The 68,872-nt window shown below is 47.3% G+C and overlaps 15 protein-coding genes across 15 annotated transcripts in view; 8 read left to right on the forward strand and 7 right to left on the reverse strand.

Annotated features, from left to right (window-relative positions):
- Window positions 1-1,581: 1,581 nt before the first annotated feature.
- On the forward strand, window positions 1,582-3,392 carry LHYA1_G005567 (uncharacterized protein; the record flags this gene model as incomplete). The annotated part of the gene is made up of 2 exons (XM_031150511.1): window positions 1,582-3,130; window positions 3,238-3,392. 2 exons carry the CDS (start codon window positions 1,582-1,584, stop codon window positions 3,390-3,392), a joined length of 1,704 nt encoding a protein of 567 aa, XP_031005180.1.
- A 10,361-nt stretch (window positions 3,393-13,753) lies between these two features.
- Window positions 13,754-15,595, reverse strand: LHYA1_G005568 (putative transporter; the record flags this gene model as incomplete). Its single annotated transcript, XM_031150512.1, has 4 exons — window positions 13,754-14,697; window positions 14,755-15,242; window positions 15,323-15,388; window positions 15,474-15,595. 4 exons carry the CDS (start codon window positions 15,593-15,595, stop codon window positions 13,754-13,756), a joined length of 1,620 nt encoding a protein of 539 aa, XP_031005182.1.
- Window positions 15,596-15,748: 153 nt separating this feature from the next.
- On the reverse strand, window positions 15,749-16,240 carry SLC4A2 (Anion exchange protein; the record flags this gene model as incomplete). Its single annotated transcript, XM_031150513.1, has 2 exons — window positions 15,749-15,785; window positions 15,861-16,240. The coding sequence occupies 2 exons, from the start codon at window positions 16,238-16,240 to the stop codon at window positions 15,749-15,751; spliced, it is 417 nt and encodes a 138-aa protein (XP_031005181.1).
- Window positions 16,241-16,736: 496 nt separating this feature from the next.
- On the reverse strand, window positions 16,737-19,057 carry LHYA1_G005570 (uncharacterized protein; the record flags this gene model as incomplete). The annotated part of the gene is made up of 2 exons (XM_031150514.1): window positions 16,737-18,381; window positions 18,435-19,057. The coding sequence occupies 2 exons, from the start codon at window positions 19,055-19,057 to the stop codon at window positions 16,737-16,739; spliced, it is 2,268 nt and encodes a 755-aa protein (XP_031005200.1).
- A 1,360-nt stretch (window positions 19,058-20,417) lies between these two features.
- Window positions 20,418-22,058, forward strand: LHYA1_G005571 (uncharacterized protein; the record flags this gene model as incomplete). The annotated part of the gene is made up of 2 exons (XM_031150515.1): window positions 20,418-20,925; window positions 20,980-22,058. The coding sequence occupies 2 exons, from the start codon at window positions 20,418-20,420 to the stop codon at window positions 22,056-22,058; spliced, it is 1,587 nt and encodes a 528-aa protein (XP_031005199.1).
- A 1,745-nt stretch (window positions 22,059-23,803) lies between these two features.
- On the forward strand, window positions 23,804-30,051 carry YTA12 (Mitochondrial respiratory chain complexes assembly protein; the record flags this gene model as incomplete). The annotated part of the gene is made up of 9 exons (XM_031150516.1): window positions 23,804-24,070; window positions 24,139-24,266; window positions 24,317-24,381; window positions 24,448-24,816; window positions 24,869-26,105; window positions 26,153-26,863; window positions 27,240-27,321; window positions 27,367-29,230; window positions 29,279-30,051. The coding sequence occupies 9 exons, from the start codon at window positions 23,804-23,806 to the stop codon at window positions 30,049-30,051; spliced, it is 5,496 nt and encodes a 1,831-aa protein (XP_031005198.1).
- A 2,713-nt stretch (window positions 30,052-32,764) lies between these two features.
- DHCR24_1 (Delta(24)-sterol reductase) lies at window positions 32,765-34,711 on the reverse strand (the record flags this gene model as incomplete). Its single annotated transcript, XM_031150517.1, has 2 exons — window positions 32,765-34,510; window positions 34,574-34,711. 2 exons carry the CDS (start codon window positions 34,709-34,711, stop codon window positions 32,765-32,767), a joined length of 1,884 nt encoding a protein of 627 aa, XP_031005197.1.
- Window positions 34,712-42,825: 8,114 nt separating this feature from the next.
- Window positions 42,826-44,021, forward strand: LHYA1_G005574 (putative deaminase; the record flags this gene model as incomplete). The annotated part of the gene is made up of 2 exons (XM_031150518.1): window positions 42,826-43,332; window positions 43,377-44,021. The coding sequence occupies 2 exons, from the start codon at window positions 42,826-42,828 to the stop codon at window positions 44,019-44,021; spliced, it is 1,152 nt and encodes a 383-aa protein (XP_031005196.1).
- A 429-nt stretch (window positions 44,022-44,450) lies between these two features.
- Window positions 44,451-46,273, forward strand: LHYA1_G005575 (putative transporter; the record flags this gene model as incomplete). The annotated part of the gene is made up of 6 exons (XM_031150519.1): window positions 44,451-44,858; window positions 44,886-44,959; window positions 45,080-45,215; window positions 45,267-45,503; window positions 45,570-45,988; window positions 46,048-46,273. 6 exons carry the CDS (start codon window positions 44,451-44,453, stop codon window positions 46,271-46,273), a joined length of 1,500 nt encoding a protein of 499 aa, XP_031005195.1.
- A 355-nt stretch (window positions 46,274-46,628) lies between these two features.
- On the reverse strand, window positions 46,629-50,119 carry dbp8 (ATP-dependent RNA helicase; the record flags this gene model as incomplete). The annotated part of the gene is made up of 7 exons (XM_031150520.1): window positions 46,629-46,718; window positions 46,811-47,523; window positions 47,596-47,741; window positions 47,799-47,934; window positions 48,024-48,159; window positions 48,515-49,529; window positions 49,575-50,119. The coding sequence occupies 7 exons, from the start codon at window positions 50,117-50,119 to the stop codon at window positions 46,629-46,631; spliced, it is 2,781 nt and encodes a 926-aa protein (XP_031005194.1).
- A 2,182-nt stretch (window positions 50,120-52,301) lies between these two features.
- Window positions 52,302-54,039, forward strand: MKK1 (MAP kinase kinase; the record flags this gene model as incomplete). Its single annotated transcript, XM_031150521.1, has 3 exons — window positions 52,302-53,057; window positions 53,107-53,768; window positions 53,904-54,039. The coding sequence occupies 3 exons, from the start codon at window positions 52,302-52,304 to the stop codon at window positions 54,037-54,039; spliced, it is 1,554 nt and encodes a 517-aa protein (XP_031005193.1).
- Window positions 54,040-56,998: 2,959 nt separating this feature from the next.
- On the reverse strand, window positions 56,999-57,453 carry LHYA1_G005578 (uncharacterized protein; the record flags this gene model as incomplete). The annotated part of the gene is made up of 3 exons (XM_031150522.1): window positions 56,999-57,143; window positions 57,215-57,339; window positions 57,394-57,453. The coding sequence occupies 3 exons, from the start codon at window positions 57,451-57,453 to the stop codon at window positions 56,999-57,001; spliced, it is 330 nt and encodes a 109-aa protein (XP_031005202.1).
- Window positions 57,454-61,628: 4,175 nt separating this feature from the next.
- On the forward strand, window positions 61,629-65,279 carry PUS7 (Multisubstrate pseudouridine synthase; the record flags this gene model as incomplete). The annotated part of the gene is made up of 3 exons (XM_031150523.1): window positions 61,629-61,870; window positions 62,137-62,233; window positions 62,307-65,279. The coding sequence occupies 3 exons, from the start codon at window positions 61,629-61,631 to the stop codon at window positions 65,277-65,279; spliced, it is 3,312 nt and encodes a 1,103-aa protein (XP_031005201.1).
- A 1,778-nt stretch (window positions 65,280-67,057) lies between these two features.
- On the reverse strand, window positions 67,058-68,041 carry CDO1_0 (Cysteine dioxygenase; the record flags this gene model as incomplete). The annotated part of the gene is made up of 4 exons (XM_031150524.1): window positions 67,058-67,173; window positions 67,292-67,559; window positions 67,623-67,702; window positions 67,840-68,041. The coding sequence occupies 4 exons, from the start codon at window positions 68,039-68,041 to the stop codon at window positions 67,058-67,060; spliced, it is 666 nt and encodes a 221-aa protein (XP_031005169.1).
- Window positions 68,042-68,451: 410 nt separating this feature from the next.
- The window catches only part of PIN4 (Peptidyl-prolyl cis-trans isomerase), a gene marked incomplete at both ends in the record, with an annotated part of 505 nt that continues 84 nt past the window's right edge, over window positions 68,452-68,872 (forward strand). Inside the window, 3 exons of the mRNA XM_031150525.1 lie at window positions 68,452-68,589; window positions 68,645-68,747; window positions 68,772-68,872. The exon at window positions 68,772-68,872 is cut by the window's right edge and continues 84 nt beyond it. Of these exons, the coding sequence (XP_031005170.1) occupies window positions 68,452-68,589; window positions 68,645-68,747; window positions 68,772-68,872 (342 nt within the window). The remainder of the gene's footprint in view (window positions 68,590-68,644; window positions 68,748-68,771) is intronic.

The following is a 68,872-nucleotide window of genomic DNA, read 5'->3' on the forward strand; positions in this document are numbered from 1 at the left end:
TTCTGCGTGATAATATAGCACGAAGATGATGTGCACATTAATAAGAGGCAATACTGCCTAAGATATAAAATGGGGGCATGAATAGCGAGCACGATGATAGCGAGCACGATGATAGCGAGCATGATGATAGCGAGCATAATAATGGTAAGCATAATAGCGAATGAAGGTATAACCAACCGTATGAAAACCTATCGAAGATTGACTCTACTATATAGCAATAAGTCTCGAAGCCAGCTAAGCTTGCCTCAACCAAGGATCAGTCTATTATTAAATATCGTGCGTCAGTCTCCTTACCCGCCAATACATCCGCGCCACTAGAGCTCTCCATGGTTCTGGCACAATCTTATCTTCCGCAATTGGTGTCCCGCTCATCTGTATCACAGAGGCTGTCACTATTGCTCGCGCCACCTTACTGCTTGGCTCAGGCGGTTCTTGCGTACCGCTTTTGCGCCTCCAACTACGTCTCGCCGTCTCTGTTATATCTTCCTCTGCCTCGAGCGTATCACTCTTATGCTTCCAACCTCGTTTCTCCTTGCCTTTAGCTGCTTAGGTAGCTTCTTTTACGACACGCTTCGCTCGTGCTTCCTTAAGGTCCTTATAGCTTATAACCTTCGCCTTTCCTAGTACTAATAACTTAGTTGATCATCAAACCTTAGCTTTATTATTAATTATAGTTAGGAATTAAGTTCAGTCCTCTTAGAAGATGTCCTAAGCAGAGGATTTCTAGAAAGCTTTAGTATATTTCTATAAGTGCTTTACTAGGTTCTGTTTACTTGTTTTATTAAGCGTTTAAGCATCCTATTAGATTATTAGGTTCTATAGTAATATTTTTTAAAAGCCTTTACTAATACTAGCGTTATAGGCGTTTATGGTTCTATGTCTTACTAATAAAACTCTACTTTCACTTTATTAACTTTCAGATTAGCTAGTTTAGCTAGTTTAGCTAAAGGAGCAAGTACACTTCTAAGCACTCTATCTAGATTAAATAAAATGGCCTTTTTATAGCAAAGCCGACCTTAGTATTCTCTAGCGCAAATGCTATTTTCTTTATAAAGCTATATAAAAAGATAAAGTGCTTCTTACTGATCATATTTACACTTTTTAATTAAGTTAATTAACTTAGTTATAATTCGGATATTTAAAGTAGATAAGTAATAATAAATTTTTCTTTATATAGTTTAAGGTACTATTAGCCTTAGGCTTTCTCTTCTATTAAGGGTTATCCGCGATCCTAATAATAGAGTGTAGAGTGTAGGAACATTGCCATGATCTGCAAGAGCACGGTACGATCTAGTCATGTTAGGAGGCACGCTTTGCGCTAGTACCTGACTGGCTCTGTCCATATTATCCTACTGTGGTGATGGTGTTGTGAAGGAGGCGAGTGACAGGCAGCGATCAGGCAACAGCTTACATGCTGCCGGTCACATGCCTTTGGAAAGTTCAAGAAATCATTATCCCTTCGTCTGGCAGCACGGTGTCCACCCCGCACATGAGTCTGACCAGCAATCCAACCTCTGCAAACTCCAGTTTCAACCTGCATTACAAAGAAGCTTCCGTTCAGCAAGAACTGAATCGACTATAATGGCACTTCATGTTAATGCTGTTACGAGTTTGATGGAAGAATTGAGAATCGCTCACAAGACATCTGAGGTCGACGGCCAGATTCATGGTCACTCGAGCTCATCTCTTCAAGATTCAATCCAATTGCTCGATCAGTCTGCCAAAATCACTTCCTCACAAGCGGAACGAGTTCGTGTCTTAGCTGGCTCAATCATCCACCGTGATAGTCTGGATAACACAGGAATCTACTCGCTTTGCAGAATAGCTAGCGAGGTTACAGAAGTAACTCGTATTCTTGATGACACCGCCAATACGCTCAGAGATGCGGCGGAACTGTCTATCATTACGTTTCTCGCTTCCCTTGGGGGTCAGGATAGGGCTAACGTCCGCGACGGGTCTCTGCTTCAGCGCTTATTATCACACTTCGACGAGCAAATACGAAGCATTGTCAGAGGTGTCCTGAGTAACTCTGGCTATGGCAACTGCGTTCTATGGAAGATCGCTGAGGAGTGTTACAACCAAGCGACTAGTTACTCTGGCACACTACATCCCGATAATTATTTCGTTCAGCGCGACGAGACTTTTCTTGGATGGCCACACGACCCTGATTATGAGGCCGAGGAATATTATGAACACGAAAATCGCCTGGAGATCGACGAGGATTATGCCAAGGCCATGGAGGAACGAATGAAACAGAGACGGGAGGGAAGGAAGAGGGAAGAGCAGAGTTGGATCGACTTTTGGGTGTTGGTCCTTCACGGATGCCCTAACGGACCGACGCTGTTCTACCCACCAGCAAGCTACGAGGTCAAACTTCAAATGTTTGCGACTACAGATATCCCACAGTACTTATTCCGGACGTTTGACGGGAAGAGCTCAGGAAGAAGCGATGATAACATAGTGGCTTCGATGGCGAGTTTTACCGAGTCGCCAGAAGAGAGCAGAAAGGATATTCTGTCTCTTCCAAAGGACGAAGTAATAGACATGCTACACACCCATCTAACTAAAAAGTGTTGGGGTGCGGAAGACTCCGATAACCTAATGTCCTGGACAAGCTCTCTACTGTTCGCAATTCAATACGCGATCTGGAGACGCCGTAAGTTTGGCTGCCAACCAGCGGACATCAAAATCTGCATGGTAGATACCAGGAGATTCCCGCAAGGGCAATTTGCGCCGGATATGTGGCTTCTTCGAGCTTATCGCGACACTGCTGCACAAGTGGGTGGGGAGACAGAGAAGTTCTTCCGCTTCCGTCTCGAGGATACAAGATACCACAACGGAGAATACCTTTCTCAAGGATCAGTGGACCATGCCAGTCGATCATGTGTGGTCTCTTTAGAAACTCTGGAGGAGTCTGGCCTGTATGATCTATATCCTGAGTTCGCCGAGGTACAGGGTAAAGAGAGATGGACGAACCGTGTGCGAGAATTGCGGGAGGGCTGGTCCATCGAGCAACGAACGACGCCTCGAGAGGTTCAGCTTGCGTCAGACGTGGCGAGATGTTTCAATACCTTCGAAACAATTCATATGATGTTAATACTCCTAACATTCAAAGCCCGGAAAATAAAAGGTAAGAGTCTCTTCTGCAGTACTGTAATAACTTTTATTTTGGATAAAGTTTATTAATGATGACAATCACCGAAGGAGATCTCAGAGATGACAATAGATACTGCCCAGAATGGGCCCGCAGACCAGATGAGCTCCGAAGATATATAAGTGCAGCTGGACTATTACAATCACGAAAGCAAAGTATGAACAAATGGGGCGATGCCTTCCTTCCCCTGCCGAATGACGCATTTGACATCCGAATAGTCAAAGAAATGTTTGACTAAGTCGATTTAAACCTGGATTTCGTTATTAATTTAGCGATTATGTTTCTAGTACCATACTGCAATCTCATGTCTTAAGCATGCTGAAGTTTGGCACCATGGTGCCATGGTGGAGGAAATGGTGAAAAGAGGCCAGAATTTGCTGTGGTAAGTCACAGTCGCTTTTGAAACTGGCTTCCCTCCACCACAGCAGCCGCAAACTCCGACTCTTGCTTGAGTTAGTGCTGCGTATGTGAGAGCCATTATTTTTTGGGATAGGATCTTTCCTTGAGTGCTCTGAATTATAAAAAGACTTTGATAGTCGCGATTTAATAGGGGGGATAGGAGAAGCGGCGATTGGTAGCGTGATTAAAATAATTGATAGTATAATTAACTGCACTCTTTTTCTCATTACCAAGTAGTTTCTATAGAGAGAAATAGTTAAAGAAAGTAATATATTAGTAGTAACTTCGCAGACTTAATAAAGGAAAATTTCGTGATCCCAAAACTAAAGATTTGTCTTATGATAGGGCGCGTCTTGGGACGTGGGGACGGACGTTATTCTTCTTCTCTGAAACTTACATTAATTCCTAAGCACAAGTCAAACATATATTCTGATAGATTAATAGAGTCCTCGAGGACTTCAAGGGAGCAAGTGTATGAGGGATGGGGTTTGCCTTTGCAACCAGTAAAATACCAATAGAAGAGAAAGTACTAATGAGTACCGGTAGACTAAGATAATTCCCATGAAACCGATATCCTGTATTGAATCTAATTTGCCAGGGTAGAAGCAACTCAAAGCAGCAAATCTGGGAAAGTTGAGGAGCAATTCCAATTTGACAACGAAGCAGTAGAGCACCACCAGCGCCTCTAGACCTTTCGCGCAAGTCGAACGTTGTGTCTTAAGCAACCCCGTAATATACCAAGCAACCGTACAATCCTACAGAATGACCCCCATCAACCTCGTCCGAACTTGATTGCTTCGACGTCATCAAGTCGAAGTAAACAAGTATATCGCAACCAGAGGCCAAGCGGCCGAGCAAAGGAAAGCCCCTACTACCCCCGCAAATCCAACCTTCGAGGTTCCGTGAGGCCCTCGCCAGCGGTCGGCAAGAGCGGCGGTGAACCATATCATCGCCATGACCCAAAACGACCCTATCCACATGATGAGTAGTACCAGCTCCGCTGATCTATTGCCCGCTATTATCTTATCAACAGAGGTATCCACCCGGGTATCGGTCGTGAGCCAGCCAAACATCTTGAGTAGTTTCGATTCGTAATTTGGAGAAGTCAAGTCGGTATGCTGGTTCTGACTTTGTGAGATTGGGGAAGTTGCGGGAGGAATTAGAGATTAGGTAGGAAGGTATATTGTTTGGTTGACCGGCAACGATTGCTCACAAATGAGGGGAAATGGTGGGAAATGCGAGGGAATATGCAAGACGACCAAGAACGAGAAGAAGAACGAAGAAAATTACGAAATTGAGGTTACCGTGCTGGATATGTACTGCCACTTGGCGAAAACCGCAAGCTAGACCGACCGAAACCAATAGCATGGTGGTCCTTGACGCATCTGATGCCTCCCGGTCACATCTTAAGCTGATCTTACACGGCACACAGCGAGTTAAGAGAAGCCAAAACATGAGGTGTCGGAGATGTATTCCTGACTCCCAAACCCCTAAAACTGTAAGAACTTGAGACGATACAAGCTTCGTGCCTTGGCGCGTAGAAAGTGGCGGTGGCTACAGCGAGTTCCTGTACAGGGGTTATGAGACGCTGACAGCCCCTGAAAATCTGCAACAGGAACCTCACCACTGAACAGAGAGACTACGACCGGTCGGAGGCCAAAATGATATCATACTCGCTATGGAAGAATAGTCATGTTCGGGTAGAGCATTGATATAAGAATTCTATTAACAAAGATAACTATCAAGAGGAAAACTAAAAGTACAGATGCAGGAAGTTGGCAATAACCTCAAGAGCACGGACCAACTCTCCAAGCGAGCCTCTAGCGCCCTAATTCATAATAACATAACACTTTCCTCGTTCTTGTAGCTTAGTAGACTTCACGCATAGAACATGTCTTTCTACAAAATAAAATTTGTTATACATATCTGTATCTTATTGCGGTATTGCAAAGTGTTGGCGTCTTTTATAATTCCGAGCAAGTTGTCAAGTTTTTCACGCCGTCTGTCTCGTCTGGTGTTGGACGGTTTATCAAGTTATATATAATTGACTTCGAATTGGTTCCACTGATCGAAGGATAAATTGGGCCTAGTGTCATATGGAAGATATAGATATATAGTGTTTGCATCTTTGCTCTCTGCAGCAATTGTTCGATTGCATTTACAACAAATTTTACACCTTTATCGGATGTTGCCAATATTAGACCCACCCGTCTGACTTTCAGGTAGGAGGTTTCGAATATCCGGCAAACTTAGAATCCGACCGAGTCTGACTCCATGTATGCGATGGCAGGGAGTGCAAAGACTTGTTATGGGCGAGGCGATGAGGCTAGATGACTCCAGAGACGTATCGCTGTAATGCAGCTGCAACTATCGTCGCTTCCTGCCTCTTTCCATGTTACGATAGCGCCCGAAACTTCATGTCTGGCGAGTCTGAAGTGACCGAATATCAGCCCAACGAGACTGCCTGATGGCCTATTGTCCCTGGACGAAGGCATTAATCACTTGCTCGAAGGTTCTTAGCTTCTCGGGTTCCTTCTTGCCTGAACTATGTCGGGACGGTGCCCGTGTGCAGGGCTTTTGAGTAAGTCATTCAAAGCAAAGCTGACTTGCATGAGGTCTTTTCAGCGAAACCAAGGCTCTACAAGGTCGTCGAACATGCTTTCTTCCAAGGCCGTGGTGGCTACTCTGGCTTCAGAAGTCTTAGAGGCGGGAGTGACCTGTGCCATAGCATCGCGGGCCGCAGCAGCAAATGCACTGCACATAATTGTGTTCTTCTCTGCTTCGTAGACGAGGCTCTGTCGATGTAAGATACGAGGCAATTGCCTCTTACTTGACTCCGATGTCTCGCCTTGGACGTAGTCCAGGGCGGACTGTAATAGAGCACTGGCTGGTTAGCTGCTTGTAGCAATAATGAGGCAAAGTAAATAACTTACCGAGTTTCGGGGAATTTTTTGCCTGCCAAAGCGCAATCAGAGAGCTTGATATTGATGGCGGCGGACAACTCATTGGTGATGCCATCAGACCCAAGCAGCAACTTGCGAGCAAATTCCATGTTTTCTCGTGCTTCTTCTGTTTTGCCCAGGTCTAAGAGACAGATTCCAATGGCCAGCAAGATACGACCTTTTCTGTACATTGAAGTCAGCAACATCCTTTGGTACAGCGCTCTTGGGCCTCACTCATAAGCCCCGGTTTCTTCTCTCGGCATGTTCTGCAAATACAATTGATTCTCCGTCTTCATTATTCCCAGTGCAAGGCTGCTAAGGTTCATCAAATGGTATGACGTGCCAAGCATGGCGGTTGCAAGGGCATGTAAGAGCTTCGCGTCATCCCTATATGACTGCATAGGGGTCAGAATATCTCTCGATAGTGTCAAGGTTGCCGCCGCTTCAACAAATGAGTTCTCCAACATTGCTCGATGTCCTTTGTCGAACGCTTGTTGCGCTTCGGTCATTGCTGAAGTTTGCGTTTTCGTTACTTGAGATTCCGTCACTTGAGGTGCTGGAATGTCTTCATTTTGGGAGGGAAGACAACGGACGTCAGAGGAGCTAAATTCAATTCGGAACAAGTTGCGACCGCATTCGGATATTGCCCTTGGGCCGTGGCATTTGCGACATGCTCCTTCCAGGCTGTTCATGGTGAAGGCTCGAGGAGGCAACAAGCTTTCTTGGTATGCCCAGCCTCGAATAGTTCCCTTATTCTGCTCGATTGATATACGTGGCATTTTGTATAACGAATACTGCGCAATGTCCACTATATCTTGGTTGAAATCTAGAGATCCCTGAACTGATTTTGGGACTCTCAACTCAGCAATAACAGCGACAGAGTTTGCATAGTAGAGAGGCATACACGATGCTTCCTCTGCGATATCCTCAGGGCTGTCTTGCACAATACAAATGCTGTCTATCCAGAGGTACTCATAACCAAGGTTTCGAGTAAGTGCCATAGCGTCCCTGAGGTGAAGTGGCAACGCATCAACATTAATCCCTCGTTTGTACAGGTCTAGGGTCTTCGAAGTGAGTTCCCAAGGCGCTGTTTGCGGTTCCTGAAAGTTCCAGCAGTAACTGAGGGCGGCATATGGACCATGAATTTGACCTGTGTCAACCAAGTGCGGATTGAAGGAGTTAGATTCGAATCCCAATTTGATGCAGCGTCGTGGTAAAGGTGTGCTTAGAGTCTCCCGGTCCAAGTTGGCCGAGGAAGTCATGAAGAGCGAAAAGGCGAGTTGCGCAAGGTCAAGGTCCTCGGCATGGTTCCCTCGACGTGAGTTATACCTTTGTAACCTGTTTAGCGCTCGCTCAAATTTGAAGGAAGGCAACAAACCAGCTATGATGAATGAGAAGTTGCTTAAAATCATCGTTGGCATCCGAGACAATGTGTCTAGTTGTTCGCAATGAGTGTACAAGCGACTGAACTTGCGAGTGGATCGAGTCAAATTGGGGCCAAAATCCCTTAACAATGTTCTGAAATTTGCGCTTCGGTGGCCATTGTGCTTGACATAATGTAGAAGCGGTTGAAAAAGCATCATTGAATGTCTGACTATCCATGCGGGCCCTCACAAAATCTTGGACTGTTTGGTGAACATAGTGAACTGTTCTCTCTTCTTTGATCTCAACCAAGGAAGAGCACCATAAGTGCTTCAAACTACTGTGAAGCTTACTTTCATCGCGAGGAAAATTTCGAAGGGGCAGCTCAGTCCCGCCCTCTCCGATCAACAAGAACCTTTGTTGAACACCCTCCGGATCGAAAAAGCACAAAGTATTGAACAGTGAAGATTCGCCAGTATTGAGATCATTGGTTCTAATTGCCAGGAGGTCGTCGAATGGTCCTCTGTGAAGTCTAACTTGCAGCCTCAACGAGCTTTCTTTCGCATCCAGGAAGCGATTTATTTGTTGAATCGGGATGCTGTGACGAATGCTCCAAGTGACTAAATGTCGAAGTATAATGGGTGAATCATGGTAGCGACTTGCTGCGATACATAATTCCTTGGCTTGTGTTTTCTCTTTGCCTTGGAATAAGTTGATGAGAAGAAACCCAGCTGCTTCGATCTCGTTGGGAGGTGGCACCTGCAGAATCTTTGAAGCATTTAGAACCGAGCCGTCATCCGGTCCGTGTCTGCCAGTGACCAGTATTGAACCTCTTCCTGCTTTTGGCATGTAAAGTGTAATATCGCTGTGTCTTCTCACGTCGTCAAACACTAGCAGAAATGTTTTGCCGCTGCTTTCCAACCATTCCAAGAACTTAATCCTGCTTGCTTGGTGATCTTGACTTGTCCTTCCTTGCACCAAATCTAGCGCAACCGCAAAATCATGAATATGCTTCCCTAAACTTGCTTGGGAGCTTGCATTAATCCAGAAAAGGTGGTCAACGCTGTTGGTCGAACGATAGAGGTGTTCCAATGCAATCGCAGTTTTTCCAATGCCTCCAACACCTGTCAAGCACAATGTTTGAGGTTTATTCAGGTAAAGACAGCTCGTTTCGGATGATGAAGAGATGCTTTCAATAGTTTCGTTCAAAATCCTTAAAATTATCTCTCTTCCATAGAAGTGCTCATCTCTGGGTGGTATTGAACTTGAAAAGATGGGTTTCCTCTTTCGTTGTGGCGGGCCGGCATTTTCGTCAATGGTGGACTTAGTGTCTTCGCTACGCTTTTCGACGATTGTCTCTAGATTCCCCCAACTTGAGATGGCCTTGCTATTGGAGCTGAGTTGATCGTCGCCTTGTTCTTGTAGGGAATTTAATTCTGAATGAAGAGATGAGGGAGTGATGGATTCGGGTATCTCTTCCAAGGAAGTGTCGGTAAGTCCAAGGTCTTCTAGGTCTCGAGCCTCATGCAAAATCGCGATGTTACCTTGGTCGTAAGATCGATTTCGAAGGATATCTGGTGAGTCGTCCACATGACTAGTCTCGGCTGAGGGTGAGTTGGAAATCTGAAAATGGGCCAGATTTGGAGCGCTATCGAGCAAGAGGAGGTTTTGATAGTGACCGCTGTTTGGGTGGAAGGTGCATTCCTTAATGTCTCCAGGGCCCGTTTCAACATTCCTATCTTCGCTGGCGGTCGTACCTAGCCGTACCTGTACTTTGGCGGCACAGATACAGCCACTGGACTTGCACCGTTGGAGTTTCCAACGAAGTTTTGGTTTCTTCCTCGGCACACCAGTCACTTCGAACATGGTCGACCAGAGTAGAGCTGCCTCGAAACTTTCGGCTATGCGTTGGAGCACACCCACACTGAGATTATCAGCAAGCCTTATTGGAAGAGGTCTCTCTAATGATAAACAGATGAGATCAAACCACTCCCATTTGTTGTCTGGGTGAAGATCCGGCTCGCCGACCATCACAATTGTGTCGACCTTATTAAGTAGCTCTCTCTGCTCGGGCCTGTCCCGCAAATGGGCTTCAGCCAAAGCCTGAGATATTTTGTTAATTCGGCGGGCCTACGACATAACACTCTATCTTCACTCACTTGCTTTAATATGTAGCAACCCATCTTGTGACCGATCAAAATTAGGCTATCTCGCTCGCCCTGCGCGTGCTCAGTCCTCCGGTATCAAAACACTCAGGGAGCGGCAACTCACGAACACATGGTCTTTCTGCATCGCTATGAGTTGGTTCAAAAAATCGTCTCCTGTACTGGAATAGATATCCCAAGATTCCAGCTGATCAATTTCCAATGGGTGGTTGTAAAACCAACTTGGGCTAGACATTTCCAGTCTGCGACGAGGCGATCTAGCCAAGGTCGAAAGTGTGGACAAGTACTGAGGTCCAAGTTCGTTCCAGCGATTCCGGGTATAACAATGAAGCTATGTTGATTCTCTTTGTCAGGTCATAATCACTAAATGATTCAAGTCGCCGACTCACTTTGCCTTCGGCGTGGTAGCGTCGCCAGAGCCTTGGATCATGTCAACTTTGGCCATGTCGCTTGTGTGCACTGTTGTATTCCATATGATGAGTAGGAGTCCTTGGTCATGGAGCAGATGAGCCCGGTTATTATTGTGCAGAAATTCCATCATATGTCGAGTTCGTTGGCAAGATTCAGCCTGGCCTTCAATGTACGACCCCAACTGCACTGCCCACTCTTTGTTAGCCAAGCCAGCATACAGTAACACTTCACGCCCACGAGATACGACAGCCATAGGGCAACATAATCGGAGAATCCAATTTGAGCTCGGCCCCTTGGAAGCCCACCACACGCATTATACATCGCCCTGTAGGTTAGTGCAATGTCTCATCATATTATGCTAAGTGCATAAGAAAGCTACGAGTTCATTGGCAAAATTCAGCCTGGCCTTAGATGTACGACCTCTAAATGCACTGCCCACCCTGTGTTGGCCAAGCCACCACAACACTTCACGCCTACGAGACACGACAGCCATAGAGCAATATAATCGGAGAATCCGGTTTGAGCTCGCCCCCTTGGGAGCCCACCACACGCATTATACATCGCCCTGTAAGTTAGTGAAATGTCTCACGAGATCATGCCGAGTTCATAAGAAAGCTACGAGGTGTTTTGGCGACCCCCAGGTTGAAAATTCGAGTCAGACACGCTCTGCATGACACCGCCATAGAAGAGGTATCGGCTTGTTAAAACCCTCACCAGCTCACGTATTGGGAATTGCCATAGAAATGCCGCCAGGACAAGACCTACACAACATACGCTCTGCGTCCTCTGATCAATGCGATGATGCTCGACGATATGCCCTCTCATTGGCAAATCGAGTACGGTCATTCGAAACAGATCCACTGCACTCATCCGCGTACCTCACCTACTTGGCCAAATTTCTCAAGAGCCCTTTTTACAAGCAGTCGAGGAGACCACAGGCAGATCTCATCCTTCAGGTGTCGCGGCGGCAATGCTTCATTCAGCAATATATATTAAGGTCTTCTGAGAAACCAGAACTCAGAGCTTTCGATGACCCTAAAGTGTACATCGCATCTCCATCTCCTGCAGGAAAAGAAGTAGTGTTCCTGACCGGTCGTCCTTCTGCGGAATGGCTGAATGCAGTCGGCTCCAGGTACCAGCTAGACCAACGCTTTTTCCACCAGCACCTTGGTTCAATACTCGCAAATCAGAGACATTGGTATTCGGTTCCAACATTGCCGTCTCGATCGTTGGAAGTAATTCGTTTGTGTATCCCATCCATCGTATTTATCGGATCGCAAGGCCGTGATGTGGATGTTCGAGGACTGGAATTGGCAAGAAATGACTGCAACGTCCAATTACGAAGACTGCTTCGATCCATGCAGGACAGCTCTTTATCGGAAGCGGGTAAATCCATCATGAGACGAATGCACATCCATAATGGAAGCGCTCTAGTTGTTGAGCAAGAGGTGACGATTACATTGATTCAAAGAGAAGAGCAATGGACATGTCAGTTCTTCAGCCGATCGCTTCGATCATCTTCGTACTAATTGCAAATACAGTACTCGTTTGGACAGATGCCGGTAGCGAAACAGGACATGAGCACATACCGGTACCATCAACAGAGGGGTTCTCGACTGTCTCTTCGGAATTAGCATTCTGCCCTGTTTTCTTCGAAAGTGAACTTACAGAACGCGGGCCCCAGGAGAATGCCAATGCTACGTTCCCAGCAAGCCCGTCCAAGCAGCCGCTAACACTCCTGAGCAGTAACTATGGTGCTACTATTGATTGGGTCGGGTGTCCTGATCCTTCGCCACTCTTTGTGCTCCAGGAATTGCTGGCTTTTGAGGCGGCATCCGCGTTGCAGTATATCAACATGTTAGAACAAGTTCTCTCAGATCATCTAGGGGGTAGCAAGTTTCCCTCATACGAACATACGAAGCTCGAGACAATTCTCCACTTTGATTATGCCAAAATTGCTCTTACGAGACTCCACCAGCACTTCGCGGAAGTCATTTCTTCTCTATCAAGACCGTCACTGAGGCGACACTCGGCTCCATCTAGTGCCGGCTCTGATGATCAGTCCGGCTTACTATCTTCGCTACAAGATGATCTGCGATACTTGGTTTCGAGAACGGAGAGGCTGCTTTCGATATGTGATACTGGAAAGTCAACCCTGATGAGCAACGCATCTATACAGGATAGTCGGCGGTCTGCTGAAGAATCCAAATTGGTCAGCAAGCTAACAAAAGCCACCAACCGAATAACCTTCATATTTCTCCCCATCTCGTACGTCACCGCAGTGTTTGGAATTAATTTTGTCCAGTTTGGCCAGGGAACGCTATCCATCTGGATATGGGCAGTAATTACTGTGCCTCTGCTTATCATAAGCGTGATTGTGGTCGAACGAGGCGGATGGATTATGAATCGGCTCTCGCGGAAGAAAAAATGAACAATATCGCACAAAGAACGGGAAGTATGCTCGCTCGAGCGCTTTGGGATCAGGTGGGTTGGAAGCTAATGAGGATTCCAGAGTGTTTCGAGGATGAAAGAAAAGAGAGCAAAATCAAAGCTTCTGGATGTAGAAGTGAAAGAGACAAATGCAGGGAGAAGAGTCATTCTAGTACAGTCCAATGCTGAACAACAGAGACCATAATCGACCCCGTCCCCTTCTCATCAAATCCCTGCAGGTACCAAAAGCGCGAAATCTCCACAACAGAGGGACTATTCGTCATTCCACAGAACAAATATACATATTGCGCACGCGCAACAAAGAGGGTGTATCGTCAAAGAATCCCAACGCCAGCCAAGGTACACTACTGTTAAAGCGCCTCTTCTGCTGTCAAAATAAACCTTTAATCGGTATACTTATCCATTTAGATAGACTTGTTAATATCTAAACACTATACACCTTAAAGCTAATGGAAATACTTTTTAACCTATAGAAAAAAGACCCCGCAGGTGTTGGTTAAGAATGGAATTACGTACCACTTTAGATAATCATAGGCTAGATTTGCTATTAACATTGGCTGGGAAAGTTGAATGGTAGAGCGGGGACTTATACCTCTCTAGACGTAAAGTTCAGGAGAAGCGGAAGAAGCGTATTAATTCGATCCACTACTCTTCTACTACAAATACCATGAAAGAAGGAAATAAAGGGAGTTAAATGGTTGCTGAACAATGAAGGCACAGAGTCACACATGAGAGGAGGCGGGGCACAGAAGGAATTCTATGACGAGCGAATAAAGCGCGTGGATGAGGTCTCTTATATGTTTATGTATCTGTATCGCGACCGGTGCTATCCACAGTGAATTACACCAAAGAAAATAAAAGCAGCAGAATTACTGCCTACTCACGCTCCTCCTACTCATCCCCCGATTCTGCATCTCATAGCTCTCCCCAGCCTCGAACCTTCCACTCCTCCCCTCCGCCCTCCAACTCTCCCTCCTCTTCATGCCCTCCCCCCTCTCAGCTTTCCCCTCGTCGCTGTTCTCCCCTTCTGCATCTCCACCACCAACAAGCACTCCCTCCCCACTACTTCCCCCAGAATTTCCTTCCTCACCCGCCATCGTCAAATCCTCCACACTCTCTCCGAAGTTCCCTCCCACACTGACCATTGTAAACGGACTCGCAGTCGGCGCATCCAACAACCTAAGCTCGTCCTCAGAAAACCACCTCGGCAGCAAAAACGTCCGCACCGGAACTAGCAGCAAAATGATAATCGGAAACCCCACGGCGGCAATAGTCTGCGTGATCGCAAACGTAGCACCGAAGCCAATTAGCTGAATAGCGACAAAGACCCAGATGGCAAGGCGCCGGCGGATTCTCTTGAGGGGTTCCGAGGCCGGGGTATGGGTCTTGTCTTTGCAGAGGAAGAGGATTTTAAGGGTAATACCATTGCCTTCGAGGGCCTGTACACCCATTACGAAAAACAGACCGGCCAGTACACCCTGTGGGATCAAATGCAGCACTACGAGTAACGGCCCCGTCATGGTTCCCAGCGTTAGAAGCCCCTGCGCCAGATTCGAGACGCGCTGTTCCACGACGTGGTCGGTTTTGGTGATGACGTGGCCTTTGTTGGCGCCGTCTTCGTTGGGGTCTGCGACTACGCGCGTGACGCACAGGGAGGACGTGTGGAAGGGTGCTTGCGGGATGAGACCGTTGGGGAAGGGGATTCCGAGGAGGCCTGCTACGCCGGTTGTGAGGCCTAGTAGGAAGAGGTCCCAGTGGAAACCGGCGGGTTTGCGGAGGGGGAATTCCGTGCCTTGGGCTATGAGGGATGATACTATTTCTTGTTAGGATTTTGTCATAAAATTGAAGGGGAAATAAAGAGGAAGAATACCGTTGTGGTCAAAGTAGAAGAGAATGGTTAGTAAAATGGCAAATGGGATAGCAATGAAAACATCAGAAACCCTAATATCCCAAAAATGCACAAACCACCCCCTATCCGTCGTCGGGAAAAAAGCTTTACCCGTCGGCAGCGTACTGAGACTAACATCCCTCATCTTCCCAATATGCACGAATCCCGTAAAGAACACCACTGTCAGGGGCGTGCCATAATCCTTAACAAACACTCTGATATAATGCTGAAACAAAGAGCCTCCGCCGACGACCCCACACAAGTAGCCGACTACGAGGACTAGAAGCGCGATGGCGATGGAGAGGTAGAAGGGTTCCGAGGAGCCTTGCCGGGTGAGCACTTGGATGCCTTTTTGCAGGTAGATGAAGGCGACGTAGAAGCCGAAGATGTCGCAGGAGAAACGTGTTACGTATTTTAGGGCGTTGCAGGAGTTGGTTATGGCGAGGATCCAATGCATTACTAGGGACCATCTGCGTTTTCATTAGATCTTTGGCATTAATACCCTCATATCAGTCACATGATGATGGGGTGAAGGGATTGTAGGACTTACAGGCCGATTAATGCCATGAACGCAAAATAATTCGTCCCAGTTGGCGTCATGATATCGTATACCGTACTTTCATCACACCAGCCATCAGCCCTCGATCTTCTCCCTCTCTTATTCCCTCTGGGTATCACACCATATGATATGATATACTCACTAATTAAAAACAGTAATTGGTCCCGTAACCCCAACAATAACCAACGGCTGCGCAGCAAAGATCGAAAACACCACACTCCCCAGGACAGAAGCAAGCAGCACTTCATTAACACCATAACTCATATTCGTCTTTGTAAACCTATTTATCAATTAACACCTCTCCCAGCTAATGAATAAACACCTCATCTCAGGAAACAAACTTACATATCCAGCGAAAATGCCAACGCAGGTAAAATACTAAAATCCATCCATCCCCTCATTAGCTTGCTTGCTCACTCAACTTTCCACTTCCACTTTCCAATTACTCCATCTCCTAGAAACCAAACTGAGATAAACAAAAATGTACCGCAACAGCACCACAAGAGAGAAGGAGATTCCATAAACATACTTGGCGAAATACATATACACCGTAGCAGGCACCACCCGATAATCCCACGCATCTAACCAATCACTCCCATAGTACGGCGCTCTTCTCCTCACATCATGGACCATGCCGCGAAAAAAACGTATCTTCCACCATTTCGCTACATGTCTACTGGAGCTCCGTGCAGCGCTTTCCCTTGTGGCTTCCTGCTGGAGATCATTTGGGTCGGACGACGATGATGGGAATGGGGACGGGGAGGGGGAGAGGAGGTTAAATCTCGAACGCCAGGTCTTACGCGCATGATGTTGCGTGTTTGTTGCCTGTGATTGAGATTGGGAATGGGAGTGGGGGAGAGAGGAGGTGGGCAAGGTGTAGGTATGCGCTGTGCTGGCCTGGGTAGCCATTCTACCTATCTCGACTTATTATAGCTGGGAGTGGGAAATGAGAGAGTCCAATTGAGACATTATAGTATAAGTGAAAGAAGAGGCCTGTCGTTGAAGAGAGCGTTTGGAGGTAGGGGGCAATAATTATATGCACTTGAGGTGCTAGCTATTGTGGGGTAGCTTTCCGCAGAGTCAGTGCAGACAGCTTCAAAAGTGGAGATGGCGTTGGTGGGGTAGGTTCAGCCAATGAGAGTTCCCCAACTTTACGGAGGATAGGGCATTTTTGCTGTGATACTGCAGAATGCATCAGGTAGAGACGTGGTTGTTTGTTAATGGCATGTTTTAATACATATGGAGCATATTAAACATGGTCAAGTTCTGATATGTGAGAAATATTAGGTCGAATATATTAATAAATCATAAATCTTCGTGTTGCTTCTACCTAGGTAGGGTATCATATCTCTGAATACATCGTGAGTGAAATCAACGTCGTAAAGCATAATTCTATCATCAATCATTAACCTCTCTCAGCAGCAAGTACAGCTCGCCTTGTAGCATCTTCCTCGACCCATTTCCCAATCCTCGCACCCACATCCCCGACTAAACTCTCATATTGTGGGCCGGGAAAAAATAGGCCGCAATGCGCTCCGACTTCATCAACGCCTTCCATGTACACTCGGATCCAGCACTTGTCTCTCTTGCCACCATACTCTGGAGGCAGCATGCAGAATTTCTTGTCTCGTTTGGGCTTGTCATCTCTGACGATCGAGGAGGTCACAGAGGCTTGTCTTTCCTTTTCCTTCGGCGGCGCAGGATTAATCGTAGCCCGACGCTTCTCTTCTTCTTTCTCTTCCTTCAATCGCTGTTTATCTTCCGCCTTCAGTTCCTTCTCTCGGTCCTGTCGGGCTTTCTTCTCTCGCTTCTCAACCAACTTCTTTCTGTCCTTGATGGCGCTTTCTCGATCTTTCACAGCTTGTTGGTAGACTTTCATGATGCGCTTTTGTTCCTTCTCGGCGATCTTCCGGGAGTCTTTGTCAGTATATAGGCTGAGATCAATCGCCTCTGGCTCTGTAGGTGCCGGTGGAATTGGGGGAAGCGATGGTTCGGTTACACTGGGCTTGATTTCTTGAGCTGGTGTTTCTGATGCCCCCGTTTCCGTGGTAGTCAGTGGCTCGGGGAACTCATCGTCCTCCATGGGCATGGAATCAATATGCATCATCTCTGGAGGTTCTTGAAAGTCATCCTGGACACCGGAACTTTTACCAAGATTTTCCATTTGTGCCTCCACTGAGGATGTTTCTTTTGTGTCTAGCTGTTTCGGTGTGACAGTACCATCCCCGTGTTTGTCCACAGAGATGGTTGAAGTGCTAGCAGCGCCTAGGCTGATGTCCTGCATCTCAGATTCGATAGGTTTCATATTCCCGTCTTCACCTATCATCTGCCCAGGTGGAATCTTCGGCTCCTTGGGCCTACCAGTACTAGCTGTGTAATAATTTGTAAATCGAATCCGCCTTACTGGAGGCTGATAGCCAGACCCGCCTCGCCTCGCTAGATCATCAACATCTTCCAATGCACGAAGCCTATCATAACGATTCTTCAAGCCTGGATAATCTGCCATGGCACCGCCGAATTCCAAATGTGACATGAAATATGATTTCGTTGCCGAAGTGAGGCCATCGGAGTGTTTGTTAACAAAATGAAGCAGGTTGGACCATCCCTTCCGTTCTGGTAATCGAACATCATTTGGGAATGGAGGATTGAAGAAAGGATCATTTGGTGGTGGGGTAGCCAAGGGCGATGTGATGGTTTGAACTAGACTAATCTGAGAGGTGGAATCAGAGTCAATTACTGAGGGAGTATAGCTAGGAGATGATCCAGATGCAGTAGGCGAAGTAGCTCCACTGGTTGATGACTGACTAGGCCGTTGCCCGGGAGGAGGGTCTGCGGGACGGAACAAACTTCCAATGCCACTGACTATGACCCCAGGATGCATTCCCAAGAAGGGCGTATCAAAGTTGATTGTACCCAGTATCCTGTGCCGAAAGGGCTTCCCTGTAGCAACAGATTGTGGTTCTTGGAGCGCCACTTCTGCAGAGAGAATTCCTCCCATACTGTGACCAAGCAAGACGACATCTGTGTAATGATTCTCATTTGGCTCCAACCTTGAATATTCATGAGCTAGATGTGTTGAAAAGGAAGAAAGAGTTGGGCATACCAAGTACTGAAGTCATCTCTAGCAAATTCAATCGCCTTCCTCGACTTGTATCTTGGGTATATTTTGGTATGTACAACGTGAGTCTCTTCAAGTGTGATGGAGAGCAGATTGTGAACGTGTGCTGGGAAGCTTTGAAAACTAGTTTCGTTGCCCATAAACCCATGGATGTATACGAGGAGCAAAGTCCGTCGACCATCCCGACCGGACTCGGAGGGCACCAGGGAGTGTGTTGAGGAGGATCTTGGATCATTGGAATGCCATTGCTCAGAGATCATTTCGGTTCTCTTTGCATCGTCGGCTGCACTGTATGCAGGAGGAGCAGAAGCAGGTATCGAGCCCATTCGAGGCGGTAGTGGGGGTGGTCTTCCTCGACGTTCGGGGGCATATTGGGCTTTCTCAGATAGCTGCGCAGGCGTTGCAGCGCTTGCAAGAGGGGGAGGCGGCGGATAAGCGGTGTTACCTCGACGCTTCTCATCAAGCTGTGCAGGTGTGGCCATCTCGTGGGAGAGATACTTCTGACTGTTTGCCTTCTCTGCGAGTTGTGCAGGAGTTGCCGAATGCTCAACAGAATATGTTGGCGCTGCAGGCCGAATCTTCTCGTCCATTTGGCTTTGCGTTGCCATGACTGTTGAAGTTGTTCCGCTTGGCAATGATTCACAGATCACCTCTTCCGTTGTTTTGTTTCGTACATCATGTTTGGAGTTGAGGCGATCGATCTATTGAGATGGGGTTTATCATTATTGCGGGGTCTGTTATCATCATGCATCAGTCTATGTCACATGCTTGAGTATACTGTAGACCCTGTATAGTAAGTAGTCATTTAGCCAAATTACCTTACGACTCGTCGACTACGAAGGTACTGGTTTTGCTGGCGCTTGATTCCTTGTGGGATTAGACAATAAATGCCTTGGGATGGTTCAAGTTGGTGGGTGGTCCTGTCTCGGATGATGAGATGGAGCCGCCAAGAAAGAGGTTCCATGCCGGCGCTCAGACAAAACCTTGACGCGGTCTAGAAGTTTCAAAGGTTAGAAGAAAGAGGTCGTACCGGCATCAAGTTGGTACGGTAAAATTGTGGTTGTTTGTGAATATCCTCCGTAGATGCACCTAGGCAGTCTCCTTTCTCTTCATTAATTGTATAATTACCCAAGGTGCTCCGGTATACCGACTACCACTCGAACTGCCCCTTAGGACACAAAGAGGCACAAAGCCGTTGGCAACCATCGGGAAGGATTGAGAGCCCCATCAACCAAAATAACTCTGGGCCCACCGCACCACACCACACCCTCATCTTCTTTGTCCAACAACCAGGATTCCTGTGCGGCCTCAGGTATAAAATACAAAGTATGGTAGTATACTGTATCTGGTTGGCCCAAAACCCATGAGTTTTGACTGAAAAATCATCTCTCTTTTCCATAAGCAAAAGGGGCGGGGTAGAGAAGAAGAAGAAGAAGAAGAAGAAGATCTTCACTCTTCATTAGTTAGTCATCTCAATCATTGTTGCTTATCCTAGTCTATACTCGAGCTTTATTATATTACGCTTTATTACTGTACTCCGTACGGAGTAACCTATCCTTCCAGCAAGAGCCTCGAGCTAAGAAAACGGCTCCCCTGCCACAATCCTACTCGTAATAAGACGGATATATTTGTGATTGGTCAATGTCAAGATGGAATGCCCGACCCTTGAATGCGGGTCCCCCCCCCTCGTATTCTCATTCGCTCGGCGGCCACGTCTTAGTCCCCTTTAGTCCCATTTTAGTGCGATGCAAATTTCGCTTAGCTCAGGGACGCCAGAAGGGTACGAAAAGGTACGAGATTACCTACCCTACCGTCTTGATCTCGACCTTCCCACCCAAGCAAGTGCAAGTTCAACAACCTCTTGTCTCGTCTCGTTGTCGCCAGCGATGACCTGATGTCTTTGCAATCGCTTTTTGCGGAGTCAATTCTGCAAACACTGCTGTAGAGCAGCACAGCGTGGCCGCCGCCATGCGCGACGACGTTGAATCGCCTGAAAAGCCGCCATTCATTTCGGCCAGGCACCACGAAGCTCATCGCGAGCAACACCAACACGAACACGATCACCGACATCTTCACCACAACCACAAAGCACACGCGCGGCAGGTAGACACATCCGTTGTCGTTGTTCCGTCAGTCGTTACCGAAGTCGTGGCCACAGTCTCTTATCTTCAGCAGATCGATGTCGACTCCCAAGGCAGTACCTTTTCGGTTCTGACGGTGCTGGCCAGTTCCGCGCCATCATTGACAGACTCTTCTTCAACATCACAGCCATCGACAACTCCAGGAAGCCCATCTTCGACCGGGTCTGCGTCTGGCGCTTCTTCGACCATTATCACACCACAGCTCCCTACGCAGTCACTCGTTTCTGCATCACAATCATTAAATTCCAGTTCAGCGACAACATCTCTGACTTCCACTCCTTCAGTGCAACTCACAAGTATTCCATCTCTCAGTGCTAGCTCTAATTCAACAACTTGTAAGCTCAGGGGGATCTGATGTGGTAGGCGAATTGAATACTAACAATCCTCAGTAATTTCAAGCTCCAGTAGCTTGTCTGCCGCCACTGTTTCCTCCATAAACTTTTCCAATTCCTCAAGCTCCTCCACGATATCTTCGACCGTATTCTCCTCGATCTCCTCGGTCTCATCCGGCTCACTATCATCGCTCACATATGTCTCATCATCAAGTTCAGCGTCAAGTTTGAGCTCGACTTCTGGTTCGACATCTAAGTCGACTTCATCATCTAGTGAATGGTCCTCTGCTACCTCCTCGACTTCGTCTCGATATTCACCTAGTTCTTCATCATACCAATCGACCTCGACGGGTACTGGCGGTATTGGTGCTGGAGGAACAAGCGCAACTTCTGGAGGGACCCCGTCCAGTACTGCAGCTTCTGGAACTTCTTCTGGATCGAAATCCGTCACCCCTAAGGTTCTGGGAGGCGTCCTAGGCGGTCTTGCGGGTCTGGCTTTGATTGGGCTTCTCTTGCTCCTTCTGATAAAATGGTGGAAACGAAAACATTCGATGTTACCCTTGGGCAATGGGACTGAAGGTGCCGACCAAGTGCGTGAAGCACCCCCCGCTCCATCTGGGCCTCCTGGTGGAATGTCTCAGCGACGGTCTCTGGCTTTTGTAGTACCAGCTGCTCTGGCCACTCTAACTGGAAAGAACAAGAGGGCATCTCAGAAGACAGTAGGAACAACTGCAACAGCATCATCAACAGCGGGAAGTGAACGAGGGTTCTATCGGGTATCAGGAAGAAAGCTACCATCAGTACTCCAGACAGGTGGTGATGGGTATGGAGGAGGTGTGCATGACAATTTTCCTAGTGGATCATCATTCTATCGCGATTCGACGGGCTTTTATGGTGGTCCCGGCAGTCCACCCCCTGTCTCATCGCCTGTCATGCCGCCACGAGACAGTGGAGTTCCAGTTATGCGACCAAGTCCAGCGAGGACGCCTGTGACAGAGCATGGACCTTTTGGACCTTTTGGACGCGGGAATACACCACCTCCTCCTTTAACGCCTCCTAGACGGCCTGACCAACTAGGTCGGTCTCATCCATCTCAAGATGGATCTCATGGGTCGAGATTTACCGAAGAGGTCTGAGCGGAGGTGGGATAAGACTTGTTTGTCCCTCGATCCAGGGATTTTCAATTATCGACGACTACGAATCTACTTTCAATTCCCTGCAGATAATGGACGAAATCTTCTCGAGCAATTATGCGAGCACGCACTTGCCCTCTTGGCCGCCTGGCGGAATGGATACCATTGCAGTTTTCTATTTAATTGGCGTTCTTTGTTCCTGATGTAATTAACGGGTGCGATACCAGGCAATGCTAGATGAGATGTTCATCTCATTTGTTGCTACGGCTGATTGGCGTACCAGCGGAGCGAAGTCCTTCTGGTTTACAAAAGGATATTTTAAGGGAAGGGCTTGCATTTAGGCAAGCTTCTCTAGTCATCTTGGGTAGAGAGAGAGACAGAGAAGGAGAAGAAGGAGAAGAAGAAAGGGGCTAAACCTAATATTCCATCTCGGTCTGCGCCACCCTTGTATCATATTATACGCAAGATCAGGTGGATTTGTAGTAATTGTGTGGAAGCGAAAAAATATAATGCCCGAATCAAAATCCGAGTCGGTGCAATGATGAGAAGAAATAGTGACAGTCAATGAACCATTCCATTGCACCGGTATTGATAGAAACAAGCAAGTAAACTTACTAAGCTGTACCTTAGCTTACTGTACTGTACAGTATCCGAGTTCATCGCTGATACAGTATGAATCATACGATACCTTGCGTGCAAAAAGACCATGCAGCTAGGTAGATCAGGTATACCTACATACCTGCACATGTGGCTGAGTAAGCGTACTTGAGAGTAGGTACCTAGGTATTTCTGGTATTTGTCACAAGGCAGGTAGGTAGGCGCTTTGGCGGTCTTGCGAATGGCTTCATGGAAGTGAAGGGAAGGAAGGCTGTGTGCGAGTTTCATGATTGTATGAGAATCCGAGATGTCTGTGTACAGTAAGCAGGGGGAGGTGGGGTGGGGCAGATGTAACGGCACTTTTAGACTTAGGGGGAGGGGGAAAATGTGTATTGGTGGGGTACGTAGGGTAGGTATGTACTTCGTATATACTTTATTAAATAGTAGCTGTTGAAGAGAATCATAATTGGTTTACTTGTGGGTGAGTTTATTTAATAAATGATCTGGACCTGGACTTTGAAGACTTCAGCTGGGTGAAAGAAGACTAGACTTGGGTGAGTGAGGTCAGAGAGGTCCACGTGTTGTCACAGAAGTGCAGATCTCTGTTTGTGTGTGGATCTGATCTGATGATGACACGGGGGCGCAGTACCCTGTACATATTCCCGCTCTTGCTCTATAAGCAATCGGATCGCATGCTGAGAATTGTAGTCTAGGCGTAGGTAACACAACCGCTGCCCAGGAGAGCAATGGACAATTCGAGGCAAGTTTATTAAGTACCTAGTATTAGTACTATACGTTTTTTGTAGAGGTAAAATTCAGAATTACCTTTCTCTATCTCACCTGTTGATATTCGTTCTACTCGCACATACCGAGACCGAAACCCCCCCCCCCCCCCCCGCATTAATATCCTTCGTCAACAACAAAGAGCGACCAACTCCATCTCCGTACCGGTTTTGGAACTCCCTTTCTCATCCTGGTCATTATTGCAGCTGCAGTGAAAAAGTGCAATGCAGCGCAGCGGGAGTTAAGACAACGTCCGATCCCGAAAACGAATACTTGGGTCCGTCCACCGAGAACGGTGCAACGGCGACTTCTCCATTTCAAACTCCGCTTCAAATCCAAGTCCTCCCCGCGCAACCTTAATTCTGGTCATGTCCCATTCACAATCTCCTCCCATGATGGACTCGCTGCAGCGCGACGGTCTGCCAATGCCGATGCAGCACGATAACAGCAACGGCTACCAGATGTCCCAAATCCCGGTGCCGCCGTTGATGAACCCCCCGCCTCAGATCTTCGGCTCATACAGCGCAGACGGACTACCGATGCCCTCCAACATGGTCGACTTGTCGCAACCGCTTTTTGGAGATGGAACACTGTTGGATGAGAGTAATGAGGCCAAGAGGAGGAGAATTGCAAGGGTAGGGATATATATATGCGATTGCTGCGCGTGGGATGTACTGGATTGTACTGACGTGCTGCTTTTTAGGCTTGCGATATGTGTAGGAAAAAGAAGATCAAGTGCGATGGAAAGATGCCCGCGTGTACGCATTGTATTAATTATAAAACGGAATGTGTATTCACACAAGTTGAGAAGAAGAGGAATCCACCAAAGGGGTACGCCGCTTTATCCCGTCGTTGTAGAGTATATGCTGATGTGAGCATAGGGCCAAATATATTGAGGGTCTCGAGAATAGATTAGGGAGGATGGAAAGCTTGCTGAGACTTTCTGGTGAGTCTATTACCAACTTACTACCCAGGTTTAAACACAAAGTTCTATTATTAATCAAACTTTTAGGTTTATTAAAAGAAGATGACAATGGACGAACGGACTTGGGGACATTAGAGAAACGTCTTGCAGAGACGCAGCAGGCGCAGAGGGATTCACTGGCGCCAACATCGGGTCCGACGTCTCCCCGTTCTCAAAGCTCGCCGAAAGATTTAAACGACTCTACACCTCATAGTCAAACACCTCACAGTCACATTGCATCTCCAGAGCCAGGACCAAGAGAACCACCAAAGCAAACTGGAAATAGCGAAAAGGAAAAGCGCTCTAGCACATCAGACGAAAAGGAAAAGCAAAAGCAAAAGCAGCCTGAAGTAGAGGAACTTTCGGACATGATGTGCTCATTAGTCACGAATAATTGCGGTGAAACACGGTATATTGGTATGGACCCCCAGGTTCAAGAATGTTGCAGGTTATACTGATTCTGTAATAGGTTCTTCTTCTGGATTCTCTATTTTCTCGCCAAAAGGGGTTCAATGGGTTGCTGATAAGACCGGCGATTCCTCTTTCCAAACAATGATATGCGAGGCTTCGGTAGACGAAAACAAGATGATGTATTGGAAGCCAGAGATATTCGGTGACCTATTCCAACGACGAATATACAGACAACTTCCACCCAGGAACGAATGTATATCCCTGATGAAGGATTTCTTCGAGAATTTTAACTGCATGTTTCCGCTTTTCCACCAACCTACTTTTATGCATTTAGTCGATCGGCAATATTCTCGAGATCCGTATGAAGGTTCTGGGTGGTGGGCTAGTCTGAACGTTGCTCTGGCTATAGCTCACCGACTTCGAGTTATGAGTAATCTCGTTCCACAAGAAGAAGATGAGAAAGCTTGCGGATATTTGAAGAATGCATTAGCAGTTTTCACAGAGTTGACGATGCGCAATACGGATCTTCTCAGTGTACAAGCTCTTCTTGGAATGGCTCTATTCTTACAAGGAACCCCGAACCCCCAACCTACTTTCTTCCTGGTCGCAGCAGCTATTCGATTATCTCATAGCATTGGCTTGCACAAGCGAGGATCAGGCTTTAATCTTAACCCTGTTGAGATCGAGCAGAGGAAACGTGTATTCTGGATTGCGTATATTGTAGACAAGGACATCTGTTTGAGATCAGGACGACCTCCGGCGCAAGACGACGACGATATGAATGTTGAGCTACCGAGCGCGGACCCCGAGGATAACATCGGCAATATACCCCTGGCTGATGGAAAGGGCAAGCTGAACCTATTCCGCCTAATGGCTGAGTTTGCTACGATCGAAAGTAAAGTGTACAACCAACTATACTCCACGAAAGCTGCCAAGCAATCCGACGGTGAACTACTTAATACTATCGGGGTACTTGATCAACAACTAGAGGAATGGAAGGATAGCATACCTATTGATTTCCGCCCTGAGCATGAGATCAAGGCCTCGCATACACCATTGATTCTCCACGTTGTAGTCCTTCACTTCGCTTACTACAATTGCCTCACAACCATCCACCGCATGTCGATACATCATGGATATTGGACCAGTCGACTGTCGAATTACGCCATCCAAGGACTCAATGCCAGGCCTTTGAATCCCCGTGTCTTTTCGTCTGCTGCATTGTGTGTATCGGCAGCTCGAGCGTCAATACATTTGATCAAATACGTTCCGCAAGGAGACTTTCAATGTGTTTGGTAGGTTTTACTGTACGACCAAATTCTCCACTGCTAACAATATATAGGCTCATTCTATATTTCCCTGTATCAGCTCTTGTAACATTATTTGGAAACATATTGCAAAATCCGCAAGATCCTCGAGCCCGGTCCGATGTGCGCTTAATGAATGTCGTGGTCAACTTTTTATCGATGTTGAGCACAGAAGAGGAGAATGGAGGGGTGAAGCGAATGCTGGGTGTCTGTTCCGAATTCGAGAGAATTGCTAAGGTTGTGCTGGACAAGGCTGAAAAGGATAGCTCTTCGAGAAGAAAACGGAAGAGCCATGAGGACCATGCATCGAAAAAGCAAGGCGGCTTGTCTCATGGAGTACAACCCATGACGAGCACCACACAACCACCAAATATCGCCGGAGTATTCTCGCCACCTACAGTCAACCAAAACGTACAACAAAATGGTTTTGGTTCTCCAAACCACAGTATGGGTAATCAAGGCTCTCCTGGTTCGAACTGGCAACCGGATTTTGGCACCGGCAACGGCACGGATTACAGCACTCCAGCGAATTTCTCGGAGATGGGATTCTCTAACGGAGATATGAACTCGCCTCTTAGCATGAATTCGTTCCAACAACCCTACGTACCGCAAGATTTATGGCAAATGCCAATGAGTCTGGAATGGGACTGGGCCGGTATGACCGGCGGCACATATCCCTCTTTTGAGAACGGAGTTCTAGGCGGAGGTAACTCGCAGAACGGCAATGACCCTCTACAAAATCACATGTAATGGAATTGAAGAGCATGGATCACGATTAATTGGTAAAGGATTATGGCCTAGAATTGGTTGGAGTTTATATATGGAAGGGATGAAATACATTTGAGGCGCTTGGTTATGGGGGCGTTTTGATACACTACGGCCATGGTTTGGGGATATGATATCTCTTCTCAATATGGAACACGGATTGCACGCGTCTGGCATGGCCTTCAATGTATTAAAGATTTAAAGATGATTGATAATAATATGACGATAAGAATAAAACATTGCACAAAATAAAAACAGGAGACCTTCGGAACTTGAGAGCATGGTGTGCACGTGATAGCGTTGATTCGGCCGGGATGTCACTAGAGCGATTTGTACAGTAATCCATGACAACTTCAGTTGCGAGATCTTTTTGCCATCAGAGCCACCCAACCACAACACCAATGCCAATGAGATAGCAGAGCGACCTAATCACGAACCGGTGATACTCTTTCTCCTTACCCCCCTTCCCCCCCCAACTCTCTAGCCAGACATGAGCTCGATATTACGGCAATCGAGCAGCTCTCTTGCTAGATTATCCCGCTCTTCCCTTCTTCAATCCGCCGTCCGGCGCACTACTTCTTCGCGCATAATAGTCCAGCAAGCTCGAACCTACGCAAGCAATCCGCCGCCGAAGAACACAGGACCTAAGAAAAGTGTGAAGGACGATAGTACGAAACCTGGTTTTACGGCTAAGCCTGCACCGGGCACGGAAAACCTCTATAAAGATGGCCAATCGCCTCTCGAGACCCCAGGGGCCGAGAAACCGCTGGAGGAGGGCATGACGCGTTTGAGTGATGAGGACTTGAAGGCATTCGAGGAAGAGCTCAAGACGATAAAGAAGGGGCTGTCCAAGGACCAGGTGGCGATGGTTGAGAAGGCGCTGCAGAACATGAAGAAAGATGGTATTCCAACAGATCTCAAAGAGCTTATTGATGAGACGAGGGGGAAGTCAATGACGCTTGCGTCTGCTGCGAAGTTAGTCCGAGTAGTCAACAACATAACGCGGAGGCAGCTGGACAAGGAGGCAACGGGCAAGTCAGATTCTAGCGAGGGAAAGACTTCGAGTGGAAGTGGGGGAAGCGGTGGCGGGCAAAAGAAGAATGATGGAAAGGGCTTTGGTGGTACGCCGGGATTCAAGCCAGGAGAGATAAAGTGGGATACCGGCACGTTCCTGGCATCGGCTTTCTTCTCGTATCTGGTATACCGCATGGTTATGCCCGGCGAAAACGGGCGTGATATCACGTTTCAGGAATTCAGAAGCACTTTCTTGGATAAGGGGCTGGTAGAGAAACTTACGGTCATCAACCAGGATCGGGTACGTGTTGACCTACACCGTGACGCGGTTCTGAGCATGTACCCCGAATCGCCAGCTGCGAATGCCAACTTCCATTACTACTTCACGATTGGATCGGTGGATGCGTTTGAGAACAGGTTGGATGCTGCACAGAGCGAACTGGGTATCCCAGCCTCTGAGAGGATTCCGGTTAAATATACACAAGATACAAATGGCTGGGCTATGATTTATAGCTTTGGTCCAACACTTCTATTCATTGGTGCCATATACTGGATGTCGAGGAAGGCTGGTTCATCAGGTGGCGGTGCCAATAGCATGTTTGGCATTGGGAAGAGTCGCGCCAAGCAGTTCAACCATGAGAGAGACATCAAGGTCACCTTTAAGGATGTTGCGGGTATGGACGAGGCCAAAGCGGAGATTATGGAATTTGTTGCTTTCTTGAAGACACCTGAGCAGTTCCAGAGACTTGGTGCTAAGATCCCCAGAGGCGCTATCCTTTCTGGGCCTCCTGGTACAGGTAAGACTCTTCTGGCTAAGGCTACTGCTGGAGAGTCTGGAGTACCATTCTTCAGCGTGTCTGGTTCTGAGTTTGTGGAGATGTTTGTTGGTGTTGGTGCGTCGAGAGTCAGAGATCTTTTCGCTATGGCAAGAAAGGATACACCTTGTATCATTTTCATCGACGAAATCGATGCAATTGGCAAGTCTCGTGCAAAGGCTGGTTCATTTGGTGGCGGAAATGACGAGCGTGAAGCTACCCTCAACCAGATCCTAACTGAGATGGATGGTTTCAATACTCAAGAACAGGTCGTCGTTCTTGCCGGTACTAACAGACCTGATGTCCTTGACAAAGCATTGATGCGTCCCGGACGTTTTGATAGACATATTTCCATCGATCGACCGACTATGGATGGCCGGAAGCAGATCTTCTTGGTTCACTTGGGCCACATTGTCACGCATGAGAATCTGGAATACTTGACTGGTCGACTGTCAGCTCTTACTCCCGGATTTTCCGGTGCTGATATTGCCAACTGTTGTAACGAGGCTGCTTTGATAGGTATATAATACACACCCCTTATTCCAACTTCTACTAACAAAAACCCAGCTGCTCGAACAAGCGCCAAATCCGTAGCTATGATCCACTTCGAACAAGCCATCGAGCGTGTAATCGGCGGCTTAGAAAAGAAATCCCTCGTCCTCTCACCCGAAGAAAAGAAAACCGTTGCCTACCATGAAGCGGGCCATGCCATCTGCGGCTGGTACTTCAAATACGCCGACCCACTTCTCAAAGTATCCATTATCCCCCGCGGTAACGGTGCTCTCGGTTACGCCCAGTACCTCCCCGCAGCAGACACATACCTCATGAACGTCAACCAGCTCATGGACCGCATGGCCATGACGCTCGGTGGGCGTGTATCCGAGGAAATCCACTTTGACACCGTAACATCTGGCGCGTCTGACGATTTCAACAAAGTAACACGCATGGCAACAGCCATGGTCACGAAATGGGGCATGTCGAAGAAACTTGGCCCCCTGCACTTCGAAGACGACGAAAACAAGCTGCACAAACCATTCGCGGAAGCTACGGCCCAGACCATCGATTCGGAAGTCCGCCGTATCGTCGACGAGGCGTACATGCAGTGCAAAGACCTACTTGTCGAGAAGAAATCAGAGATTGGCATTGTCGCGGAAGAGTTGCTAACTAAGGAGGTGCTGAGCAGAGATGATATGGTGCGCTTACTGGGCAAGAGACCGTTTGATGAGAATAAGGATTTTGTAAAGTATTTCGGGGGCGGAGATCCCAAGAAGAGCGCCCCGCCACCTTTCCCGACGGAAAGTACGGATAGTCCGCCTGAGAATCCTAGTCCAGTTATTTGAGGCAAGAATAACATATGGGGATCTTGGAGAGAGGGAAGAGACAAGAGGGAGGGGGGAAGGGAAGCAGTGTTGATAAGGGAGTTAGGGGAGATGGGCGACACAGCGTCCTTTTGTACAGAAGTAAGGAAAGAGAAAGAAGATGATGCATTTCGATGGCGTACGTGTAACATGGGGCTTGCCTTGCAAAGACAGAAAGAAAGAACGAACAAACGAAAAATATATACTTCACTCCTCATTCTAGGATTCTTTCCTTTTTCTTTGTCATGTGTATGCTTATGGTTGTATGTAGTTGTGGTTAGTTGTATGAATAATTGAATATCTATATATCTATATATCTATATACTAAATTAATTCATCTAAGTCTGCTTGCTTGTTTGTGGGGTGAGGTTATGATGTAGTGGAATGCTCTAGATCTTTCCTGTGGGACTATCCTAGCCTAGGATATTCGGGCTTGATTAGGTAGTTAGTAAGTCAGTAAGTTGCTTCTGAGGTTTTCAGGTATAAATCCCTGCCTACCTATTTATCTTCGATCTTTAGATACAGGAAAAGTTGATAATCTCTTGGGACCTATCTTCTGGACGTGCAGTTCGAGCTGCTGTGTTGTTGGCTGGCTTGCGTTGTATGTGCGGGTGGATGAAGTTGATGGTGATAGTGATAGTGATTTTAAGCTTGGGATAGGTGGGAGGATTATGGATGAATAAATGAATGAATGAAGCGGTTTTATAACAGCATGTTATTTCTTGACAGCAAATGTTATGAGTATGCGATGAAGAACACATCGGTGCGCAATCTCTGGTCTAAGACAAGGTCAGCAGTAACGCCTTTCTCGTGCATTCTTAAGTAGTAGTAGTGTAGCTTATTATCTGTTTTCGCTGGCATAAACCTCCATCTCCTACGTACTCTCTTTGTTGTTATGTTTTGCTGGTTTGGGGTTGCTATGGTAGTGGATGGGTTGTATATATATATAAATTAACGTCTTTACACTTTCCCTTTTTCTGCAGTGGGAGTATACAGCATAGCTGATAATATTCATTCATTTATCAACATATCGATTCAATTGTTCTATAAAGTATATATACACTCGCACTATGGAGAATATCACAAGTAAGCACTAATAATGAACACCAGCGAAGGAACTAAGCTCTCTCTTGCTATAGTTAGCAAGAAAGTCTACTTTAACATTCCCGGTCTATATCATTTTACTAACTTGTTTGATTCTGATTTGAGTTGTAAATAAACTTCTTCTCTTTCATTTTTCTCGGCAGGTGAATTAATACATTTCTTGACAGCAGCTTTTTCCTTGACCGTAAAGTAAGTCAAGTCGCTGAAGTATACTTGAGCTCCGATGAAAGTGGACGAGAAGGGGGAGAGGTTGAAAATGTGGAGTACATGAAGTGTGTAGAGGTGTATTAATGGGCAGCATAATTGCTTCTCCTGACGTCTTCTTGGTGGAAGGAAAAGAGATGTTGGTGCGCATAGAGGTATGCTTGAGCTTGTAGTCAAATTGCATATGTGGGCTTGATCTGGGTGTATATAAATGGATTGCATTTCACTACATGTGAGTTTGCGGGTCGGAGATACTTGCTATATATTTCATCGGAGTTATCCTTTCCTTTTTCAGCACTTTTTCCTAGCTCTTAGTTTCTAAATTAATGATCTATATATATGTTCCATGTCCTCAACTTGGTTCATTCTTCATGGCATACAGAGAACATATGCGACAGGTCAGTATTATCTGCAGAGCAGATAATACGCTGCTCTAAACAGAAACGTAGTCTGTTATTTTGCTTTATATAACCTCCCTATATTTCTGGAGAAGGTTAGAGGCGAAAGAGAATATAGAAATGAACGGGTTTTAGGGGTTTTAAGTGACCGTGAAAGATCTTGTCAGCAAAGTATCCACTAATGTTCTCTATCACCATTTTGCTAACAGCCTAGGTGTTTTAAGGAGGTGAAGTTTCCTACGCTGATTAGTGCTTACCGCATAAGCGACGAGCAGTGAGATACTCTTCAAGCACAATTACTAAAGCAGTCTCTCGTCGGCGACACTTTCGCTTAAACTCTTGAAGTTGCAGGCAAAGGTAGTCATATACTTTTAGATGCAAAGCTGGCTCTTCTTTGGCAGAGGAATGAATAAGCAAGAGATTCATTTGCTACTTTTACTACCCTTAAGGCTGTGTCTCCCGGGTTCCAGGTGAACCAGTGGTACTAAAAGTTACGCCAATGTCGGAATCGACTCCTACTCTCCTTTAAACCCAACTTGCAGTTCTCACGGAAATTATATATAAGAATCCATATTGTTTCTTTCACACTTTTATTTTCCGCTTCTGGTCCCTGGAAGGAATATTGGACTATTAGGCTGTATGAAGCAGAATGAAACCTATTTGTTATCGGTTGCTGCAACTTGCAGTTACTAGCTATAGAGCAGCGAGATAGATGTGTCTAAGACTCTAAATGAAATTGCTAAAACTCAAAAGGCAAAGCCTGGTATTTACTATAACATAATAGCAAAATCGTAGACCAAGAAGCTTGGGAATGATTAGAGGTATGTAAGGAAATGTGGAGCATTAAAGAGGTATCAGTCATCTTGAGCCCAGATGATCTAGTATACATAAAACACATTTCTAAATCTATCGTCTATATCTCCCCGTCTAAATATAAAACAGCTTTGGTACATTCTATTCTATTCAAAACACCATGGTATCAGCACCACTCAATTCGCCTCTTTTCCAAAAGATTTCCAGACAGATTTCCTAGCAGCAAGGTAGGTGCGACTTTCGATGGCCTTCTTGATGCCATAGAAGCCATTGAACGGCCATTTCGTGTGGTAGAACCATCCATTTTCCTTCTCGGCTTTCTTCTCGGCCTCAACGTCTACCTTGACTTTCTCGTACACACTCGGCAAGGACGTTGCGTTGTACTTAACTCGCAGCTTCTCATACCAGGGCCGGTCGAATTGCTCCCAGAATTCTTCTTCAGTGTAGTATGTATGTGCATAAAGCCACTTCATCCCGCCAAGCTCCTTCAGCTTCCGCTCCAGATCTCGATTCTTTCTTACAAACTCTTCATGATTACTTGGCCCGAAGCCCCAGAGTCCGATATTAAGCATAGGCTGTAGTGTCTTGCCATCGGCTTCTGTCTTGTTGTAATGTGGGTGCATGGTGGGGTACGGACTTTGCTTCAGGGGACAAAGCCACAAGGGATAAATGCCAAAGGTTTCATCTGTATATTCAACGAATTGCTCCGCAGTAGAATATGGGAGAGCTAGATCTTGAACCACATATTTCTTTGACTCTCCACTAGCATGAAGAGCTGAGTAGAGCATTCTTGTGTGTAGAAAGTCGTCCAGGAACCAGCGGGTGAAGCGGTTGAAGGGGAACCTGAGATACTCGAATGCGGAATTTCCAACCCAGAAGCCACCCCTATCATAGCGAAAGAGATACTCAGCTAAGGGTACTGCTTCCGTAGTCGGCCCAGTACAATTCTTTTTGATTGCATCTTGAACATGCATGTAAAACCAGGGGTCGTGGGCTGCGCCGAACCGCTGAACAGAGAGCCCGTCTTTCTTCTCATCCGTCAGCCGACCTGTGACTATCGCACCATTTGTTTTGGAAAACATAATGCCATCAACGTAATCAAGCTCTGAATTTGCAGTAAATTCTTGCAACTTTTGTATCGCCTCAGACATGGAGTACACTGGATGATATGTTGTCTCGACATATTTTGCAGCTTTTTGAAGCCGTAGCTCAACCAGCGTCGTAACCCCGAATGTTCCTACAGCTCCCGCTGCGCCGTGAAATAGATCTGGTTTCTCCGTAGGCGAGGTTGTCACCACCTCACCGTTCGCAAGTACCATTTCCACATTGTTGATCGTTCGGTCGAAAAACCCATGCTTAAAAGAACTGCTTTCCCCTGATGTCCCTGAATACCCCCCTCCCACGGTTATCCCCGGGAATTCCATAACGACTGGTGGTACAAGGCCATGTTTTAACGTCGCTTCAACTAGCCGGTCCATTGGAACGTTCGGCTCCACGAGACATGTCTTTGCCTCGACGTCTACTTTCAAGACATTTGACAAGCTGCTTGTATCCACCAGATTCCGTTTCAGTGTTGACTGCCTTGTGCTATTCGTGGAACCATGATATATTCGGAATTTCTCCCCTTTTGCAAAGTATTGGCGCACTGTGCTGGAAATCGCCTCGACGGCTTTCTTATGGACGTCTGTTGAGTTGCGGTTGCGTAACGTGGCTGAGAAAGATCGCGTCTTAAGTCCAATTGACCCGTTTAGAGAGGCTATGAATGGCCTCGAGGGCGTCGAAGTCGTGCTTTGACGCGTCGAGCCATTTTGTATGAGTGCTCGCGTTGGTGAGGGTATAGGAGATTGTAGATTCGTAGACGCGCTTCTCCGCTGGTTAAGGACCAGGCACGGATATCGTTGCCTTCTGACAGCAATTGCTGACTGGTAAAACTTCATCGATGTTGGGTAAAGGAGCGGTGTTTTGGTGATTGTATTTCACGCTACGCAAAAAAAAGTCCTGGCCCTGGATCCACTCGCCGCGCCGGCATCCCCATCCCCATCCCTCTCCATAAGTAGGTATGCCTTCCCATATCCCTCTCCATCCCCCTCACCATCCCCAATTTCCTTTCCACAACTCTGCATATAGATAGATAGGTGGCTACCACAGAGGGCAATTGTTTCTGATAGAAGCTCTGAGAAATGTTGCTACGGAAGATACAGTAAGCGAGTAGGCTGGTCCCGTGGGACTCACCTCACTTCACTGTACGTACTGAACATCAGGCAGACGCGTCTGCGCCACCTCAAATATCAATCAACCACCATAGGGTGTAGTTTGGGATTTATCGTCCCATCCTGATCTCTGCTTTCTTTGTATTTCTTTAAAACTACTCTGAGTTGTGTGAACCAGCTCATTAAGCATGGATTTAGATCTCCCCTCTGATGATTCCGATTTCGAGCTCGTCGATTCTCTGGACGTTGCAAAACAAATCGCTGCTGAGGAACAGCCAGATCTTACCAAGATAAAAGCATGGCTGAGCCCTACAGATTATGCCGCCTTCTCGAGCGAGTTCCACCGTCATCTCTCATCTAGAGCCCCGGAGACCGGCGAATGGATCAGAGAAACCCCCCAGTTCAGTCTTTGGGATTCATCCACAAACCATGGATCTATCTGGATCAAAGCTGTCCCTGGTGCTGGTAAAAGTGTTGTCGCCGCTTCGATGGTCGATTCGCTTTCCCGAAATAAATCTGTGCCAGTCATGTATTTCTTTTTCCGACAGATTATCGAAACAAATCGCTCCTCCAGCTCTCTACTTCGAGATTGGCTCGCCCAGCTTCTCCCATTTAGTGAACTCTTGCAAGTGTCCCTCTGGGAGCTTGTAAAGGAGGAGGAGGATCTGGAAAGCTTGTCAACAAGTCAATTGTGGAATTATCTCTTGGCAGGCTTGCGCTCGGTGGAGAAGGCTTACTGTGTGGTTGATGCACTGGATGAAATGAGCATCGATGAAGACTTTCTCTCCCGTTTGAACACTCTTGGCTCCTTTAGGCCTGCTAAGGTCAAAATATTAATGACGAGCAGACCAAAACAATATCTCCAGCGATTATTGAAGGATCCTCAAGTCATCCATGTCAGTCTAGAAGAGGAACTCGTCACACGAGATATATCCCTTTTTGTCCGTCAACGCACAGCAGACTTTTCTCGGGATGGCATCAGTCCAAAAACTCGAGAAATCATCGGGGACACCGTCTGCAAGCGATCTGACGGTCTTTTCCTCTACGCTCGTCTGATGCTTGATCAGATTGCGAATGCAATCAAAGAAAAAGAAGATGGCGAAGACACAATACTTGAAGTTGTTGCTAAACTACCCGTTGGTCTCGAAGAGATGTATAACCGAATTCTCAATGACCATGCGCTATGTACACAAGTCGACCAGAATATTCAAATTTTAATTTTGCAGCTAGTCACCCATTCGGCACGACCTATGCGTCTGATTGAGATAGCAAAAGCCATTGAAACAAACTATCATATTGCAGCTACCGACAGAGATAGCAAAGAAATTGTCCGAAGCGCTTGCGGGCCCTTGTTAGATATCATGGAAGATGAGGTGGTTCAAATATTGCATCACTCCTTCACGGAGTTCCTTCTTGATAGAAGTCGAATTCAGCGCTCGACACCCGGCACGCTTCAGTTTCCCGTGATTGGGCCTGCAGCAGCGCATCGTAACATCGCTCTTGCTTGCTTGGCCCGCCTTCAAAGGGATACCTTCAAAGCGTATCCAGAAGAAGATGATCTAAAATCCGGGGAAGGTGCTCCCTGGAATCGTCACCAGCAGGTGACGAAGTTCGACTTCCAAAGCGCTTTTCTGCGACACGCATTCGCGGAATATGCTGCAAAGAAATGGCCATACCACGCAAAGAATTATGATGTGGAGGACAAGTCATTCTTCAATAGCTTGGAGACTTTCTGTGATCCGCGCAGCTCACATTTCAGAGCGTGGCTTGAATTGATGGCTGGCGAAACGAACTTTGCAGTTGCCAGAAAGAATTCAAGCCGGCTCCACATTGCTGCAGGCTTTGGGCTGTCCTCATGGGCACAGCATTTGATACTGAGTGGCGCGGATGCTAATGCATCAGATAGTAGTGAGAACACTCCACTATTTTGGGCTGCCAAAGGCTGTCATAGCGAGGTTGTGCGTTTGTTACTAGAAGCCGGAGCAAAGCCTGATGTGGATGGCTACGATGGTTTGAAGCCTCTTCATGTTGCCGCGTCGAGAAATCATGCACAAGTCGTGAAATTACTTCTTGCTGCTGGTAAGTCAAACTCCTTTAGTACGGCGCTTCCATCTGCAGAAGCTTGCTAACATTTGTCGTCACAGGCGTATCACCAACAACTGGAAAAACCAAAGACATTGGTCGGCACTGTGGAAATGCACCATCTCATGTTGGGGAAACCCCGCTCATGTATGCCAGTCAAAGTGGGCACGTTGAAAGTGTTCTGCAGATGATTCCGTATGCAAAGAAGGAGGACCTTGAGAATGCCCTCTGTCGAGCCGCGGCGGGCGGTCACTTTCCATTAATGTCCACACTTTTGGAAACGTCGGAAATTTCTCCCAATGCAACCTCAACAGTCAAACCGTCGAGCATGAACAGCAGTACTGGGCCCGAGCCTGCGCTGTCCCTTGCAGCGCAATCACTGGAGCCTGAGTGTGTTAAACTTTTATTAGAGAAAGGAGCAAGGGTAAAGCAAGAAGAACCGTCAGAAGAGGTGAAAAATCCAAGATCTTTTCGGAAGAAGTTTTTCTGGAACTCCCAACCACATGGGAGGACTGCGATTCACAGTCTTGTCCAAGCAAACATAGGAGATACCAAAAAGGTCTCAAATATGAGACATATCCTGGAGATGCTTCTGTCAGCTGGAGCTGATTTGGAAGCAAACGACAGTGGGGGAAATACCCCGCTCCTCCTCACTGTCGGCCACCGTTGGAAAGCACCTGTAGCTTTGGAGCCGTTACTTGCTCTGGGTGCTGATCCTTCTGCTACTGATTCAAACGGGGAAACATTACTTCATCGAGCATGCAAAAGTATGGCTAATACTGAGGTTGCGAGTCAACTCCTTAGCCACAAGGCTTCTCCAGGACAGGCACGATCTTCCGATGGTGTCACTCCACTCCATCTGTACGTTTAATGCTTAATTTTTACAGCCCTTTCCCGAGATTCCCATCCAAAAGCCTCCCATTTTGAAGATTGGCTAACTTTTTGCCCCCCCCAGTGCCGTTGAAAATATACATTCTCCAGTTGACCACATACAATTACTCATCGATCACGGAGCAGATATAAATGCCCGGGACTTTAGCGGCAATACACCACTTCAAAGTGCGTGTAAAGGTCATTCGATGGTGAAGCAGCAAATTTTGAGTGCACTACTACGCCTCGGGGCCAATGTTGATGTTCAAAATAGCCTGGGTCAAACTCCTATGCATGAATTTAAAATCTCGTCGTCTCGCGTCAATGGGGAGAAAGATTCCGACCAAGTACGTCTACTCATCGACAGTGGTGCCAACTTGGAGATTAACGACCACGATGGAATGACGGTTTTACTTCATGCGGTAGCCCAAAGCAATCGAGCTTTGGTTGATGTGCTTTTGCAACACCCTAAAACCCCATCGCTAGGAGCACGAACATTCTTGAAAGGGAAGACAGTGCTTCATTTAGCCTGTCAAACAAAAACTCCTGTCGAATTGGTCAAGTTGCTTGTCAGTAAAGGAGCAGATCCCATGCTGACTGATAACGATGGCAATACCCTCCTGCACGAAGTCGCAAAGCGCTTTGAAGCGTTCCCAGAAGAAATCACGCTGGTGGAATATCTAATCAAAATAGGTGTTTCACCACACGCGAGGAATAGTCAACGACAGACAGCGGCACACATTATCAGTCCTGTCTATGCCGAGGACAATATATCTAGGACTACTCCTACTCGAGAAAGCTTCGTCTCCGTGCTTCTTCACCTCGATCCTACCGTTGATATAAACGCGCAAGACATAGACGGCTATACACCATTGCATTTTGCGTCTGCTGCTTCCGAAATGGCAGCATTCCACTTGATTCGTAATGATGCCAATCTGAATGCGAAGTCTTTCGGCCTCCGAACACCTCTTCATTGTGCAGCTCGCGGATGCCAAAGTAGCATCATCGCAATGCTCGTCCTATTGGGCAAGAAATCTGATAACTCAATCGATGTCAGTGCTGTTGATATTGAGGGACGAACACCTCTTCATGATGCGTGTCGCTCAGGTCTACCAGAATCTGTCAGCATATTGATCAGCGCAGGAGCAGACATTAATCTCAAATCTAAGGATGGAGTTACTCCTCTAATGGCATGCGCAGAATCCACTGAGGAGGAGAAGATTTGGTTCTTGATGAGAAAGCAGAGCACAGTACAAAAGCTTACCTCAAGCTGTAGTATCCAAGACCCATTTAGACGTTTGCCGACCTTTGAGCCGCGGTCCTTTATGGGGAGAAGAAGTCTGCACGATCATGTTGCCCGAGTTGATGTCATTGTTAAAATGCTAATAAAAGCTCAGGCAGACATTAATGGTGCGCTGTCTTTCGCCCTATCATGCAAAAATACGGAGCTGGTGGCCGCCATTCGACAACAAGGAAATGAAAGCCCCCTCCAGAAAACCCGTTCTGCGGAGACATCATTGATGGTACAAGTCCCGAATCCTACTGCGGTAATTGATGACGGTTATATTCCTGCCAAACAGCCGATTGCATCCATTGAGGATATGGATGAAGCCGCAATGGAGGATTTGCTCTCGAAGCATGTAGATTTCATGCAGGAATACCGCCATGATGATGATGGTACAGCTATTTCCAGAATCGCAAGACTTGGAAGGACGGACCTTATGGCTAAAATTATTACAAAAGCCAAGCTCCTGGATGACCCAACATTTGCCCAAAATTTGGCCGAGAAAGTCCACAACGGATATAGGATAATAGGTCCACTTCTACAAGTGGCTTGCGACCGGTCTGCGTGGAACATGGACATGGTGAAGCTCCTTCTAACAGGAGGTCTTGTCGATGTGAATGCCCACCGGCTTGTCAAAAAAGCGAAGAAACCTGGAGAAGCAGAGGCCATCGTTCTGGGGCCGACCGCACTCCACGTACTCGCCAAAGGCGATTTCTGGTGGCAAGTTGATGCGATTGAGTTTTTGATCAATAAGGGTAAGAGTTCCGCCTTTTGCTCTTGGGCACCTCTCCAACTTCTATGGTGAAATTCTCGGATTTTGTGAGGCATTGTAGCTTGTATCACTTAACGTTTTATATTGTCAAACGGGTTCTGAACCCCGAGAAAACACATCATTTTAAGACAAGATTGAGAGGTCATGTTGAAGCCTGCTTAACATAGGAGGCCCATGAGTAATGAGGATAGCTCTTGTACTACTGGCTTCTGTCCTTCAAACCTTGATTTTTCAAAGGGAGATTTATACTAACCTTATTATCTCAGGAGCTCGAATGGATGTACTAGACGCAAACGGCCAGACTCCACTCCAGGTCGCAAGTAGCCACACAATGTATTGTTCCGCTACTCGCAAAGGCCTCTTCAAACCACAATGTGCTGAAATGCTCTTGAGATTGGGCGCAGATCCGAACACAATTGACGGTGAAGGATTAACTCCATTGAACAAAGCTGGGCCTGATGGAGACATAATCAGAATTCTTCTCAAGTACGGAGCCGATGTAAGCGCTGGAAGAAAAGGTGTGCTCACATCGGCAATTGAATGCGGAAACGTCCAAATACTTAAGATCTACCTCGAGCACGGAGCAGACTGCAACGGTCTAGATACGTCATTAGCATTACGGAATTCCAACTTTAGGCGTTCTCAAGGCATGCAAAATCGATATCCACTCACGATTGCTGCTTTGCAACCATCAATTGGATCATGGAGTTCGTCCACAGCTAAAGAGATGGTAAAGTTACTTTTGGATTACGGTGCAAAGGTTGATGTCCCCGTTAATGATAATGAACTTCTGCTCCATTGGGTGTTTCAACGTGCAATATCATCTGTACTGCGGCCCTTCCTCGAAAAGCCCGATCTCGATTTGAATATGAGGGATTCACAAGGCAGGACCGTTTTCATGGCGGCCTGCGCTTCTACCGTCGATTCAGAGGCTAGCTTTAAAGGTTTCCTTCCTGCAGATGAAAAAGAACGCCTCAAAGCCGAATACATACCAGCGTATATGCTGCTTGCAGACTCTCAGCGTTACAGATCTACTATAGATTACTTGGCGACTGATAACAAAGGACGCCATCTTATATTTTATCTCCTAGGGAAAGAGAACAACAAAGTCCTCGACCGATTCCTACCTATTCCCGGTGTCAAAGAGTTGATTCGGCAAAAGAACAATGAGGGGTTCTCGCCTTTACACCTCGCCCTTCAAAGTGGCAAGATAAGACTCTGTTTGAAATTTATCAACGAGGGGAATGCAGACCTCCTAGATCCCGACCCCAATGGTGACACTGTTCTTCATCACCTCGGCCGGACATTTCCTTCTTTATACTCTCCTAACAATGAAGTCCTTGAAGAACGCCTCTCCCTCATGAGACACGCCCTCGCCTTAGGCGTCGATATCAATTCGCGCAATAAGCTGGGACAAACGCCCCTTCTCGCGCACATCAACGCAGGGTACAGCATCAGTGAACCATCCTTCTTCCTTGACAACGGGGCGGATGTCCGGGCTGTGGCGAATGATGGTACGACCGCCTTGCATATGGTAGCTCGCAGACCAAGACCCTTTCGGTGGAATTATCATCTGGACGAGGGGGATCGCGACATCGAGGCTTTCCAGAGGCTGGTGCAGCTGGGATGCGATCCGTTGCAGGAGGATGGGGAGGGCAGGACGGCACTAGATATTGCAGCTTCTGTTGGGAATGATGGGATTTTAGGGTTGTATCAAAGGAAGAAAGGGGTTGTAGAATAATGCGACAGACTTTAGATTGTTATATGAATGATATATATCTTCTAATTACTTACTAAATAGTCGACTCTTCTTCCTCTATATCTACCTTCTCCACCAGACTCCAAGATTCACCACCACATCATATTCAAGATTCTAGCCATGAATTATTTCCTCTTAGGTATCAAAGGCTCTCCCCTCGCTTTCCGCTGCTTTTAATGCTTTCTCTAACTGCTCCATCAGATCTCCTACTAACTTAACACCTTTCTGAAAATCAGGGCAATTGGCACAGTCTCCCACGGGCATATTCTCGACCAACATCGCATAAGTATCAAGATCAATATCCTTGACCCCCGCCAGGTTCTCCTCCAGAATGCGCTTGCTATTCAGACTGTCGCCTAATTTCCTCGGCGCTCCTTTCTTCACAAGTTGCTTGTCGGGCACGTCGTTCAACAGGAATACGGGTAGCAAGTCTGGCTCGAGTTCGTCCCACAATTTTTGGAACACCTCACTCATACGGCGCAGGACCGGGGTATCTAGACGCTTGCCTTGAATGTCTTGGGTCATGGCATCAGCGGAGCCGAAAGCTGGCGCGAAGACTTTGTCGTGTAGTCCGAATTCCATTTTGTTGTGTTTGGAGAATTCTTGCGACATGCGTTTCTTCACTACGGGGAGGTCCGCTACGCCTGCCTCCAGAGCCTGCAGAAGAACTATACTGATGGAGAGGATGCCGTGATAGTTTAGAAGTGCTATCGAAGATTTCCCTGTGACGTCGGAGCTCATTGACAGTTTGAAGTCTCTATCAAGCTGCTATAAATAGATTTATGGAGGTAATGGATTGAAAGAATATCTACAGGGCCCCTTGAAGTCTGAATTCAAGATTAAGGGGGGTTTTCAATGGACAATAGGCATTGTGGTGGGGTGGAGTAAATATAGGGGACGTTCACCGCTCGGCATAAATTATTTTGGGAATAGCTCAGATTCACGACTTCACGTGAGACCCTTTGGCATTCTCTCAACTCCCAAGGAAAAGAAGACAGAACAATCTTAACAATGTTTACGTACCATATTCATATCTGCGTTACACTTCAACAAAATAGGTGTCAAGTCGGATATTTTCGCCCGTCCCGTCGTTACTCGCCGTACTAGTGCATCCCACTCTTTCAAAGTCTTGGGAGTCTTTCCTTCATTATTCGGGTTGTTGTTAGTTTCAAGTAGACCTTTCACCTCCTTTCCAATATCTCTATCAATATGTTACTTTTTGTGGCTCTATAATCTATTCATTGGCCGTTTGGTTAAGCATGTCGGCCGAAGCAGTGTCAACTCGCGAGCAGCGTCAAGAATGGAAGGAACGGCATATCCGGTCGAATGATAAATTTGTGACAGATATCCCTAAGATTGAGCTTCATGTTCATATCGAAGGAACTATGACGCCGGAGCTACGGTGGAAGCTTGCTCAACGAAATAAGATCCCTCTGACTGTTGGATCTGAGAGGGTGCCTCTCTCTACTCTTGCCGAAATTCGAGAGGCATACCAGAACATTCGAGGCAGGATTGGGGCAACTTCTGCAGATGGCAAAAGAAACATGACATTCTTTGAGGCATATTATGGTGGCTTCGACCTCTTGCAAACCGAAGAGGATTATTTTGACCTCGCGATGGGTTATTTTGAACGTGTTGCCGAGATGAACGTCCGTTATTGCGAGCCCTTCTTCGACCCCCAAGGACACACTAGACGAGGGATACCGATTGGCATGGTCTTGGAAGGTTTCAAGAGAGCACAGATTGCGGCTGAACATCGGTTGAATGTAAGTACAAAGCCTTTCAATTTCAAGAGTCTAATACATTACAGGTCAGATCTCAATGGATCATGTGCATGCTACGCGATATGTCTCCGGAGTCAGCTATGGATCAGTATGAAGCTGCTTTGCCTTACAAGGACATGATAGTAGGTCTTGGCCTCGATTCGGACGAATATGAACGACCGCCGTCACTATTTGACGACCTGTTCAAGCGCGCTCGAGAAGATGGATTCAGGCTCACGAGTCATTGTGATTTCAACCAAAAAGATACTCATGATCACATCCGCCAAGTGGCTGAGAGACTTGGCGGTACTGGGGCAGAGCGGATTGATCATGGAATGAACGTAGCAGACCAAGAAGATCTCATGGAAGTTGTCAAATCAAAGGACATGGGAATGACAATATGTCCTTGCGCATATATTCGCCACGCTTCGGAAGAAGCAGTCTTCCCTCGCATTCGCAAGTTATTTGACACGGGTATCAAGATTGCAATTGCTTCGGACGATCCTGCATATATGGAGGACAATTGGGTTCTTCATAACCTACACATGGTTCGCGAAAAGTGCAGCTTCAAGAACAAAGACATGGTGCAGCTCCAGAGAAATGCCGTTTCTATATGCTGGGCTGGCGATGAATTGAAGAAGGAGCTTCTGGATGACCTTAATGAGTTTGAGATGTCTTTCTCTTCGCAATAAACATTAGCGGTGAATAGCTGCCCTTTCCTGATCTTACGCCAAAAGCGCGATATTTACAACCGCTCAACTATAGTAGTAGACTTGCCTTTAATGAGCATTTATTTATTTGTCTGTCTATTCATCCCTCAAGCTCAGCAGTGTTGATTCTAAATTCGAAATTTGATTCAAGTCGTGTTTTCCTGCAGCAAAGGCCACCACGCCACTCCACTCTTGGTCGCAGATTCACACAAGGACGCCTGGACGGGAGGCTCCGGTTATCAACCTCCCCCACCTTCTGAGTCCATGAATTTCTTATCTTTCGGCCGTCAAGAAATGAATAAATACAAACCAGAGACTCTTCTTCTTCTTCTTGTTCTTGTTCTTGTTCTTCTTCCTTGACAGAAAAAGAAGTTGAGTCTTAGCAGGTTCCTTGTCTCAACTAAATATTTAATGGCAGGCCACTTAGCCACTGCAGCGGACGAGGAGGTTCAAGATGTCAGCCCCTACACGAACGCATTAGCCAAGCGAGTTATTCGCAAGATCGATCTCCGCATCTTGGTTATCATGTTTGTTACCTACAACCTGAATTTTATGGACAAAACCATTCTATCATCCGCCGCCGTATTCGGTCTCACCGAAGACAATCACCTGCATGGAACACAATATTCCTGGGTGAGCTCAGTATTCTACTTTGGTTACCTATTCTTCGAATATCCTACCACTATCCTGATCCAGCGACTTCCAATCGGAAAGTACATCTCGGGAGTCACCTTGCTTTGGGGTATTATTGTTGCTTCCACAGCTGCATGTTCGAACTTCGGAGGGCTGGCTACTTGTCGGTTCCTGCTTGGCGTGGCAGTATGACTCCAATACCCATTTTTAAAGATGCAACGTGCTGATATTGAGCTTCAGGAAGCAACCATATCACCTGCATTTGTCTATGTCACTAGTATGTGGTAGTATGTTATCTGGATCTCACTCACTTTCTATTCTGTCTGCTCTTGAGACATGTCTTAGCATTCCTGATTCGTTGCTATTCGCTTCCTGAAGCATTAAAGCTAATTCCCGTTCTCGTACAGCACTCGAGATGAAATTCCGATACGCACTGGCGTATGGTTCGCAGGCAACAGCTGCGGTGGCTTCATTGCGTCCCTCTTGGCCTACGGGATCGGACAAATTGATCATCCATTACATCCATGGCAGTGGATGTTTATAGTAAGTCTTAAAATGTCCTTTAGACTTTTTGACATGTGTTAAATTTCTCAGATCTTTGGAGTAGCCACAAGTCTCTGGAGCGTGGTAATGTTTTTCGGCCTCCCTGATACCATCAATGATGCGGACTTCCTTACCGAGGAGGAAAAGCAGTATGCGGAGGATCGCGTTGTGACTGCTGGACTTGGACGGACTGATCCGATTAACAGCCAATGGAAAGTGGAACAGGTCTTTGAGTGCCTCATGGACCCGAAGACGTACTTTTTCATTGCCATGTCTGTCTTAACCCAGGTACGTACATTCCCCTAGAATCAAATACAGACAACAGATCTACTACTTACTGACTTACTTCCATAGATCCCAAACGGAGGCACTGGAAGCTTCGGAAATTTAGCTTTGAAGAGCTTTGGGTTTACAAGTCTCCAGTCGACTCTTGTCAGTCTCCCCGCGTCCGTCATCTCGATGACCACCATCATGTCCACAGGCTGGCTCGCGAGTCGTTTCCGTAACATCACCACCTTTCTCATCATCGCAGTTGTTATTCCCCCAGTCGTAGGTAGCGCTATCATCTTCTCCGAGAAGACCAAAGGCTTGCGTCTCTTCGCATACTACCTCCTACAAACAGGCCCAGGTGCGCTTCCGCTCGTCCTTGGTCTCATCTCAGCCAACTACAAGGGCGTCACTAAGAAGATGACTGTCACTGCCATCCTGTTCGTTACTTACTGTGCTGGCAATATTGCCGGGCCACAAACCTTCAAGTCATCCGAAAAAAGTCGGTTAGTATTCGCTTTTGATTCATGTCCACGCCAAGCTGTCTTATCTAACTTTCATACAGTGGATACCCAACTGCTTTCAAAGCGATATTAATCTGCTACGGACTCGTCATGCTTGTTTCCATCGCTCTACGCGTCTACTTGACCTTCGTCAATAAATCCCGAGACAAAACTGAAGAGGCGGCGGCAGCACTGGAACCAGCTATTCCGGGGAAGACTCAGTTAACTGAGATTGACTACGAGGACGTGACAGATTTCAACACATCGGGATTCCGGTATCGGATGTAAGCGTATGCCGAGACGAGAAGCCATTCAAGTCCGGCTCGGGAATTGGAAGATGTGCCTAGAGGAACGGATGATGATGTGGAGGTATACAGCCTTTGCGCCGAGCTGCAGTAGACTGACCAACGTCATAATTCGTAGACGCCTTAAAAGTAGCAATCTATCTTATATCTGAATAAGCTAAAGATTCCAGCTGAGGCATCCAGCATTAAGCGTCTTTGCAAAATTACATTTCGAGAAAGGAGACGGGAGAGTGGATGCCGTCTTCATATTAATAAGAGATTACCTTCCGTGACATTTATAGAGACGTTTAATATGCCACTGCAGTGCATAACGGATACCATTCATCCATCTCATTATCTCAAAAGTGACTCGCAATCCAGCTTTTAATGGTCGTGGCCTGCTCCCCCTCCTGAGCCTCCGTATACCCCATCTGTAAATCAAGAGCCGGCTGTCGAAGAGTTAGTCGGCATTGCGGATAACCAAAAGCGTGTCGCCAACAAATAGAGGCTTTGAGAAGGTAGAATTTGATACTGTACGTACCTGCACATGAAAGCCATCCAAAGCCCTAAACTCCACATTCCCCGCCCCACCTACCCCCCTTTCAAACTTCCCCGCAAATTCCGTAATGCCATCAACAAGCACCTCCTCCCTACCCGCCACAATAAACACGCTCTCTACCTCCGCGCCCTCCCACCAGCTCTCGGGCGCCGTGACGGCCTGGTTGTAGTAATCGCTGACGGCATCGAGAGGCTGCGGGTGGTTCAGGAAGGCCGAAGACCATTGCTGACCGGCGACTTTGTCGAGGCAATCTTTGTATTTATTGCGGTTCCAACTGGCACTCGTGAGGTTAAAGGATACCCAGGGACTGATTAACACGATTCCGATTAATTTCTCATTTGCACCGCCACTTCCACTTCCACTTTCAGCTCCTAGGTTTAATTCTACCTTCGGCACCTCGACGCCGTGCAGACCAGGGTGCGGATGCGAGATATGCGATAGTAGTCCCAAAGCTAGATTCCCGCCCGCGGAATCCCCTGTCAGGATTATGTTGGCAGGGGAGATGTGCAGCGTATGCAGGACGTGGTTCATCAGCATGGCGGCTTGTTGGAGCTGCCGCGGGTAGACGCGAGCTGGAGCTAGGTCGTAGGAGAGGAAGAGGCAGGAGACGTTTTTGCCTTGGCTTTGCAGGACGGCAATGATTTGGAACATGAACTCGAACATTTCTGGGGCTGCGGGGAATACGTAGCCGCCACCTAAGTAAGGACTTCGTTAGTTTGAAGGAATGAAGGAAGAGATGGGATGGGAGGGAGGAGGTTGGGACGGACCGTGGAAATTTATGATGAGTTTTTCGGCAGAGGAGTCGCCGATCCAGTTTGCGCGCGTTCCGTCTGAGAGGGTGATGCTGTTGGGTTGGACGCCGCGTTTCTTGCAGGCTATGATGTAGTTGTCGTCTGTAGGGGCGGAGATATAGCTGGGTTCTTGTTAGTAGAAGTGGAAGTGGAAGTGGAACAGGGTGAGGGGGGGTTACTGTTGCTGTCGAACACTTGCTTTTCGAGTCAAGGTTCGAAGAGCTGTAAGCATTACATATTTGTATAGCCCTCCTGAGGGTTTTCTGTCTTTGCCTCTATAGGCGGCTGTGAAAAGCGATGTGATGACATTGACAACTATGAGTTTGCCAAATCAGTATTCATTCTCATCCTTCCTGTGAAAGTCGACGATGAGATAAAAAGACTTCAAGAGAAAGAATCCGTACCAACTGTGAGAAGAATAGGTATCGTCTGGAGCTTCTCAGATAAGCTAAGCGTTGCAACAGTTGCTTTCTGAGAACTGTAGGAAGAGGATTGAGATTTATCGGGTGATTCAGACATCTTGTTTCCTTTCTTCTGGGACTTGTAGATTAAGTGACTATATTAGGAAATAATGCCCAAAGTAGAGGTTGAATCAAAGGAGGCTCGGGAGGTCAGGTGGGGTAATGTGAAGCTTGAAAACAACCGAGGTGCATGCATCCATCCGGCTCGGTGTACAGTACAACCCCGGATTGTACTACCCCGGACAATCATGGCAGGTGCTGCAGGGGAATCTGGATCAATTGGTAGGTAGCGCTGGATGAGGGTGGTCTCGTGCTTGGAAGCTTGGCAGATGCACTACAGTAGGTGCGTATGTGTGTCTTCGGTATCTTACTTTATTTGTACTCTATTTGTTCGCCCGTAACTTGACCATACCCCTTTTCCGCTTCCCACCCACCTCTCTGCCCTCCTCAATCTCTAACATCGCCTCTCGTTTCTTCTCTCCCACCAACTTCAGCGCTTCTCTAATGACTCTCGTCTCCAAATTCACGCCTTCTTCTTCCCAGGCGTCCATTTGTCTTCCCACGCGTTCTTCAATTGCTTGGACGAGCTGCACGTCTCGCTGTCCCACGAATGTGACTGCGTCACCCTTTCGCCCTGCTCTGGCTGTTCGTCCGACGCGGTGAATGTAATCATCTGGATCGCGGGGGATGTCGTAGTTTATTACCAGGCCTACTTCAGGAATATCTAGACCTCTAGCTGCGACGTCTGTGGCCACTAGAATTCTTGCTGCTGAAGCCCGGAATCGACCGAGATTATCGATTCTCTGTCTTTGAGGGAGTTTGGAGTGCAAAGCGGTAACTCGGTGCTCGAGAAGACGAAGTAAATGGGTGAGGTAGTCTGCTGTTGAAGTGCGATTGCAGAATATTATAATAGATTTTGGGAGGTTGTGATCTGTGAGGAGAAACATGTGAAGGTAATGTTCTCGGTGGGTGACTGGGATTTGAAGATGCATTTGGTTGAGCGAAGTTGGAATTGCGAGTGCTTGGGTATCGACCTCGCACACGAAGACTGGAGGCTTTCCTGGCGTCCGTGGGAGTTCTTTTAGAGCCCGAACTTCTGGGGTAATTGTAGCAGTAAAGAGTAATGTCTGTCTTTTTGCTGGTGAAGGAAGAATTGAGAGACATTCTTCAACATCCGGTAACATGCTTCCAACACTTCCACTTGCCAGCAATCGATCAGCCTCATCGAGAACCACCATCTTCACCCGTCGCAAACCACAAATTGTATCTTCCCCAGAGGTTCGTATATGATCGGCTAGCCGACCTGGGGTGGCAATGACAAGATGTGGTCGTTGGGCCAGGGCTGTAGCTTGCGGTCGCATATCTGACCCACCAGTAATTAGGACCGCTTTGAGTGATTGAGGGGACGAAATGGCTTTGAACTGCTCGTAGATTTGCAGTGCAAGTTCCCTATCATGTTAGCTAAAGTATGAATTTCACAAATAGCTTCCTCACCTCGTTGGTGTCAATACGAGCCCAAAAATTCCAAACGGATCTTCTGCCCATTTCTGCAGAATTGGGACAGCAAATGCCACCGTCTTTCCTGAACCTGTCCTACTACCTCCAATGCAGTCGCGTCCCTTCAATATTTCTGGTATACATCCCTTCTGAATCCCAGTTGGTCTCTTGATTGCCATATTATTCAAAGATGCCACCAGCCATGGCTTAACATCTAGAGATGCAAAGCTCGTCTGGGGGTCTATGGGTGCAAGAATTGCACCTGGATTTGTTTCCTTCTCAATCGCATGGCTTTTGACTTTCGATTTTATCCGTGAAGGAACAGAAGATACGGGGATTTGTAGTTCGTCATTATCAGGTTCTGGAGAGATTTTTCTTCTTTTTCTTGATGATTGACTATCGAGAGAATCGGAGCCGGAGTCGCCTTCGTTAGAGCTCTCCCCGGAATGGTCTGATTCTGATTCTGATTCTGGAAAATTAGACGGTTCATCTCCGTTCTCTTTGACCATCTGCGGCCTTGCATGGGCCTTCGCTGCAGCCATAGTTAGAATATTGGGATGTTCTGCGGTCGCTCGCTGGAGAGAAATGTTAGGTGCATGCGGTTGGAAAATTTACCGCTGTCGCGGGCGGCTAAGAAATTGGATCGCCGGCTCGGGAGACCCTCCGTGAAGCCGCCTAAAGAAAAAAGTATGTGAAACATCATGCAATGTCCAATAATATGCCGGATTCTGGCGCAAAGCGGCTCCGGGCGCGAGGCCTGCAGTGACGACGTCGAGGTCACAATACTGGCCCCTTTCGAGTGGCTACCGAGTAAGAGCCCTATGCGGCAGCATGCATTGATCCACTGCATACTATACTATCTCCATAGTGGCAGTTTGAAGCTTGCCTACTCCGTACAGTAAGAGTGTTTGCTGGCAATGCATGATCTGGGAATGGAGATCATAAGCACCTGACTGGTATGAATTGGGTGGAAATGTTGGAGCAATGTAATCAGTTGGTCCTATATCTGTTGATATGTACGAGTGGGTATATGGGGGCTGAATGTCTCAAATGCTTCGGAGTGAGAAAGGGCTCTCACACCCTCTTGATCCTGCCCTGCTGGAGTAGGAGAAGCGAAGCGATCAATGTGAAAAGGGGCAGTACTGTAGGTAAGAGTAAGCACTTAATCAGTGGTCTGGTCTGGTCATCAGGAGAAGAGGAGTTTGTGCCACCGAGTCCTACATATCTACACTGTAGGTGGAATGCAAGTACAGTAAGAACTGTGATCTTCAGATCTAAAACTTTCCATCTGACCTCTTGATGTTATTCAGGGCTGAGAATCCAATACATCTACCCGCCTATCCACTACTCAAGTATTGGAATGCACTGCACTACTACTACTACTACTACTACCACCACTCAAACAGCTTCCCATGCCATCACAGCTTCAGCTCGCAACTCCACCATCTGCCTATGCTGTGTCTATCCAATTGCATGTCTCTCTCTAACCATCATCTTACCTCAGCCTTGGAGTATTAAGCCAAGCCAGTGGTTTTCTCTGGGGCCCTTTTCTTTTGACGATACTTGTCACTACATGAGTTACCCACAGCCCACAGCTCTGCCATCACCCATACTGTACGGAGTAATCATCTTGGCCGATATGTTGGTGTTGGCCCCCATCCTGATCCCTTCCAACGCCCGAAGAATCAACGGCAGGGATCGTTCCCAGCGCCACGAGTCCTGCAACTTTTGCCCTGTTTTGACTGGCTGCAGGCACCACCACCCATCGACCAACGACCCTAGAACCTTTTACCCCCCTCCCATCCCCTTCCCTTGCAGCCAACCCGATCCCTATCCCGTCCCCGTACCGTACACGTTCGTACAAACTCGAGATCATATCATATGAGGGGACTTGGTCCGTCCAGACTATCTTGGTCCTTATTTAATACCTCACCTTGGATTTCTCTCTAACAACTGACTGACTGACTGCATTCACACTTGGGCGTCTCCTCCTTCCATACCTACCTACGTACCTACGTACCTGCTCAATTGGAATCTTACTGCTTTAAAAGCTTGGATATTATTGTTGCCGTTCCGTTATTGCCACGCCACGAAGCCGCTGCCACTGCCACTGCCACTCAACTCCTAACATCTAGCCGCCGACGGCCCCCTTCTCTCCACTGCCGATCTGGTGACGACAGGCTTGAAACAACCGCCCTGTCCAGCGATTAATCATTAGTAGGACTCGGTCCTTGGTTGTGTTGCGTTGTATCGTCTCGTTTCGTCTCGTCTGAAGTCGAGCCTTGCGTTACGAATCCACACCTCTCCTAAGAACTTCAACAAAGAAATCACTCACTCACTACTGCACCACTCCTCTACAACTCCTACCCTGCGATACAAAGAATACACTCGGGCATAGCCGTATTGTTGCCACATAATACTTCGGCCAGACCACGGCAAGATAGAGGCATTTCACGCCGTCTGCAGCATCGGTGGACTGCATGCTGTAGTGCCAATGCAAGATAACTTCCCAATAGACAATACCGGCAACGGTCCTGCGCGGGAGACAGAAAGTAGAGCTCCGTCCGGTGGTGTAAATCCTACATTTGCAGTTCAACAAGTACGCCACTGGTAAACCCCTTTTATCTGCCATTTCCACTGTCTTAAAAGGCACCGTGGTCCAAGAATCTCAGCGCTGATACCTCAAAGCCCTCCACTAGCACAGACTCTATCTACCCTCCCAAAATGTCCTCTCCAGCCCCCCTACTCCGTCCCCCAATTCCAGGCAGCCGAAATACTGGTGCACGAACACCTAGATTGGGCCTCGCCATACCGCCCTCCCCAAATGCCAAACCCGTCAACGGCGGGCCTCAACCAGGCGGTCTGTCGTTACAAATGCCTGGACAGGGTCTGTCGCTACAAATGCCTGGCCAGGCCGCTTCCTCAAGACCCTCACTACCTCGATTACAATTAGCTACACCGATGGGCAGCAGCCAGACGCCATATGAGCAGGCTCTACAAAATGGGCGGCCGAGTGTGCAACCTGTCGCTGGGCAGTCGGCCAGTGGTGGCAGTGAAAGCAGTGCAGCACATTCAAGGGCTGGTAGTTTTGGTCCCTTAGATGGCAGAGCGAGTAATCCCACTTCGGCGGGGTCACAGTTCTCCGCCTTATCATTTGCGTCGCAATACGGTCTACCACAACCCACACGAGGAACACCAGATCCAGCTTCAGCTGTTGGGTCGCTATATTCAAACGCAAGCGAAGGGGGTGCTGGTATGGAGCGTGAAGGGAGCATAAGTGGACTTGAGGGATTTGACAAGTTGAGCTTAGAAAGCTTAGAGAAGATGAGGACATTGGATGTAGACGAGCTCGATGATGAGGCGTGGCGGCTGGCAAGTTCAGAGAAGAGGATTGAAGAGCTGGGGAGTTTGGGAGAGGGTGCTGGAGGTGCTGTCACACGATGTATGCTGAAGGGAGGGAAGACTGTCTTTGCACTCAAAGTGAGTCCTCTATCCCCTTCCCCCTATTTCTACTAACAATTACCTCCAGGTAATCACTACCAACCCCGATCCAGATGTTAGGAAACAAATCGTCCGCGAACTGAAATTCAATAAAGACTGCGCCAGCAAACACATCTGCCGCTACTACAGCGCCTTCATTGAGCCCAGCACAGCAACCATCTCCATCGCCATGGAATTCTGCGAAGGCGGCTCCCTTGACAGCATCTACCGCGAAGTTAAAAAACTGGGTGGCCGGACTGGCGAAAAGGTCCTTGGAAAGGTGGCCGAGGGCGTTCTAAACGGCCTCACCTATCTCCACGGCAAAAAGATCATCCACCGCGACATCAAACCTAGCAACATCCTGCTCTGCCGCGACGGCCAAGTCAAGCTTTGTGACTTTGGCGTCAGCGGTGAGTTCGGCACCAAAGGCGACGCAAACACCTTCATCGGGACATCGTATTACATGGCGCCCGAGCGCATCACCGGGCAGAGCTACACCATTACTTCGGACGTATGGAGTACGGGCGTTACGCTGCTTGAAGTCGCACAACACCGCTTCCCTTTCCCAGCCGATGGGACGGAGAAGCAGCCTAGAGCCGGACTGATCGATCTCCTGACGTATATTGTGCGGCAGCCGATTCCTAAGCTGAAGGATGAGCCGGATGCGGGGATCAAATGGAGTGAGAATTTCAAGTACTTTATCGAGTGTTGGTATGTAACCCTTTCTTCCTCGCTCCCCCCCCCCCTTCTCAGCATGACCGAGGCGTGCTTCCCCATCATTAATTCCCCTTCTTCCTATCTTCCCTCTTCCCGAACCGCACGCACATACTAACTCCCCATCCAAAGTCTCGAAAAAGAGCCCGCCCGCCGCGCCTCCCCCTGGCGCATGCTCGAGCACCCATGGATGATAGAAATGCGCGCGAAGCGCGTTAACATGGCGCATTTCCTCGCTACGGTTTGGGGATGGGAAGAAACCTCTTGAACCTCTCTACCCTACCCTACTCTACATGTCTTTATCGCCCTTCCTCTTCTCCCTTCCACTTCTTGAAAGCAGAGATAAATGGATGGATAAACAGAGGCATAGTTCATGATGGAGTGATCGATCGCATGGATGAACTGAACTGAACCGAATAGCATCGTATCAAAAAAAAAGCCAGCCAGCAGCGCAAAGCATAACCCCACAACCGTTTAATTGTGGATGGCGTTTTAGGATTAGGATTAGGAATAGGATTGGGGTAATTGTACGGATGGGTTGATTTGGACTTTGGGATTGGATTTGGAATTCTAATGGAATTCTGATGGCATTGAGTAGCATTGGGTGGCATGGGTTGGATTGGATATGGCGAACTGAATTGAACTGATATGAAAGGATGGATGGATGGTTCACTGAAGTGTTTGATTGATTCAACGGTGTTGGTGTTGGTTGGTGTATCGGATGAGAGAGAGATAGAGAGATTGAAGCATAGTCAAGCGAGCCAGCCTGCGAATAAAGATCGAATTGAAACAAGAAATCACGTCCAGGCGAAGGAAGGGTATGTGTACGTAATTAAGAAAGTGCTACCCCTCGTCAAGTCATCGCTCCCAGCTTCCTTCGTAGGCCTCTCTAGCTGTTTATTGTTGGGTCTCTATAGGTAGGTATTGGAAGTCTTCCATGAGTCTCAACTTCTCAAGTCCATCCAACAGCGTAGTCAGATAATTCTTAGCGGACCTCAGTGCCCCTCACAAACTTATCTATACTCTTGGGAAAAAGAAAATTCATGTTCTAATCGAAACCACTCCACCTCTTCCATTGACTAGTGCTAACCCTACGTTTGCTCTTCGCCTTCGCCATAGCGTCGTAGATCGAGGGCGGCATTTCTTGTCTAGTGCCGTCAGGGAGGAGGTCGCCTCTGCGTGGGTGAAGAGGTTCGCGGCCGGTAACGAGGTGGAGGTTTAGATAGTAAGTGCCACTTGATATGTGGTTGAGTTCGGCGGCGGGGAGTTCTGCTTTTAGCTAGAAATCAAAATGTTAGTATTGATTTTAAGGGGCGTCCAGACTCCGCAGTCCGGAGAAGCTGTAAATTTACCTTTAGAATGCGGTTTTCAAGCTCAATCTGTCCAAGTAGAAGTTCTTTCAACTGCTGGCCCGATGTGGTTGATCCTCCAATGGGAAGTCGTATGATATGTTCAGCAACGTCGTAGAACCCTGCTCCTTCCAGCCAGTCCTTCAAATTCGCTGCTACCACTCCGTTCCGCGGACGCAAAGTAGCTTTCAAGTGTGCTTCGACTCTTCCAGACCATCCAGGGCTGTTAGTTGCAATTTCATGGTCGACTTCTTTTTTGAAGCGGTCAACGATCTTGTCTGTCCATCCCAAGTCGGTACCGCTCTTATTTACTGATTCCACACGCTTGGTAGGTCCATCGTAGGGAGTTCGGGGTCTAGGATCTACTTCGAGAAATTCAACGACGCCTCCTGGTTGAAGGATTCTACGCCACAGTTAGTTCTTATTTGCGAAATGAGGATATGTTGAAATTACAAACGAACAGCGTCAAGGAAGGTAACATGGCTTTCAACTCTGTCAAATATGTCTCTTCCACGAACGAGGCTGTAGCTATTGGTAGGGATTGGCTTTGAATGCTGTAGAAGAGCATTCAGGTTTCGGACGGTGAACTCGGCATTGCAATCGATCAAATTGGTTTGCTTGTGCTCTCCTATACCCCCTCCTTCCATAAAATCCCTATCGTCTCAAATTATCAGAGATGTATCATGCGTGGAACGACATCTTGGGCGTACCTAAAAGCAAGGTCCTTGTGAACGCATTTCCAATGGTTCGTGTCGTCAATTCCATCCACTACCCAGCTAGAATTTTCATTCTTGAACTGAATGCACCAGTTTCCATCTCCACAGCCAAGTTCAAGAACTCGTAGCTCGCAGGGGGCTGCTGGCTTCGTTTGTGGTTCTGGAGTCTCTGATTTCCTTACAGTGTCTTCTCCGAGCGCAGGTGTAGAGGGATCGAAGAGCCAGGCGGATATATGTCTGTCATTCAAACTCGACCGGTCCATTTCAATCGGCATGATTTTGTCTTTCATCTTCTCAAATATGATATCCCCAATCTTAGTCCTGAACTGGCGTCCATATGTCAGTTAGCAGTGCTTCAAAGGGGGTACTTTAGTTAAGAATAGAACAGTAGAAATATCAAGCTATAGGAAACGCTGTTTTCTCTGGGAGAAGGATCACTGTGCTCGCATGGCACATTATTGATGGGGGTACTCACGTAATGGTGGTACGCCTTCTTAAACACTCTGAGTATTCCAGTAGTAGTAAGCTCCGAGGCAATCGGTGGTCTGCGAAGACTCTCTGGTTCTACTAGCTCGCCATACTCGTTATAAACCATTGAAAAGACAGAACTGGTCTTTGAGTTGCCATTCTTGGCGGGGTTGGAGTTTTCTTTCGACAATTGCAGGTCGGTGGGTAGTGCAGGCAATGGAGAAGTGGAGGAGGCCATTGTGAAGACCTCGCCGGTTACCGTTGTGAAGAGGCTCAGCGACATGACAAAAGATTGAAGATGGGAGCTAGATGTAAATGAGAGGATGAAGAAAGCGTGTGAAAGATCGAGGTGGCGGGTCGTAAATGACGATGAAGAAATGGTCTCCCTAGAATTGGTGATAGTCGCAGTGAATGCACCTTCCTCCTCGTTTGATGAATGTCGAAGGAAGGAATGGCTTCCCGGTTCACTGCACTGCAAACTTCTAGCCAAGCTGGACTAGCAAAGCAAAGCAAAGCACAGAAGACAGACAGTTGAAGACGCGCTTGCTAGAATTGAAAACGAAAGAAAGTTTTCCCACGAAAGTCCAAAGTGAGCCCTGAGTCGCCTTTGATTGGCAATTGGACCAACTATATAGCTACATGCGGCAGAGTAAAACGGATGGAGCATTATCATGACAGGAAAACAAATGCTATCTTAAAGCCTGGAAAACCCGCCAGCCGGTTTTGTAATCTTCAATTGCATCGGTGCGCTCACTAAACCCTCCTCTTGTATCTTCTTCTGGAAAGCCGTGAATTCTTTTGAGCTTCCATGGGCAAGCAATGCAGCTTTGTCTTTATAACTGCCACATGGTAAAGTCAGTCAGTCACCTGATTGATATATTTCAACCAGAAGCAGATCAAAGCAGCGAACCTTTCAATCATGATTACTTCCTCTACACCAGCTTGCTTGTTGAAAGACCGAGTAATGTTGTATATGAGAGTCCCATGCTCGTTGTTCTTGATGTATTCTGCTACTTCTTGGAGCAGCTCTACGACCTGGGGGGGTGTTAGTGATGAGAGAGGGGTACGCGGGGTAGTTGATGAGCTTACTCTATCTGTTTTGCCGGGTTTGGGCGAGATGATGGCGACGAGGTCGATTTGAGAAGTCATGACGATAGAATGATCGGAATATACTAAGAGGAGGATTAAAGAGAAGCAGTTTTGTAAAATATGAAGTGATAGAGTAGGTCTCCTCACCTGCCCCTGGCTACTCCATAGCTCGGTAAGGGATACCTCGGCCTAAATCCAACGAATTGAGCGACGGCATCTAATCAAGTGGAGCGGGCATTTCGCCCCCAAACGCTATAAAGTATCAATGGAATGGTACCTAGACTTGGAGCAATTGGCATAAATGAGACAGAAATGCAATCGATTCAGAATTGTGGGGGAAATGAGCACAAGAATAATTCCATAAAATCCGAGTCGCAAGCAAAGTATTATAAAAGGACTCGATAAAAAAGGCAAAAAAAAAAAAAGAGTAGGCCAGGACACCCCAGAGTTAATTACACTCTGCGATTCATTCTTGAAGAAACCTGAACCAGTATACCATTACACAGTGGGTATATTTTGTGCTATCTCTTATTAAATCATATATACCCACTACCAGATACTCGGCCCGACGATTCGGTGGATATGTAGTTATGAATCGATGTTTTCCCTTTTTCCCTTTTTCCCATTTTACCGCATTTTCTACGAAGTGCAACAAAAGTTTTCAGTTTTCTATTTAGAAAAGTGCGCTGAGATTTACTGTTGGTTTTTGCAAATGTATGTTTCCCGCGGTAAGGCTCTACTCTATTAGTTTGTATTTGCCCAAGACTTCTTTCTATCCAAATTGACAACTACTGCTATGGTCTTTTTCTTTCCAAGATTGTCTATGGACAGTGTCTAATACAATAGTACAAAGATAAACCTTCAAATCCACTCTTGCAAGCCAATGACGGTCAATTTGAAGGAGAGAATGTTGTTGTTATGCAACGGAAGGTGACCAGTGAATCTTAAAGGCAGGCGCTGGCAGAGAGCTCTTTCCTCAACTTTCACCAAACTTCAAAGGGTCCTCATCAGCAAACACTTCTCTCACTACCCCAAAAGGAAGATATGCACATCACGCTTCTGTTTCTACCCACATCTCACTCAATCTATGGGCACGTAGATATACTATGACGCCAACCGACGAGACAATGCCTTTCAAGGACACCATCACGGTTCCGACCATCGCATCTGCCAAGATTACAGAGAGCACCGTAACGACCACATCAGCGCAGTCTCCACAAGCAATTGATCGAATAAAGTGGCATTTTGATCTGGCATCAACGCCTAGTCGATACGCATGGTACGCACCGACGAGTAAACAAACACATCTTCCACTCAAAGATGGCTCGTCTTCGGTTCAGGATCTGAAGGCACGAGAAGCAGAGAAGCCTTCACAATTCCGGCACAGAACAGGCACTGCAGAACACAAAACAACTTCTACGATTCCTGAACACTCAGGCACTGATCATTTTGCATACCCACCTAGAAATGACAGTCTCGGAAAGAAGGCAGCAACAAGGACAAGGGCACAACGAGCAATAACATTACCTTCTAGGGAAGTCAACCCATCATTTCCAGATCCCAGACCTACGTATGTCGATCGAACACGGAGACCCCACGAAGACTTAGACTCCAGGTCTGGTAAGGTTGATAGTCACGAATATGTGCGCACGACATTGCCGGAGTGCACTCTGTCTGTCGAAAGCGAAGCTTCCGAATCATCCTCGGCGAGGGTCTTCGACATGATCACGCACCCAAACAAGCAACAGCCCTTTTCTATGCCGGTCAAGGACTCTACAGCTTTAACATCACACCCCAGTACAGGTAACGGCAATAGCAAAGTCAAAGATAGCGGCCCCCAAAGCCCGTTCACCTTTGACTCTGTCGTCGACGAGGTGGTTAGATCGAGGGGCAAAACACCTCGCAAGTTGGTCGGTCAGGTGTCCAGTACAGACAGTGGTGATACTCAGGTCAAGGACAGTTGGAATCGACATCCGTTGGCTTTGGTCACCCGAGTCGAAGGATTCCTCAAATCGAATGGGAAAATGAGAGACCATCCTTGGTTCAAAAAACGAGCAAGACGGCTTGAGCTTCTTTCTACCTCTACGAAGCACCCAATCAACCACCAGGATCCCATAAGTAAGGCCGAATCTAGCGGGAAACATCCCAGAAATTCCGAGTTTCAGATGTCAAGAAGAAGGAAACTCCGTCGAACTCAATCATTCAGTGACCTAAGGCACAATGTGAAGTCTGACGGAAGCAATGGTGACAATGAGATGCCAAGCGCCAGATTATCCCAGATATGGGGGGACAATCTGAAGATGACCCATCTGGTTCGCCATATGCACCATCCGACGAGCTCCAACATCGATTCCCTGGTTCAGACGCAGTGGGAGATTCTTCGCACAAGCGCTCCTATGGATATCAAAGGCACCAACAGCGTGGAAAGCACATCCAGCCTTTGTAAGCGATAGGCAGGATCCCCAGAAGCAAAGTGCTGACCGTTTACAGCCCCAGTAGAGTACAGCGCACCCTTCATGAGTAGGGCACAAAGTGCATCGATGAGCTCACTGGGAGAAATGTCAGACACATCGGATATTCTAGCTCTTTTTGACGATACTCGAGATGAAGTGAATGATTCGCAGGATGTCCTAGCACTGGTGAATCATCTTCGATTGGAGTTACAAGCGCCACTGTCCAAAAATCTCCAAGCTATTGGAAAACTTTTGAAGTTCTTGTTAGCTGGCGAGGAAATGTCCGAAACCTCTACAAGTTTTGAAACAATTATCAATACGCGTCTTGACAAGCTGGTGGAAGAAACAATTGACTGGAAACTCAGACATAGATATATCCCGGACCGCAGGGAGAGCAGAAAAGTCAAGGCACTTTTAACGAACGATATTATACCCAAGGCCGAGGTTTTACAAATTAAATGGCAGTTGAGGTGGGGTAATAGCTATTTCAATCTCGACACATTGCGCCGCCAAATGTTAGGAATTGATGGAGCACTTCGTGACATCTATCTCAACACCGGGAAGAGGATTGGCGGGTATCGCTGGAAATTGATGCAACCAAACAACAACGCAAAACAGTAAGAGTTCCATTCCTTGATATCGTATCTCATTGACTGACCCCCTCGTAGGTTCGGAGATGTAGGATTTGAGCCGGGAGAGTAAGAATCCCAATTTAGCGTTGAGATTCATTACCACTAACTTGTGACTTTAGTTGGTGGCTAAACATGGAATGTGCCTGCCGAGACGGAATAATCATAAGTCCCTATGATGTTGCAACGAGGACAGATGCAGGACAGGGGAAGTTCGCTCTAGTTCTTGCAACTGGAAGAGAAGAGCCAGGTCCCGGGCTGGGTCTTTACAAGTATATAAGAGAGGGCGGAAGGAAAGATATGTTATACGCTCTGTTGACACAACGTGGCAGGCCTATTAGGCTTCTTAGAAGCTACACTTTGGATAGTCCCCATGCTCCGGCTGTCGGTCTACGCTACGACGGGTTGTAGGTGCTGTGCGTTCTATCAAATGGTGATGTCTGCTGATCATCAAAGGCATTACATCGATACATACAGCAAGAGGAGCGTTGACTTTGATGGAGATTTGCATGTATTGACCCTCATCTTGAGGAGAGCAGACTCACAAAAGCCCATGGCTGAGCTACAACGGTTTTCTCCAACACCATCTCAACAGGATGACTGGAAGCTGTACGAGAAGATTCTGGAGGAGGATTACCGCGCTCAGAATGAAGATCTCCAAATCTATGCGATGAGGGAGAAGCTCGAAGAGATTGACAGGAAGAGGAGGGCGGATGAGCAGCAGAAGATTGCGGTAGGCACCAATACACAATTTCAATGTCTCAGGCGTTCTTCAAGGCTGACAGATCACATACAGGTCCTGAAATATCTTGATCGCTACAAGATGTAAGATGTTCGGCATGGTTTGGTGATGGCTGTGGTTGCTGAAGCTTAGATTTGAAGTGAAGTTCTCTCTGATGAGGGGCTGACCCCCGTCAATTGGCGCAGCAAAATTGCCGTAAACCCTTAATAGCTAGCCAATACCGGAAAAACAGTAGCCGAATGCCGACTTTAGTGAGGTTTTGCAATTCTAGTATATCAAAATAATTCTGCCTTTCTTGATGAAAAGCATTGCCATTTGTGAATAAACTTCCACGCCCGCCTTTGTTGCATTCTGACCGGGTTACTTTGCAGCCAGCTGCTAGGAGCTATAATGGCTAGCTCGGAGCTAAAAATGTCGTTTGGCGAGGGCGAGGGCGAGGCTGCAAATGGGCCTCCCCGCAAACGACAGAAGCTCTCTTCAAATCCAAACATAAACTGCACAACCACGACAGACGACAACAAAGTCAACATGGATCACAGATCTAGTAAACTGGATGTTGTCGGCGAGACTTCTGATGGGAAGGAAGCTGAGGTTGGGATTTTGCATTTCGTCAATGCTTCTAATCCTGGATTCTCGGGAGTGCTCAAGCAGAGGTATGTTGATGGAGCTTTTATTCTGCTTCAGACCTGTCTACGGGGCAATTCTACGTGTATCTTCATCTTTGGCCTGTTTATGGTTCAAAGGATCAAGAAGCAAGGTCCAGGATGGCTCAGGTTGTGTCACGTTACAATGTTCACTCCCCCTCCATTGCACGTCTTGAGAGAACGAGAGACAGAAAGATACCGACCGACGAGCTCTCCCTTCTTTCTCCTGATCGTATTCTTCAATTGCAAGCATGAACTGATGATCATCTTCCCAGATACACTGACTTCTTGGTCCATGAAATTGCCCTGGATGGGACTGTCATTCATTTGACAGATGATCAAGCACCAAAAGTCAATATTGATGCACGAAAGGTGAGCAGTTTACCGACTGCAGACTCATGGCTCCTTTTTGCTCATTTTGTTTGCTGATTTGATCCTTGCATAGGCCCCACAGATTCAATCCAACAAGCCTGTCCCAGAGGCTGCAAGCGCCGCTCCCCCAGCAGCTGAAGAGAATGAAGCCAAGCCTGCTCCGAAAGCCTCCAAAGAGAATGTTGCTCCTCAACCATCTTCAGATTTTAAGTCCGAAGCCGGACCCCTTACCGAACCCCCTTCTACAAATGCCCCCGGAGAGCCATTCACTTCAACCGAAACCCAGGACCGAATCAAGCCCGAAGAGTTTCAGCTACTTATCGGTTATTTCGGCCATGATCTGACAGAGAAGATCTTTAAGATGTACCAGAGTATTTTAGCAAAACCTAGTTCAAAAGCCTCTACTTTTGGCACTATCCAAACAGAGCCAATCACCGACAAGGAGATCCGTGGTCGCATTCATGGTGATATTCGTCGAATCTTCAACTCGAAGTTAGAGACCGAAATGATCAACGAAGGTAAGATCTTGATCGCCGCCACCCGTGGAGCAATGAGTCAGAACGGCAGATACCAAAACCCACGCAATCAACCCCGTGGTGGTCAACCCCAAGGCAAAGTCGGATGGGAAGAGCTCGGTGGACAGCATCTACATTTTACGTTGGAGAAGAAGAACAAGGATACAATGGAAGTGCTTGGCTACTTAGCCCGTATGATGAAGATGAAACCCAAAGAGTTCACTTTCGCGGGAACCAAGGATCGCCGGGCTGTCACGGTACAGAGAGTAAGTGTTTTTAGAAAACACGTAAAGGAATTGGTTAAATACAATTCTAGTCTGCGAGATGCTCGCATTGGCAACTTCGAATACAAGAAGAATAGATTGGAGTTGGGTGAGCTTGGTGGAAACCAGTTCACGATTACTCTGCGAGATTGCCAGTTTCCTAATGAAGCTGGCTTGGACGAGGAGGCACGATTGGAACTTGGACGCACTCTTGTTGGGGATGCCGTCAAATACCTACAGGGGAACGGGTTCATCAATTACTTTGGCTTGCAGCGTTTCGGTACCTTTGGCATCGGGACCCACCAAGTTGGAATGAAGATCTTGAAGGAGGATTTTGAGGGCGCTGTATGGGACATTCTGTCGTATACCGATGAGACCTTATCCATGGGGCTGTACCCCGAGGAACATCCGGAGCCTCTAAACCGTATTAACAGGGATGATGTTGACCGGGCGCTTGCAATCAATAGCTTCAAGAGAGGAGGAAAATCCCAAGATGCTCTACGACGCTTACCCAAGAAATTCCACGGTGAGGCGTCGCTCATCCAAGCACTTACCGGTAACCATAAGAGTGATTTTGCAGGTGCGCTTCTCCAGATTACCCGAGGTCTGCGTACGATGTATGTTCATGCATATCAATCGTATATTTGGAACATGGCTGCGAGTATTCGTTGGGCAAAATATGGTACTAAGGTCATTGCGGGTGATTTGGTGTTCGTTGATACGCCAGCTCAAATTGCTTCTGCTGCCAAGGACGAAGTTGATGAGAATGGCGAGGTTGTTGTACGTCCTGCGGCTGACGATACGGCTGTTACTCATGACGATTTGTATCAGCGTGCTAGGCCTCTTACTGATGAAGAGGCTAAGAGTGGCAAGTACACCATCTTCGACATCATCCTACCTACCCCTGGTTTTGACATCGAATACCCCGCAAATGATATTGGGGACTATTACAAGGAGTTCATGGGCAGTGAGCTTGGTGGAGGTCTCGATCCTGCCAATATGCGCAGAAAGCACAAGGACTTCAGTCTGAGTGGTAGCTATCGACCGCTGATGGCCAAGGTTGGACAGGATCTGAGCTTCCACGTCCAAGCGTATCATTCCGAGACTGAGCAATTGGTTGAGACAGATACGGAGAAGCTGGATAAGTTGAGGCCAAAGAAAGCGGGCTGGAACAATTCCAATCGCGATAGCAACGCCAACAATACGGAGAACAAGCCCTGGGCTGCTCGTGGTCAGTTCAACAATTCTAGGGGAGGTCCATCAAATGGCCAAGGAAACAACTGGTCCACAGGCCAGGGAAGAAAGAACTACGTTGGCAAGTCCGAGGAAGCCACTCAAGTCCCAAGCGCTCTCAATGCATGGAAGGCTTTACCGGATAAGCTTGCAGTTGAGGAGAAGGCTGCTGCAGAGGCATACGAGGCGCAAAAGCTCATCGCAAAGCCCATTGATCCCAACACAGTCCCACAACCTTTAATCAAAGACACTTTCATCGAGACAACTCCTGGAGATTGGACTAAAAAGACGGGCAAGAAGACAACCGCCATTCATGCTGCTCAGAATCAGAAGCCCAACAAGGATGAGGAACATGATGCCGGCATTCCCTCCTTCGATGGCGCTTCTGATTCCAAGCCGGGAAGCCCCGCCAAGAAGGTCAAGGATGCGCTCAAAAGGCTCGATAAACGAAGCTCTACTAACAATCTTTCTGCGTCTGGTGCTAACGACGACTCGCTTTCCGATAACACGGAGCTCACTCCCCAAGAAGCAGGAATGATTCCTACCCTACCAGAGCTCAACGTCAGATCCAATGTCACGGCAGCGGAGGGTTACAAACCACATCAAACTGAACGAGCTGCCCAGCATGTGATATCAACATCTTCCGTCTCTGATACTTCTGACGGGGGCGTGAAGCTGGGCGGTCACAGAGATGAGGCGGACAAGAAAACCGCATCTGTCTTGCGTCCCGATGAGAAGGAGTTCAGCATCAAGCAGGAAAATGCTAGTCCCAAGGAGCCAACTTTCATGCGAGCCAGCGCTGAAGAATTCACCCCAAAGCAAGATGTTCAGATGTTGGACAGCGCTGAGACTGAGCCATCGTCCAAGCGACCAGCTGAGGAAATCACGCAGGAAGCAGAAACACAGCGAGCGAGAATCGCAGTCGTCGTTAAATTCGCTCTTGGCTCCTCGCAATACGCTACCATGGCACTCCGCGAGCTCATGAAGGCAGGTGGAGTGAAGAACTATACGCCTGAGTACTCTTCTGCTCGTTGAGGGTCGGTTTACTTGGGATAAGGTCTTTGTTTATGGTTTCGCATTTGTCTTGGTTCGATTATGGACGGACGTGCATATGGACTATGAATCATGATTTGCTTTTGCTTTTGCTTTTACAGTTGCATTGCGGTGGAGTTTTTTTTTTTCACTTTACGAAAAAAGTATGCTGTTTGTTTCAACCTCATCATCATAAGATCTCGATCCTCACCCACTCACTCATCAAATTAAATAATGAGTTTGGTCGAGATGGTGTGCGTGCATTCTTTGTTTTCTATCAGACGAGGAATGGATAGATAGATCGTAGCAATACAGCAAGCAGGCACATTCCGAGAAACCCGTGCTGCAGTATCGAAACCACGTGCACTTTACCTATACTCCCCTTTTACTTCCAGCGAATCAAGCGAGGCAAAGTACTGTGATCTAAAACCCAATACCCCTAAACCACTCCCTAGCCCTCTCTCTCCTCCCCTTCCCTAACTTCCTCTTCTCCCTCCCATTCTTACCACCAAACCCTGCACCTCGCTCACCGCCACCAACATCCATCTCCCTTCCCCTCCCCCTTCCATTATCATCATCATCCTCCTGTTCGTCAGATGCCGCTGTTGCAATATCAGTAACGGTGACTGTAGTGGCTGTTGGAGTGGAAGTAGAAGTAGTTTTCTTTTGGCGTGAGCGCCATTCACGCATTATAGCTACGTATTCCGTATCGCGAGTGCTTATCATTTTACCGTTCTGGGTTATGTTAGTTATTTGAGTTAGTCAATTGCTCGACACCTCTTTGGTTTTCGTTTGGGGGATGGGAGGGAAGAGTTGGGAGAAGGGTAGGGATGGGGAGGGGGATGAACGAACTTTTTGCTTAGCTTCGAATCTCGAACACCATGTTTCAACTTCCTTCCGTTCTTCGTGTGTGGGGATTGAGGCTGAGATTGGGGTTGTGAGGGATGAGGAGGTGATGGGTGACAGGAGGGGTCTAAGGTTGTGGGTTGAGGGGTTGGTGGGTGTGATTGCACTTGGGTGGTTTTTTCCTGTTGGGTAGGTATGTTAGTAATTAAGACTTTAAAATAAAAATTAAAGTTGCATAAAAATTGGTAGGAGTCAGAATGAGAAGTTGTATGGTTCGGGGTGAACTAGAGATAAAAAGCGATAGGAAGGGAGATGGAGCAACGTACTTTCTTCTGAAGTCCGAAGCGTGCTCCTCGCAGGTGATGTGGAGATACCGACCGTCTCCGTTATAACAGCTGGGTTCTGAGCTGATGGTAGGGTTCTGGAGGACATGATTGTTTGCGGGTGATAAATAACCTTGTGCAAGTACAAATAAGTTTGAGAGGGATATCCAGGTTCTGAATTGAAGGGCGGGCGTTGAAGTACAAGTAAAGTATATAATGTGTATATCTTTACTTTGATATGATATAATTTGTATTTTTTTTGGGGGGGAGAGATGAAGTAGCTTGCGAAAGAAGAGGAGAATAGAGAAAAAGAAACGGTCGTGGGGACGCCAACGCCATAGGGCTGAACTTACTTCGAGGACTTAGTCGCGGGAGTGTCCGTTGGGTTTTTCTTTCTTTCTATTGGTTCCTTTTAATCTCTATTCTCTGTTTATGCCGCTAGAAATGCTTCTAGTATGCAAGTAAAATGTATAAATGTAGTGCGGTGTGGCTTTCTATTCTATGCTCTGTGTCTATTTTATCCACAAAAGAAAAATGTTCGTCGGAATCTAGGTACGTGATGAAAAAGTACCCCGTAAAGGTTGGAAAGTGAGTGGCATCAAGCACGCTCGATCAGATCTTGACCCCGAATTCGGAGAAGAAGTTATTCTGCTGTACATGGGACTTCGCGCCCGTGTTCTCGTTGAAAATATTGCAGCCTGCTTTCGCGGCATTGGGTGGTGTATAGACTATGCAGAGATTAGTCTAGTTCAGTTCAATCCAACTCCCCAAACCTAAGGAGTATCGATATCACTGTGAAATGTGATGATAAAGTCTACGGAAATGAATATGAATAGATAAACTTACGATGCAAACTAACAGCCACCCCCATCTCATCAGGATTAGAAATCCGATGGACCCCAAGCTCATCAGCCATATAAGCTACCTGTCCCACGCCATACACCTTCTCACTCAAACATACCGGTGCCCCCGCCGTCGCGGTCTCGTGATCAGCGTCCGCAGGTATCGAGTAGCGGCTTTCTTTTAAGCTGCCTTTGAGGACTTTCATTAGGCAGTGCGCGTTGGCATGGTCGTGGATTGGACTTCCTTTGCCAGGGGACCAGACGAGGACTAACTGTTTATGGTGTCAGTCATGTGGACATGGAAGCGGAAGGGGAGGAATGAAGGGGGATGTTACGAGATTGCTCTTTCCGTTTCCTTTGTCGACGAGGTTGCGAGTGTAGCCGCGGGAATGATCTGAGAATGCGTATTTCGCCCCTATTGGTGATGATGAGTTAGATACAATAGTGATGATAACATGCAGGTGAGTCGGAGATTACTATATACAAGACATTGTCTCTTGACGCCGCTAATCCCAGATATCGAGAATTATGAATGGACTGGACTGGACTTACAGTCTTCCTCACACGAAACATAATCCTCCATAAGCTTCTTTAGTTCGCCGACATTTACATCCGCCGAGTCGATACCTGAGGAGGGACCAAGAAGTCTCGAGAGGTCAGCGACGAGTGTTTGAAAAGCATCTGGCTGATCTCGCGAGTTGCCCGCAAACGAGCCTCCTGCTCCCATGGCACCTCCAGCTAATGCAGATACCATAGTTTGGCTCAAATATGAGTTGCTCTGTTGACAATGAGAAAGTGATTCAACGTGTACAGGGGAATCTTTTGACGTGGTTGGCTCCGAGTATCGGTGGCGTTGAAAGAAAGAAACCGCGACTTGCACCTTGTCCTTTATAGTTTGAAATTAAAATTGTACAAAAAGGGAACTGAATAGATATAAATATACAATTGAATTCTTATAATTGAAAATTTGCATACAGTCATATGTACAAAGTTATACACCAGAGATTTGTATTTGTAGGAACCACGAGCTCCTCGCACCCAAAAAGAACTTTTTAGTGGGGCTGCCCCTGCTGCCCCTCCATCCGTTCGCGCAAACCACCCCACCCACCACCCACGTCTCAATCACGCGAGTCAAGCAGACATCTCGTACCAGTACCCCTCAAGATGGCACCCAAAGGAAAGGCAGCTGCGGCGGGGAAAGACAAGGGAAAGGGCAAAGGGAAGGGGAAAGACGGTACTAGTACGGAGGAGAAAGGAGGGAAAGTCAAGGGCGCGCAGCAGATTAATGTGCGGCATATACTGGTGCGTTATAGTACCTCTAATTGGAAATGAAGTGGATAGATCTGATGCTTTATAGTGTGAGAAACATGGGAAGAAGGAAGAAGCGCTTGAGAAATTGAGGGGAGGCGCCAAGTTTGATGATGTTGCGAGGGAGTTTTCGGAGGATAAGGCGAGAGTTGGTGTGTTTTATCCATGCTTTTAAGGGGGCTTGAGTGCTGATGATGGATATATAGGTGGTTTGCTGGGTTGGAAGACGAGAGGTGATCTTGATCCTACGTTTGAGGCGGCTGCTTTTGAGCTGGAA

This window comes from Lachnellula hyalina (genome assembly GCF_007821495.1).
Source record: "Lachnellula hyalina strain CBS 185.66 chromosome Unknown contig00070, whole genome shotgun sequence".
Classification (NCBI taxonomy): domain Eukaryota; kingdom Fungi; phylum Ascomycota; class Leotiomycetes; order Helotiales; family Lachnaceae; genus Lachnellula; species Lachnellula hyalina.